The sequence below is a fragment of the Triticum aestivum genome, chromosome 7B, assembly GCF_018294505.1.
Source record: "Triticum aestivum cultivar Chinese Spring chromosome 7B, IWGSC CS RefSeq v2.1, whole genome shotgun sequence".
NCBI lineage: Eukaryota > Viridiplantae > Streptophyta > Magnoliopsida > Poales > Poaceae > Triticum > Triticum aestivum.
Genome location: NC_057813.1, coordinates 388,388,134 through 388,460,222, shown reverse-complemented (window position 1 = coordinate 388,460,222; position 72,089 = coordinate 388,388,134). Strand labels below are relative to the sequence as shown.

Here is a 72,089-nt window from a genome sequence, read left to right as displayed (position 1 = left end):
ACAACACATGACTATGGTTAGAAAACATAACCATCTTTGATTAACGAGCTAGTCAAGTAGAGGCATACTAGGGACACTATGTTTTGTCTACGTATTCACACATGTACTAAGTTTCCGGTTAATACAATCCTAGCATGAATAATAAACATTTATCATGAAATAAGGAAATAAATAATAACTTTATTATTGATGCTAGGCATATTTCCTTCAAGTTCAGTATTGATTAGGGGAGTTATAAAATAAGTAGAAATTTGTTTCATTTTCTCATAGATTCCCTACATACAAGAAGTTTTACAACACCGTGAGGTTTAACTATTGGCCAGAAATTGAACTGTTGAATTAGATATAATTAGGGATGTGATTTACCTGCTTGTTGTGCATGCTGCTCTTGCAAGCTGTGATTGTTTGTTTACGCAAGCTCGATGCCATGCCCGTGCTGCCGCCGCTGCCTCCCACGCAGGCTACACCCAGGGTTGGATCTTCATCTTCTTGTCTGTCCATTCACTTGAAGCCCAGCGACCGGCATCCAATGAGGGTGCGAGGAAGTGTTGTGTCGGTCGGTCCAGCGGCAGCTAGGTTAGGAGTGAACCAGACTTGGGGCTGGAGCAAACGAATTGGGATTTTTCCTGCTATCGATCGATATGGGAGGCACTCGTGTGGGCCACGAGCCTGCTGTAGGGCCTGCCATGCACTTACATTATTGGCCTATCCAAATTGAAACGTTTTTCTTCATTTTTTACATTGCCTGCTCGTACGTTGGGACGAACAAAACTAGCTAGGGCCAACCTGGACGACCCAAACTAGCTGCACACTTTCCAACCACCCGAGGCGGCCGCCCATACCAGCCCCTACGGTGGCGTCACCCCTTTTTGCGTGTATGATTGGGGTAGTGAAAAATATTCTAGTGGCGCTTTTCATTTACCCACAGAATGGTTGAATTGATTGTTTCTATGAACTGAGTTCGCCAATAATGTGAAGGATGCCAGTCTTTTCTTCCTATTCTAGATTTCTTAGATCTCGATATGCCAAATGTAACCGCATGAAATATACAGTAAAAGCCCGTGTGATGTGTTCGGCTACAACTAGTCTGACAACCCGTCCTCATATAACATATCAAGGACGCACCATCTTATCAGATTAACCATTCGACTTACCAATGCAGTGTGGGAGGAAAGAAGTATTGGGACTGCGTATCCAAACAATTGATGCCATGGACTCCTTCGTAGAACCTTGTAAGCAAAAAAGAAGTTGCAATGTGCCTGTACAAACAGCTAGCATAAGTTCAGCTACCTACTTCTCGGAATTTTAGTTAGCCACTTATTGCAAAATTGTTCAATTACATTGCTTGGCTTAATTTAGTTTGCTACTGATTACATAATGCCATAGCTTGTTAATCCTATTATAGACTGCGCCTATCTATGTGTTTGATACTTACTGTTAAGAATTACATGTTTTCCTGAACTTAAAAATAGCTACTTAAGCATGTAGATAGCTGGCCATATGTACTTCTAGGGTGCAGCAGAATTCACGTGTAATTTACGTTCTGATACCATGTTTGTTTAAATGGTTTGCTGTTATCACTTGTAGCGCTAGTAATGTTTGCATGTTCATAGATAGACAATGGTCAGGTTTATATGAGGGACACCATCTTTTTAACTTATATATGTGTTGGAATCATTTTGCTTACATCAAAGAAATTTATAGATGTCTGTGTTGCTGGTAAACGGTACCGACTTGTTACTTTAATACGTTGCCAAGAACTTGTTAGTTTTTTACTAGTTCATGTGTAATTAAATACGTTGCCAAAACTGGTTAGTTTTACTAGTTTGATGTTAGTTTCTTATGGCTCTTGCAACACTTTATTTATGATTGCTAACATTCAAGTTTGCATGATCCAACTGAAACTCTGTTGACACAACAGGTATGTTTTCAGAAACTTCCTTGTTTACCTGGTTTGCTGCTGCAACTTGTTGCTGTAATCATCTTACCAACTTCAAGTTTTCAGGATCCAATTGGAAGTCCAATTGCACAACAGATATATTTTCAAAAATATATTTGTGTAACAGGTTTGCTGATGTAACTTGTTGCTCTAATCAAGTTACTGACTACTCAACTTTTCAGGATCCAAGAGAAACTCCAATGCCATAACATGTTCCTTTTGCAAAACTTGTTTGTTTAACTGCTTTGCTACTGCAACCGGTTGCTCTAATCACATTGCTGGCTACTCAACTTTTTAGGATCCAAGAGAAACTCCAATGCCACAGCAGGTACCTTTTGCAAAACTTGTTTGTTTAACTGCTTTGCTACTGCAACTGGTTAGAATGATGTTAATAACTACTTTTCAGCATCCAATTGAAACTCTTTAATTCCTTGTTTGTTTAACTGGTTTGCTGTTATAACTCCAAGTTGAGATGTTTTGCTAACTTCAACATTTCAGAATCCAATCAGAACTTTAATGGCAAAATAGGTTAGCCCAAGATCAAAGAGCGAGGTCCACATGGATGTTGTATCATCCCACATCAGTGGCACTGGCCCCATTGTGCATCATGGATTGCCAACTGTTGATGCTCTAGAGGCTAAACTATTGGTAGAAAGAGATTCTGCTTATGCACTTAGATATGAAGTTGACATGTTGAGGAAGCAAACAGCACAATCACAAGCAGTACTCAAGACTACCATTAAATATTTGGTGGATTTCAAAACGAAGCAAGATGAGACTGACCGCATTGTTAAGGTCCTAAAGGAAAAGAAGGAAATTAAATTGCCACTTGGTAAATCATAGGTGAAATGTTCTTTCCATCGTTGAATAACCTTTGTGTTGTTTGTTTATGTAATCGATCAAACCATTTGTTTTAGAGATCATGTAATAATTGTTTTTTTGTTGTAATTTTTTAGCACAAGTCTGTATTAATTGATAAGACTCTGAGACATTTTGATTGTTGTGTCAGACCCACAAATATGCCAATCGGGCTGAATGTGCATTCAGCAATAATAGTAGTGTAAATGGTCCTTAAGTGGTACGCATCTGAAAGGGCCAAGATGTTGTACTAGCTTCGCTACAAAAAAGATGCTCTTCTAGCAAAAAAAATGTACATCGGCCTGGCTTATGTATGTTAGTTGATATTATTGATCCATATACTCTATAAGTGTTTATATGTCTGTTAGTTTTGTACATTATTGGTTGATTGACTCGATTGAATCCTGAGACATCGCTTGTGTACATATCTTAATGGAAGTACACATTATGCTACATGTGACACTTGAGTTGGACATAATGTGGTTTCAAATATTCAAATTCACCTTAAACTGGATTCTAGCTTCTGAATTCGAGTATCAGCTTTTGTAAATCATATTAACATATGATAGTGGAATACATCTTTGTCGTGATTTTGAAGATATATAAAAACACATAGAATGATTTATAAAGATTCGTATAGGAATACAAAATGGATTCGAATTTAGTTGCCAGGGTAAACATGGATGCTTATTGTCCCAAAATTCAAAAGAAGCGATAAAATGTCCAATCCCACATCGGCTGCCCAAAGCCAGTGTTTGGGAGATGGAAATTACTGTCTACACCTTACATGGACAATCCGTTGGCCCGATTTCCACTGCTCTCAATAGAGGTAGGTTAGTAACTTCAACTAGACGTGACACGACCGCCTCTGGCCCATTCCGACACGGTGGGCGCCAAACATGGGTGGCAAAACACATTTGATTCAAGCTCGTCCGAAAGACGTTTGTCTCTCCCTCCATTTACCCATTCATACACGGTGGGCAGAAAAACAAACTCGACTCAGCCTAAATTGATGGAGGCAAATATTTTCAATAGGGACAGGTTCGTAACTTCACTCAGACGTGACACAACCGCCCTACCTGTCAGCCCCGTTCATACACCGTGGGCGCCAACCATGGGCACCAAAACACCCTCTCCTCGCCCAAAATCGCTCTGGGCAAATATTGGGGAGATGCGAGATTACCGTCCTATCCCCAATCGATGAGACGTCCAAATTTTAAACGGGGGCTAAGTTCGTAACTTTCCCATATTTCAGACAGGCGTGTCCCAAAAACATGGTTCCCCGTACCTCTCCCTCCATTTTCCCATTCATAGACCGTCCGCACTAGAACACCATCCCCACACCAGCCTCCTCCGTTCGCCATCGTAGCCGTCCTCCAACCCATCCATCGCCACCGTCCTCCACCATGCCGGAGCGCCTATGAAGACCGCGTTGTCCACTGCTAGAGATGGACGTTTCTCATCCACGGCGACAGATCAGGAGCCTTGCATCGCGTCCTCTCGCTTCATCAGCGCCGTTGACCTCTTTGCCGGGGCCGCTCACACGACCTTCTCGTCCACTGCAACAGGACTTATCCCCCAATGCACCCGTCTACCATCACAGATCTACTTCAACGCCACAGACAGCCATCGCACCCCCGATGCCTACACGGCGCCACAAGAGAGGTGGTACTTCATATCTGCTCAACTTTTTTATCTCAACCAGAAAATAGATTGTAACTTGGTTACTATACTTTGTTTTTAGCTCTTAGAATTTAGTTCTTAGTTTGAAGCAAACAATGGATGGTAAATAGCATTTCTGCGGCTTGCGGCTTTAAATCTGCCATGGCACAGTCATAATAGGGTTTAATTGATCATGCTTAGGGTTTAATTGATCATGTTAGTTTTGTGGTGGTTTTCTTAATAGAAATCGGAGCGGAAACCCTCTTTTGCTCAAAAAAAATGCTTAGGGTTTCCCCCTTTTATGATCACTATAGGATCAGCGTACGTGCTTCGTGTCATAATAGCACTACTCCACCCATCAAGCTAAACAAGCTTAGTTATTCAAATACGAATCTGATATTATTAAAACAGAGTCGTTTAATTGGTCAGCTAAATGTTCCTAATTTAGTTTCAAAAATGCATGTACGCGGCTCGGGTGTGTATCTACAGGGTGCCCACGATGGGCCACGACCCACCCTAGGATTCTGGGTCGGCCCAGGGCCCGATTCCCCTCTGTTCTACTACGCTTCCGATCTCTACTCGCCCCCAGCCGCCTGCCTTGCCGGTGACTTGCCGTCCCCAAACGACATGACTCTAGGAGGAGACGCCGGACTAACAGGAGGCCAGGAGTCGTTCGCCCAACAGCGTCACCGGTGCCCGGGCGCGCCGCCGTGCCTACCTTCCAAGTCCGTTCAGGGCTCAGGCGTGCAGTAGCCACTAATCCAACCCGATCTATCCTGAGATATGTCCTCAACACTCAGCAACCACTCCTCATCACCCATTTTCTAATTGATTCATTACTCATTAGGCAGGACTGTCATGAGGGTTTGTTGTGTACTGAGTGCTACCTACACTTAATGGTTCAGATGTATTTCAGTAATCTTTAGTACCTGTAAAGTTCATAGGGTTTCAAAATTCCAGCCCTAGGAATAGACACTAGTCATTTTGGATTGTTGGTCATAGTGACATTGACCCAGATTACTACTGCAGGCCAGGTTTATTGAAAATTTTACTTGTCTTTCTTACTCATTAGATATGATATCCAATTATTCATGTCGATTAGTTGCAAACAATAAGTGCTAGACCAACTTCTTGATTTAGATTTTGGATGGTCTCTTACTGCAGTTACAATTTTGCATACTTGTCTTAGTAAGCTCACAAGTAATGATTGATTCACAACATCTATGCTTGTCTTGTCATATTTGTTGTCAATATTCTTTTAGGGTGGATCACCCTGTTTCAAAATATTGGAACCGTAGACATGAGTGAATAGTATTTCTCTGTGTGATCTCTTCCATCATGTGTGGGCAACAAACACTGCATTGTATAGAAAGAAAGTGTCATTTCCACATTTTACATAGACTACGATCTTCTACATGGAATACAATCTGCCTACTTGCTTTGTGTCGCACTACTAGCACTCCACCCTTGAAGTTAAACATTATGCCACTCATAATTCCTTGGTTTATTTATTCAAATATGAATTTGATATGATTCTAATGTTCCTACTTCAGTTTTGAAATGTGTGTCTGCCTGTTATAGAGACATAAGAGGTTTGTATTTGTGTGTGTGGTCTGGTCAGCACAGTTGGGGGTGAACTTTGCATATGCAAGGGTTTATAGGGAGACACTCTTCGAGTTGAATCCGCAATGCATTCCATAGATGATCTGACTACTTTTTATGTTTTCAAGAATCTCAGATACTGAACATCATCATAATGATTATGAGCTTGCGCGCATGAAAATAATAAAGCAGAACAATGCCATGGCTGTCAAACTTGGCATTAAGGGACTGAAATCAAGTTTGGATGCAATGCAATGCGAACGCTCTCCACCTATAGATTCATGCTCAGAATATGATCCTAACAGTGAATCTGAGCTAGAGGGAGACCTAAGTCAATGTAGCTCCCTAGTGGAGGAGTCAGAGGCAGATGCCCTATCTTATTCACCCATCAAGGTGCTTGCTCTAACTTTTAGGTTATATTGGTCGCACATATCTTGCAACTGATGCTTTGCATTGCTTCTACTTTGTTGCACTGCCATTAGCTTAGTTTACACATTATGTATGTGAATACACCCTGCCTATCCATTTTCAGTACATATTCCATCTGTCATCCTACCATATTTATCCATTCAAATGTTGTTCTTGTGTATCAAACATTTAAAAGGAAGAGGGCGTTTGCTGATCGCGGAGGAGCACAAACAAAGTATTTGGAAAAGGTAGTGACACCTGATAAATCAAAAGCCCATTAGGTGTAGTTGCAATATCACCAGACCCAGAAAACACGACCAAAACTCTAGCAGACTCTAGCCCTACTACACTGGCCATCTCTGATGCCCCAACTCAGCAGACCCTAACTGCTGCAAACATTATGATGATGCCAGTTGACATAGCACCACCTCTATGACGCAAAACCCCCATTCAAGCAAAGAGTACACCAAATCCAGTTGCCAAATCCCTTTTCGAACGAGAGAGAGCCCCAATTGCAGCAAATAGGACTCCTGTTCCACTTCTTCCCAGTTTACAAGATGAAGCTTATATTGTTGTCAGGAACTTTGTGTGCATCTTTCCTTCATGGTAAGATTATACCACAGACGAAGAACAATTTCCAATCTTCCTCCGCAACTTAAGCTTAAGTAATGTACTAATGTTATTCATGGTAATTACTGCATATTTTTCTGCTGACAAAAGACACAAGATTTCATTCTTTTAAATAGGCAAGGACCAAACTGGATTGTCAAGACAAGGCGACGAGCAAGGGTTGGTTGCGCTTTTCAAGCACTCGTTTATGAAGTATCGTTCCTACCTGAGGCAAGCACACTTTGATGGCAAGCCTCTAAACAAAATTTTTGTAAAGTCTCTGGTACTACATTTATCAGACAGTGACTGGAATAATCTTGTTACACATTGGTCTCGTTTGCAGCGTAAGGTATTATCTATGATACCACATCACAATTTGAACTACATCTCTGCATGTGCCTTAACGTCTCACTTGTACGAAAACTGTTTGCAGAAGAGCATTCATTCTCAAGGGACCACAGAATCTCGCAACTATACTGCACACTGCATTGCTCTTGTGAGTGCCTCTTGCCCTGTATGACCATACTTACTTTCATAGCTGGTTGATTGTGTAGCATCACTGCACATGTTAGCCTCGTTATCGTCCATTTGGTGGACATTATAGGATCCGTATGGACTCTTACATAAATTTTGAATAAACCCAATGCTTTTGAAGAGGTTTAGATCTGCAGTCCTCTTGTAAGGATTGAACGTCGTCTATCACTGTACTTACATTAACAGCTACTCCCTCCATCCCATAATATAAGAACGTTTTGTACAGTACACCAGTGTTCAAAACACTTATATTATGGGAAGAGGGATTGGTTCATTGTGTAGCATTCTGCATCTTATCTCCCTCGCCCACCATTTACTAAAAAATATCAGATCTATATTTAATCTTACCAAAAAGTCGAATACACAGACAATGTCTGTGGAGAAGTGTAGCCCATTGGTCTTGTCAGTACATTTTGTCCTGTAATGCTTGTACTTCCAGGGATTGGTAGTTGATTATGTAGTATCAATCTGCATCTTATCTTCATATCCTCTATCCCTTCCAGTATTATCATATCTATAATTACTCTCTACAAAATGTAGAGTACAGGTAATGCTTATGAAGAAGATTATGTGTTGAAATTCTTGAGTTATCCTTCCCTTGACATGGAGAAGGGGATTATAAATCCGGTGTTAACTGTTAATGTAAGTCAGTCCTTCTAAAGCCTTTATCATCAACTGTTGTTTAATTTGCTCATACTCCCTATCATTAACTATTGTTTAGTTCGTTGTTTCTATCGAAATCCATGTTCGCAACAACCGTAAGTTCCAAGTTTTACTTGTAAAACCAAATTCCTTATTCATACCATGCACATTACTAAATACTCCCTATATGTATGCTTGTTTTTGTGGATCTATAATCTAGTGTGTGGTGAAGCAGCCCATATTTGCACCTCGTCATCACTTGTTTTATCTTACTGATGTGGCTGATGATATGAACAACATGCCATGCACATTAACCAAAATATATACAATGATTGTCTTTGCCCTTCATCTATGCTTGTTATGTTGACATGGTAATCCAGTAGTGTGGTGAAGCACCGCATTATGAACAATGCCAAATTATGCTATTGATATTTTGAACTTACTCTTTACTTTCTAATTTGAAATTGGATGGAATTAACAGCACAATAATCATCTTTGTTGATGCACGTGCAAAACTTGTCATCTCTCTACTTGTTTCAGGGTGAGATGCCTGATGGCATGCACAAGTCTGCTAAAGGTTGTGAGACAAACCCAACATATATTGCAGCAAAGAAAGCAAAACATCTTGAAGATAGCGAGATGATAACCCACAGGTATAGGGGATCGCAACAGTTTTCGAGGGTAGAGTATTCAACCCAAATTTATAGATTCAACACAAGGGGAGCCAAAGAATATTTGAAAGTATTAGCAGTTGAGTTGTCAATTCAACCACACCTGGAGATTAATTATCTGTAGCAAAGTGATTAGTAGCACAGTAGTATGATAGTTGTGATGATAGCAGCAGTAGTAATGGTAACAGTAACAGTGATAGCAGCGATATTGTAGCAGTAATGATAGCAGTAGCAATAGTAGTAACTTAGCAAGAACAATATAAGATAAATTTGTAGGCATTGGATTGGTGACTCGTTGGATGATATTCATCATGAGACAGTTATAACCTAGGGCGATACGGCACTAGCTCCAGTTCATAAATATAATGTAGGCATGTATTCCGTAAATAGTCATATGTGCTTATGGAAAGAACTTGCATGACATCTTTTTTCCTACCCTCCCATGGCAGTGGGGTCCTATTGGAAACTAAGGGATATTAAGGCCTCCTTTTAATAGAGAACCAGAACAAAGCATTAGCACATGGTGAACACATGAACTCCTCAAACTACGGTCATCACCGGGAGTGATCTCGATTTCTATCACTCCGGGGTTGCCGGATCACAACACGTAGTAGGTGACTATAACTTGCAAGATTGGATCTAGAACATGGATATAAAGGTGATAACATAAACGGTTCAGATCTGAAATCATGGCACCCGGGCCCAAAGTGACAAGCATTAAGCATGGCAAAGTCATAGCAACATCAATCTCAGAACATAGTGGATACTAGGGATCAGGCCCTAACAAAACTAACTCGATTACATGATGAATCTCATCCAGATCCTCACCGACCAGCGAGCCTATGAAGGAATTACTCACTCCCGGTGGGGAGCATCATGGAATTGGTGATGGAGATGTGTTAGTGATGACGAAGATCGAAGATCCCCCTCTCCGGAGCCCCAAACGGACTCTAGATCTACCCTCCCAAGGAAGAACAGGGCTTGCCGGCGGCTCCGTCTCATGAAACACGATAATTCTTTCTCCCTTATTTTTTCTGGAAATATGGGATTTTATAGCGTTGGTTTGGAGGTCAGCAGGGCCACCAGGTGTGCAGCACCCACCTGGGCGCGCTTGGGGGGCTGGCGTGCCCTAGTGGGTTATGCCCACCCAGGTGCCCCCCTTAGGTCCATCCTGGCTCCAGAAATTCTCTTTTATTGTATAAAAAATCCTCGCAAAGTTCCGTTCCATTCCAAGAACTTTTATTTCTGCACAAAAACAACACCATGATGGTTCTGCTGAAATCAGCGTCAGTCCAGGGTTAGTTTCATTCAAATCATGCAAATTAGAGTCCAAAACAAGTGGAAAAGTAGATACGTTGGAGACGTATCAACTCCACCAAGCTTAAACCTTTGCTTGTCCTCAAGCAATTCAGTTGATAAACTGAAAGTGAAAAAGAAAAACTTTTACGAACTCTTTCGCTCTTGTTTCATAAATAAGCTTAAACAACACTCAGGTTTTCAGCAAAGATTATAACTAACCATGTCGACAATAACTCTTAAAAATTATATCAACTCATATCAATGACATAAACAACTAGAGAGCAATAATAAGATATCTCAAATAGCAACACGTTGTCAAAACAACCATGATATAATATGACAATAGTGGTATCTCGCTAGCCCTTTCTGAGACCGCAAAACATAAATGCAAAGCACCCCCAAAGTTCAAGCAACAACTAAACATTGTAATTCTTGGTAGAAAAGATCCAGTCATGATGCACCCAACATTAGCTATACACAATGCATCAGCATGACAGTAGTGCTCTCAGGTTCTGACGCTTATTTGAGAAGGTGATGACACAACATAAAAGTAAATGGATAGTCCCTTCGCAGAGGGAAGTAGTGATTTGTAGAGGTGCCAGAGCTCATATTTTTAAAACAGAGGTAAATGATATTTTGAGACATGCACCCTTCTTATTCACTTCACGACCATTAGTTATCAATATTTTCCATGCTAAGCACGCTAGTGGTGGTTCCCAAGCGGAAATGTAAAGGTTATGAATCCATTGGGAGTTTTTGTTTGATTATTGGTAAGCTCTTTTCTTTTTGCAGTTTGGGACTGGGCATCCCTATTACCGCCCTTTTTCTCGTGCGATGGCGATTTCATGGAAGATACCGACTACCTCCTGTCATTCCATGAACTATCCAGGACAAAAAGAATATTTATTTGAAGTTTTTAGAGGTGTCACATGCAAATTTATTTAGGGCGGCAGGGTAATACCGCATATAGGTAGGTATGATGGACTCATCTAGAATAACTTGGGTTTCAGGTTTTTGATGTACAAGCAGAGTTCCCACTTAGTACAGGCGAAGGCTAGCAAATAGGTTGAGAAGCGGCTAGCTAGAGAGCAACAACGGTCATGTTTATACATAAGTAACATTAGACACTAGCATGAGTAGGATATGAACACCATGAACATAAATATCATAGAGGCTATGTTGGTTTTGATTCAACTACATGCATGAACATGTGCCAAGTTAAGCCACTCGAACATTCAGAGGAGGATACCATATCATCATACTACATCACAATCATTTTAACGCAATGTTGATATCCAAGATAAGTCATTATTCACTCCTAGCTACTTATGCATGGCATGAGAAACTATAATCTCTAGTTTTCATTGCAAACATGTTTGATCATAATAGGCTGAAGCATGGATACTAGGTTAAACATATTTACAAAAACAAAACAAGTCGAGTTCATACCCATTTCTCTCTGCCACGGCCAGTTCATCTAATATCATCATGATTGCCTTTCACTTGCATGACCGAACGATTTGAAATAATAATAGTGTAAGAGTGCTATGGACTAAGCTGGAATCTGCAAACATTTATTCAAGAGCAGAAGACAAGGTAACATGGTCTCTTTGTTAGATCAACAATAATGCAAATGAGAGCCACTCAGCATTTTCATCGTGGTCTTCTCCTCGGTAAGACTCAATAAAAGAAAAAGAAATTCAGAGAAACACACTGAAATATTTTTGGAGTTTTTGGTTTTTTGAAAGCAAGCAAACGAAAAAGTGAAAAGCAAAAACGAGAAAAACTATTTACACGGGAAAGCTCCCAACAAGTAAAAGAAGAACAAGGAAATCTTTTTGGGTTTTCTTTTCAGTGCTACAACAACTTAAACTAGAAAGAAAAATCAAAAAGAAGCAAGAAACATGCTTTTGGATTTTCTCAAAGTTTTTCAAACACACAAGAAGAAAGCAAGAAAATAAATTAAACATGGATAATACAATGAAAAAGTGTGGACACCGACAACTGGAATGAAATGTGTGAACATGATGTCGGTGGGAATACATACTCCACCAAGCTTAGGCTTTTGGCCTAGCTCGGTAATCACCAGTCGTAGAAGCTGTGAGGTCCGATGTTGAAGTGCTGGGGAGCAGGCACCATAGGGTCCCACTGCTGGGGCTCCGCCTGTGCCGCCGCCAGGTTGTTCTGGTAAGCGACAATGTCCTCAGGTATAACTCTGTATCATTCCTGGCAACATAATCAAACAAAGTAGGTGCAGGCAAGGGGATAACATCACAAGTGTTTTCACTAAAAACTAAATTATAAGGCAAGTCAAGATCAGAGCGATCGACGGCAAGGAAATGATGGTCCAACATAGATGCTCTATCAAGGTAAACCTTGGGCAAGGGATGATCATGTTCGCGTATCTTCTCTCTCGCTAGCAAGCACTTTGCGATAAATAAAGCAAAATAATGCACGACAGGAAACTGCAAGCTAGCGGCAGTGGTTGCTGATACTCCTCTCTCATCCCCCACAGTCAGAGTACGGTAAAACCCATCAAACTCTGAAGGACTAGGCTCAAGCAAAAAAATCCCCAAAACAGTTTTGGAAACGGAGCTTCGAGCAAAGAGATCAAAATCCATGGTCTCAGGAGCAAGAACACGAGAGAGAGTGGTAGTGATTTTTTTCTATGTGAAAGGAGTGGTGTGGGAGGAAGAAGTAAGTGAGGGGACCCACCAGGTGGGTAGCACCCACCAGGGCGCGCCTAGGGGTGCTGGCGCACCCAGGTGGGTTGTGCCCACCTGGTGCACCTCCCTCTGGTATTATTTGCACCAGAAATTCATAAATATTCAAAAAAAAATCGTATCAAGTTTTCAGAGCATTCTGAGAACTTTTATTTTTGGGTCACTTTTTTATTGCACAGAAAAAGCAGAAAACAGACAAGGCATGGCATTTTATTTTATTTAATTGATAAAAACAGAAAACAAGAGGTAGGGACAGAAGGTAGCACTTACTAAATTCATCAACTTCATACCTCTCAAAAATGATCCATTAATAAGGTTGATCAAGTCTTATTAACAACAACTTTCGATTAGCATGAAACCGAAGAACTTTCGTAAATCACTAAGTTACCTCAATGGGGATATGGATATCCCCAACAATAAGCATTTCATATTTCTTTTTAACAGTAGGTAGAGGTAGTTGAAAACTTCCAATAGTGATCGTCGGACATTTTTCGATAACATTAATACCATCCACTTGGAATTGTTTCTTCGGAAAGTGCACCGTATGCTCATTACCATTGATATGAAAAGTGACCTTGCTTTTATTGCAATCAATAGCAGCCTCTACGGTATTCAAGAAGGGTCTACCAAGGATAATTGACATGTTTTCATCCTCAGGCATATCAAGTATAACAAAGTCAGTCAAAATAGTAACATTAGCAACAACAACGGGCACATCCTCACAAATACCGATAGGTATGGCAGTTGATTTATCAACCATTTGCAAAGATATTTCAGTAGGTGTGAGTTTATTCAAGTCAAGTCTTTTATATAAAGAGAAAGGCATAACACTAACACCGGCTCCCAAATCACATAAAGCAGTTTTCACATAGTTTCTTTTGATGGAGCAAGGTATAGTTGGTATTCCCGGATCTCCAAGTTTTTTAAGTACTCCATTTTTGAAAGTGTAATTAGCAAGCATAGTGGAGATTTCAGCTTCCGGTATTTTTATCTTATTAGTGATGATGTCTTTCATGTACTTTGCATAAGGAGGCATTTTCAAGATATCAGTCAAGCAAGTGTGCAAAAAGACTGGCCTAATCATTTCAGCAAAGCGTTCAAATTCTTCATCATCTTTCTTTTTAGTTGACTTAGGTGGAAAGGGCATAGGCTTTTGAACCCATGGTTCTCTTTCCTTACCATGTTTTCTAGCAACAAAGTCTCTTTTATCATATCTTTTATTCTTAGGTTGTGGGTTATCAAGATCAACAACTGGTTTTATCTCAACATCATTATCTGGTTCTTTATCATTAGGTTGAGTGTTTTCATGAACCCCATCATTATGTTTTTCACTATCAGAAGGTGAGTGTTCATTACTAGATTGAGTTTCAGCATCAGAGATAGAAACTTCATTATCATTATCAGGAAGTTTTTCTATTTTAGGTTCACTAGAGGTAGGCAAAGTCTTATCATTTTTCTTCTTCTTTTTCTTTTTAGAAGAACTAGGTGTAGTGGTGTTGTTCCTTTGAGAATCTTGTTCAATTCTCTTTGGATGACCCTCAGGATAAAGTGGTTCCTGAGTCATCTTACCTCCTCTAGTTGCTACTCTAACAGCAAAAGTCACTTATATTATTGTGCATTTCATCAAGTAACTCCCTTTGAGATTTAGCAACTTGTTCTAATTGTGTTTGAACCATAGAGGCATGCTTTCCTACACCTCTTATATCATTTGAGATTCTAAATAACAAGTCACTTAAGTGAGCAATCATATCAGAGTTGTATTTCAATTGTTTCATAACATGTGCATTGAAGTGATCTTGCTTTCTAATGTAATTATCAAACTCATAAAGGCATTGACTAGGATGTTTATTATGAGGATCATCACTATCATTGAATTTCATTAAAGATTTTACCTCTACCACCTTGGGTGGTGGTGGTGCTTCAAGCCCATGTATTTCTTTGGTAGGTGGTAAATTTTTAACATCCTCGACCTTAATACCTTTTTCCTTCATAGATTTCTTTGCCTCTTGCATATCTTCAGGACTGAGATATAAGATACCCCTCTTCTTCGGAGTCTGTTTAATAGGTGCTTTAGGAGGAGTCTAATCATCATAATTTTTCAATATGTTATTCAATAATTCTTCAGCTTGCTCAATAGTTCGTTCCCCGAAAACACAACCAGCACAACTATCTAGGAAGTCCCTAGAAGCATCAGTTAGTCCATTATAGAAGATATCAAGTATTTCATTTTTTATTAAGAGGATGATCAGGCAAAGCATTAAGCAATTGGAGCAGCCTCCCCCAAGCTTGTGGGAGACTCTCTTCTTCAATTTGCACAAAGTTAAATATTTCCTACAGGGCAGCTTGTTTCTTATGAGCAGGGGAATATTTTTCAGAGAAGTAATAGATCATATCCTGGGGACTATGCACACAACCAGGAGCAAGAGTATTGTACCAAGCTTTAGCATCACCCTTTAATGAGAACGGAAATAACTTGAGAATATAGTAATAGCAAATCTTCTCATCATGAGCAAAAAGGGTGGCTATGTCATTCAACTTAGTAAGATGTGCCACAACAGTTTCAGTTTCATAACCATGGAAAGGATCAGATTCAACCAAAGTGATTAGCTCTGGGTCGACAGAGAATTCATAATCCTTATCAGCAATAACAATAGGTGAAGTAGAAAACTCAGGATCACATTTCATTTTAGCATTTAGAGATCTTTATACTTGCATAGTAATTTCTCTAGATCATCTCTATCCTTACAAGCAAGAATATCTCTAGTTGCCTCCTCACTCATAGGGTAACCTTCCGGTACCTTTGGCAATTCATATCTAGGAGGACTAGTTCTAGGAGGTGTTTCAGTAGTTTCTGTTTCAAGTTCATCATCAAATTCAACAACATCATGTTGTCTTACTCTAGCAATTTGTTCATCAAGAAATTCACCTAGTGGCACATTATCATCAAGCAAGGTACTGGCATCATCATGAGTAGCATTCATAGCAGAAGTAGCATCATCAATAACTTGTGACATATCAAAATTAATAGCATGTTGTGGTGTTGCAAGTTTACTTATAACAGAAGGTGAATCTAAAGCAGAACTGGATGGCAGTTCCTTACCTTCCCTCGTCTTCGAGGGAAAAATCTTAGTCTTAGCATCTTTCAGATTCTTCATATTGATAATATGATAATAATCCCAAGTGACTCAACAAATATAGCTATGCTCCCCGGTAACGGCGCCAGAAAAAGTTCTTGATAACCCACAAGTATAAGGGATTGCAACAGTTTTCGAGGGTATAGTATTCAACCCAAATTTATAGATTTGACACAAGGGGAGACAAAGAATATTTGAAGGTATTAGCAGCTGAGTTGTCAATTCAACCACACCTGGAGATTAATTATCTGCAGCAAAGTGATTAGTAGCACACTAGTATAATAGTTCTAATGATAGCAGCAGTAGTAATGGTAATAGTAACAGTGATAGCAATGATATCGTAGCAGTAACGATAGCAGTAGCAATAGTAGTAACTTAGCAAGAACAATATAAGATAAATTCGTAGGCATTGGATTGGTGACTCGTTGGGTGATATTCATCATGAGACAGTTATAACCTAGGGTGATACGGCACTAGCTCCAGTTCATAAATATAATGTAGGCATGTATTCTGTAAATAGTCATACGTGCTTATGGAAAGAACTTGCATGACATCTTTTGTCCTACCCTCCTGTGGCAGCGGGGTCCTATTGGAAACTAAGGGATATTAAGGCCTCATTTTAATAGAGAACCGGAACAAAGCATTAGCACATGCTGAATACATGAACTCCTCGAACTACGGTCATCACCGAGAGTGATCCCGATTTCTATCACTCCGGGGTTGCTGGATCACAACACATAGTAGGTGATTGTAACTTGCAAGATCGGATCTAGAACATGGATATAAAGGTGATAACATAAATGGTTCAAATCTGAAATCATGGCACCCGGGCCCAAAGTGACAAGCATTAAGCATGGAAAAGTCATAGCAACATCAATCTCAGAACATAGTAGATACTAGGGATCAGGCCCTAAAAAAACTAACTCGATTACATGATGAATCTCATCCAACTCCTCACTGACCAGTGAGCCTACGAAGGAATTACTCACTCCTGGTGGGGAGCATCATGGAATTGGCGATGGAGATGTGTTGGTGATGATGAAGATCGAAGATCCCCCTCTCCGGAGCCCCAAATGGACTCCAGATCTGCCCTCCCGAGGAAGAACAGGGCTTGGCGGCGGCTCCATCTCGTGAAGCGCGATAATTCTTTCTCCCTGATTTTTTTGGGAAATATGGAATTTTATAGCGTCGGTTTGGAGGTCAGCGGGGCCACGGGGCTGGCGTGCCCTGGTGGGTTGTGCCCACCCAGGTGCCCCCCTCAGGTCCATCCTGGCTCCAGAAATTCTCTTTTATTGTATAAAAAATCCTCGCAAAGTTTCGTTCCATTCCGAGAACTTTTATTTCTGCACAAAAACAACACCATGGTAGTTCTGCTGAAAACAGCATCATTCTGGGGTTAGTTTCATTCAAATCATGCAAATTAGAGTCCAAAACAAGAGGGAAAGCGTTAGGAAAAGTAGATACGTTGGAGACGTATCACGAGACAACCCCAAAGTCTTGTCTTGTTGCAATGTTCAAGTTACTTGAGACTAGCAGTCAGACAAGCTCACAAAATTCGATGTCTGAATCAGTTCGACTTCTTCAGTCCCAACTTCTAGCAGAAAGGCATTCTGCAACTCAACTTCGACTTGAAGTCCTATCTCTAAGAAAGATTGCGTAGAACACCAATGAGAACCTCATTGCTAAACAACCACACCTGGAAGCTATGACCGACATGCTAGGTCGGTATCACAGCCTTGCTCAGCAGCTTGTGCAGTAGTTCCCGCGCAAGGCTAACCTTTGTTGAAATGTCTTGGAAGTGTTCTTGGTTCAGTATTATTTTTTTACACTGCAATGGCGCCCAGTTTTTGTAATGTGCTTCTTCGTTGTGCTTTATGATCACTCGTGGCGAACTTCGATGTCCAGTGGATGTGATATACCATAAATCCTTTATTGTATAGTGTAGGTTTATTCTAAGTTACTATGCCGTAATTTCTTTATTGTATAGAGTAGGTTTTTTCTTAGTTGCTACTAGTTACTGCCATCATTTGCTATCTGAAAAAAATGGAGAAAATCTGATGTAGTCGACTTGGCCGAGACATTCACCTCTAACTAGCCTGCTTTTTAGCGGGCCATAATTGGGCCGGCCTGCAACTTTCTTGGGCCTGAAAGGCCATTGGGGCCTTCACACTTTGCGCCAGACCCACAACTTACACGGGCCTATATTTGGCCCAAAGTTTAGTTGGGCCTTTAGTGGACCCAACGCTTAGTTGGGCCCATGTAGCTTTGGGCCATTAACAAGCTGAATATTCTGCTGGCCTGTTACGGCCCAGAAGAAACCATGGGCCTTTAGCAGGCCGAAATGCATGTTGGGCCTCAATTTTCACTAGTCATCGATGGGCCTTCAGCAGGCTGAAATGTAGAACGGGCCTTTTTTGGCCCTGTTATATGACGTGCCATTACCAGGCCGAAACATATCTCAGGCCTTAGTTGGCCCACTGATGTCATGGGCCTTTAAGAGGCCAAAAGCTTAGTAGAGGCATCAACGGGCCGAATTATATGACAGGCCTTTAACAGGCCCAGAGTCATGTTGGGCTAAATTGTTGCCACCTTTATCACGGGCCATTAGAGAGCCGGATGTCGCGTCAGACCATATATGGCCCATGGGCAGCACGGGCCATTCCCAGGCCGAAAGACACACCGGGCTGAAATGGGCCCATGTCTACATCGGGCCTCTAACAGGTCGTAATGTCATTGGGCCATAATTGGGCCCAAATATTTGTCGAACAATTAACATGCCAGATCTGGCTTCGAGCCGTAAATGGGCCATGTTTAAACAGGCCGTTATTGGGCTGGCACACTGGTACCTAAGTAAATACTATGGGCCTTTGACTGGGCCGACCTTTTTAACCTATATGGGCCTCAGTTGGGCCCTGCCACGTGTCGACGTATCATAGGCATGTCTCCTTCATTGGATGGACGACATCTCGCCCATCGAGGAGCCGACACGTGTTTCCTCCAGCCAATGATGATTTTACACGTGGAAAATCCCCATTGGTCCAGGATGTTAACGGGTTATCTTATCCAAACCCGAACCCGATAGCTTAACGGTGACCCATTACGGTGGATGCCACGTGTCAGTCATCCTTGACGAAAGGACTTCTATGACGCGCGATTTATCGTCATGGAAGTGGACACTTCCATGATGATAATTTTGGTAATGTCATGGAACACTTCTACGATAGCACAGGTATGACTATCTTGATTCTATCATAAAATCTTCATGGATGTACATGCATGACTGAAAACGTGACCTACTATGACAAACACATATCATCACATAAGTGTATTTTTTGTAGTGCTTTTCTTCGCTGGTGCGGCCTCCGAGATCTCCAGAGTGCCCTTTGCGTTCAGTCGCGCGGCCGTCGCGGCCTTGAAAGCGAGCCTGAGGGCCATGAGCGCGTCCTTGGTGTCCCCCGCCATGGTGAGGACACCGCTGCTCCCCGACATCTTCATGATGTTGTAGCCGGGGTGAGTCACTGCCATGAACTTGGCAAGGGCCGGATATCCGAGAATGGCATTATGCGGGCGTCGTCGAAGTCGATGAGCTCGGTGTGGTAGTTGTTCATGTGCCGAAAGTGACAGGGAGGCGGACCTGCCCCAGAGGATAGGTGGAGCCGTCGGCCTCCCCCAAGAAAGGCTTGGTGGGGAGGAGCCAGTCATAAGGCACGTGAAGAAGACCGAAGGCTTCCACGGAGAAGATGTTGAGACCAGCGCCGCCATCGATGAGGGTCCTGGTGACTGCAATGTTGCAGATGGTGGGGGTGCAGAGCATGGGGAGTGTGCCAGCATCGACCGTGGTCCAGGGATGATCGCTGGAGTCGAAGACGAGGTCGGTGTGGGGCGCCGCCCAGCACGGGGGAGCTCCTTGCTGTGGGCGGACGACCCCCACTCACCGAAAGAGCTGCTTGGCATGGCGTCTCAATGCCGGGGCCTGCGACCCACCGAGAATGGCTGCAAGACGTGGGGCGCTGGTGTTGCGAAGCGCGTGATGAAGAGATCGTGCAGCTCTTCCCAGGAGGTCACCGAAGACTCTGGCAGGTTGAGTAACCAGAAGCAAGGCATGCCTGTGAGAGCCATAGGGAGCCAATTTGCCATGACCTTGTCATCACCGCCCGCCGCCCAGATGGTTCCGCGTACACCCGAAGGAACCCCGTGGGATCTGTCGCACCGTCGTATCGCGGTGGCAACTCTGGCCTGAACTTGGGCGGCCACTACACCCACCGCAAGGCGGGGGAAAAACCTCGTAGGCTTGCAATGCCTTTGAATGCACCTGTCGGACCGGCAGGTGGAGCAACGCCTGCCATGGGAACCACACAGCACAGGGGAAGTGCGGCTGATGGGGAAGCGGATCTTTGACACAAGCCCCTACCTGGCGCACCAAATGTCGGATTCAAGGCTCCGCAAACCCAAGAAAAAGGTTCAAACTCTGGGGTGTGTGCGAAGAACTCAACCTCTCGAGCCAACCAATTCGTCACCCCCACGCCTAGCTTGACGAACAAATAAGAAGATGGACACAACAGTTTACCCAGGTTCGGGCCACCTTGCGGCGGTAAGACCCTACTCCTGCTTTGGGGTGGATTAGCCTCACGAGGGGCTGAGGACGAACTTGTAAACGGAAAGAACAACCTCACGAGGTCTACTCTAGTGTGGATGTGAGCTGAAGGAATTCGACCATTCGACCCTTTGCTATAGTGGTGGATAGCCTATATTTATGGTGGCCTTGGTCCTCTTCCCCCAAAATGTAGGCGGGAAGGGATCCCATAGTGGCCAATTCAAACAGGGACAAGCAGTACATGTTATCCTGACAAAAGGTGCTCTTCTCCTGCAAAGCTCTTGGTCGTGACACTGCGGTGGGCTTGGCGATGGCATCCGTCTTGCTGTCCTGGCAGTCTTGGTCTTGTTGCGCAGGAATGGAAACCTTCGGGCGATACCTCGGGACCCCATGCCTGCGCTTGCCTCCTTAGCACCAAGGAGGAAACCTGCTGCTCTGCGCCTGCTAGCACCCGCCTGGCCTTGGTCCTCATGGCTTGCGTCACCGCAACCTCATGAGGTTGAGCACCTGCATAGAAATCTCCGTTCCCCAGGAGGCAGCCTGGGAAGGCTGCTCTCTCCGGAGGTCTTGACGTCGCCCGCCTCGCGAGGCTTGACCCCTCGCGAGGGTCTTGTTTTGTTGGTGTTGTAGATGGGCCGTACCAGGCCGTTGATGGAGCCACGCCGTGGGCCGCAGACAGGCAAGTCTGGGTACCCTGGTTCCCAGAATGCCGACGACGAGAAGAAGAAGATAATGAAGATGATGTTCCACCCCGACCCAAACAAAAGCTCTCACGAGTTAGAGCAAGAGTCTCAAGAGATCATCTCGTCGAACAAATCTTTGATGATATTCAAACCAGGAGAATTACTCACTCTAAAACTCGTTTAGCTAACTTTTGTAAACATTACTCATTCATTTCTAGTATTGAACCTATGAAGGTTTAGGAAGCTCTTGATGATCCAGATTGGGTGAACGCTATGCATGAAGAGCTACACAATTTCGAGAGGAATCAAGTATGGACATTGGTTGAAAAGCCGGACGACAACCACAATGTCATTGGAACCAAATGGGTGTTTTGAAATAAGCAAGATGAGGATGGACAAGTTGTACGCAAAAGGCCCATCTCATCTCCCAAGGCTACACTCAAATCGAAGGTATGGCTATGGTGAGACATATGCCCCCGTTGCTAGACTTGAGTCCATACACATCTTACTTGCTTATGCCAATCAACATGATATCACCTTATACCAAATGGACATTAAAAGTGCTTTTATAAATGGTGAAATTGAGGGGTAAGTCTATGTTAAACAACCTCCCGGCTTTGTTAATCCCAAGAAACCTGATCATGTTTACAAACTTCACAAAGCTCTTTATGGTCTTAAACAAGCTCCTAGAGCATGGTATAAATGCTTGACCAAGTTTCTTATTGAAAAAGGCTTTTAAATTGGGAAGATTGATTCTACACTTTTTACTAAAAGGGTTAATGGTGAATTATGTGTGTGCCAAATTTATATGGATGATATCATATTTGGTTCGACTAACCCATTTTTTAGTGAAAAGTTTGGAAGGCTAATATCGGAGAAGTTTGAGATGTCTATGGTGAGTGAACTCAAATTCTTTCTTGGTTTGCAAATCAAGCAAACCAAGGAGGGTACCTTTGTTTTCCAAACAAAGTATATCGAGGACTTATTCTTCAACATGCAAGAGCAAAGGTATGTAAACACCCATGCCTACTAGTGGACATCTTGTCTTAACTAATGATGGCAACCCAGTTGACCAAAAGGTTTACCGCTCTATGATTGGTTCATTGGTATATCTATGTGCCTCCCATCCTCTTATATCTATGTGCCTCCCGTCTCGATATTATGCTAAGTGTGTGCATGTGAGCACGATATCAAGCGGCCCCTAAAGAATGTCATCTTAAGGCTATGAAAAGGATAGTGAGATACTTAATTCATACACCAATTTTTGGAATTTTGTATCCAAAGAGGTCTTCCTTTGATCTTGTTAGCTACTCCAATTCAGACTATGCCGGTGACAAGGTTGATAGAAAGTCCATTTCGAGTACTTGTCAATTTCTTGGTAGATCTCCTGTGTCTTGGTCCTCCAAGAAACAAAACTCGGTATCCTTATCCACCACCGAAGCGGAATACATTGCCGCCGGATCATGTTGTGCTCAGTTACTTTGGATGACCCAAACCCTTAAGTATTATGGGATCAAGTCTTGGTCCTTCAAGATCATGCTGCTAAAGGAGACATCAATCTTAAGCATGTTCGTACCGATAAGCAATTGGCGGATATATTCACCAAACCGCTTGATGACAAAGTATTTTACCATTTGCGAGGTGAATTGAACATCATTGATGCCTCAAACTTGGAGTAGAAACTCTATTTGGATACATGCAAGGCATGAGACTTTTATGACTAATCCTTGGTAGTTCTCTTATGATGATGATCATATGTCTTGGATCTATACTTGTACCCTTGCATGTTATCTAACCCTTGTAGGTACTTGGATGAGCCCAAATCAATGAGATTGCAAGTCACTCACATCTTGAGCAATCTCTACATCACCAAGTTTCTACTATATGGTTGTGGAATACAAGGAAGGATGAGCTCACTCAACATATCCTTTGACAATTTCTATATATCAAATTTCATTTGGTATCAAGTTTTCATGATTGTCATTTTGGATACACAAGTGCTCTTCCTTGCAAGACTAACCCATATAGGAAGATGAACTCAAACTACAAGTGGAGCTCCCAATTCTTGATGGACTACATCAACCTTGAGCATCCAACACAGGTTCGACTACATGATCAAGATCAACACAACCCACGGTATGTTATTCCATCTTAGAGACGTTGTGACCCAAGTCATGAGTCAAAGCAACTCAACGAGATGTGAATACATCAAAATGCTTAAACAAAAAATGGTAATCCCATTTTGAGCTTAAACGACGAGTATGACCTACGATCAAGTGTTATCACTTGACTCCCCAGTCAATATACTCTAACATAGGTGACTTTGTTGCCGACCCCTTCTAGATGAAGTTCTCTAGTGTTTCTTTGTTCACTTACTTTGTGTTTTTGCATATGTTTCTTGCTATCTTGTTTCCCCTATAAAAAACTTCACCTAGATCTCTTTTACTTTGTATATTTTCTTTGTATTTTCAGCATCAAATTCATTGCAAATCCTTGTGAGATTTAAATTTGCTTAGCGAGTTGAGTTGACAAATTTTTTCCTCTACATTGAACTCTGACATGTCTATCGGCTAGACCGAACTACATGGATTACTTGTAGATAGTTCATCGGTACAACCGACGTGGACTAACCCGGTCTGACCGATATGCATCATCAATGACACTATCAACTCGGTGTCACCGATGAAAACTAATCGGTGTTACCGATTTCACTACTGAGAAAACTTTTTGCCATTGCATACTTCATTTCTTCTCCAGCTCCACTCAATGATTCTTATCCTCCACACGCATCTTAAACTACATGTTGCTTTGTGGTATGCCTCAAGGACCAAACCTATTTGACTCATGCTTCAGAAGTTCCCTTCTTGGAAATTGATGTCAAAGGGGGAGAGGGAGAGCACATCAAAGCTTATCACATGGGAGAGAGAGCACATCTAAGCTCTTCCAGCTCTTCCAGATGCTTGTTAACAAAAAGAGGAGAGAAGTCACATGTCTTTCAGAGGGAAAAGACATGTCAATGTATGGCTATGCGCACCATTTCCTGCTCTATTTTCTGTATTTTCTTTCTTGCTATGATTTTCTCTTACCCTACTTTCTCCCATTATCTAATATCAGATTCACGGGGAGAAAGAGTCCATATCTAAGGAAGAAAATCCCTGGAATTTATTGCATAGCTTTAATCATTTTTGGGGACATGTCTATATCCAAATGAAGTACTAAGTACTCACCCATTACATGTCATCCCAGTCTTGGTACTCTTGTGGTTTCCTGAAATTGCTTTAATTAGAGTGTTCTTCTGTTATCTAGCCCTGTTTTCTCAAGTTCACCTCTTCCAAAGCCAGCTCAAGACCACAAGGTAAGTATATGCATCACACTCATGTGCATGATGATCCCTTGCTAATGTACATATTGTTTGCAAGAAGGATTCATGAACATGATGGTACATCTTATCTACATCATTCGCTCTGATGCATATAGCCAAGATACATGTAACTCATTGCTTGCTATGACATGCTTATGCATTCACATGTTTATATTCTATCTTTACATGATTGCATACATGTAGGGGGAGCTTATGCATGTTATATGTCTTTCCAAAGCTTTACTTGTTACTCTTCATATCGTTTATCTAAAGCTTTGATGTATGTTGTCATCAATTACCAAAAAAGGGGAGATTGAAAGCACAAGTGCTTCCTGGGTGATTTTGGTAATTAATGTCAACATATCTCTTGTTGTACTAATACTGTTATCTAGTATATTTCAGATGAGTTCAACAATGGCGTGGTAAGGACAAGAGGATGTGGAACCCCTTCAAAATGCTAAGGACAAAGACTGGCAAAAGCTCAAGACTCTTCATTTTCATTTTAATGATCCAAGATCACATTGAGTCCATAGGAAAGCCAACACTATTAAAAGGGGATGAGGTGTTGCTTAATGGTCTACTTGCTCAATGTTCTTAGTGATATTGCTCCAAAACCCTCAACCACTTTCTCATTTCCAAATATGTCCAAAACTCAAAGTCAAACTCAGCCCCACCAATTTGATCTATCTGGCACCACCGAGTTCATTTGACCTAGCCACTGCCAGAAACCCTAGACAATTCTGTCTCACCGATACGGATCTCGGTCTCACCGAGATGGCCTTGCAAACTCTCTGTTGCCTGTTGTAATTATTTCGATCTCACCAAGATGTGCAATCGGTCCCACCGAATTTGCCTGATCAACTCTCTGTTTGCTCTTTGCTGAAATCGCTCCCACCAAGTTCATGCAATCGGTCTCACCAAGATGAGGCTTTGCCCTAGCCCTAGCACACCGGTCCCACCGAGATTCCTAACGTTCACATTTTGAACTGAATCGGTCTCACAGATTTATTCTATTCGGTCTGACCGAGATTGGGTCAAATGTGCGTAACGATTGGATTTTGTGTGGAGGCTATAATACCCCTCCACCCCCTTCTCCATTTGTGAGAGAGCCATCAGAACGTGCCTACACTTCCACTACTCATTTTTTGAGAGAGAACCACCTACTCATGTGTTGAGACCAATACATTCCAATCCAACCACAAGAATCTTGATCTCTAGCCTTCCCCAAGTTGCTTTCCACTCAAATCATCTTTCCACCATAGCCAAACCAGTGAGAGAGAGTTGAGTGTTGGGGAGACTATCATTTGAAGCACAAGAGCAAGGAGTTCATCATCATCACACCATCTATTACCTTTTGGAGAGTGGTGTCTCCTAGATTGGTTAGGTGTTACTTGGGAGCCTCCGACAAGATTGTGGAGTTGAACCAAGGAGTTTGTAAGGCAATGAGATCGCCTACTTCGTGAAGATCTACCCGAGTGAGGCAAGTCCTTCGTGGGCAATGGCCATGGTGGGATAGACAAGGTTGTTTCTTCATGGACCCTTCATGGGTGGAGCCCTCCATGGACTCGCGCAACCGTTACCCTTCGTGGATTGAAGTCTCCATCAATGTGGATGTACGATAGCACCACCTATCGGAACCACGCCCAAAATCTCTGTGTCTACATTGCGTTTGCACACTCCAATCCCATCCCTTTACTTTCTTGCAACTAGCATGCTTTACTCTTTCCGCTGCTCATTCTCTTGCCATGCTTGCTTGAAATGTATTGTGAATGCTTAAATTTGTGCTAAAACTCCACCTTAACTTGAAGAACTTAAAAACTGCCACTTTTGCTTGTTGAGGATCTAATCACCCCCCCTCTAGACACCACTTCTCGATCCTTTCAGTGGTTCTCCTATTGGTTCGATAACCTTGTTCTCATTGAGGGAAATACTTATCCGGTACTAGATTGATTCGCCCCTCCTCTTCGGGAAAAATCCCAACGCAGCTCACAAGTAGCATATGCGTATTTGAGATCTCTACGAAGGAGCCCGAACCTGGGTAAATTCTTGTCTCCTATTACCATCATACCGAGGCTACCTTTCCAGGACCCCTACCCGAGATTTGCTGGATTTGACTCCATCACCATCCTCGATGTGGCCTTGAAGAAGCCGAAGAAGGTGCACACCCTAGAGGAGACATCCCATGAGGTGGCGAAGCGAGCTGACCAGAGGAGGCATGACATGAAAAAGAGACATTGTCGCCACGATTTGTTGAGGCGGAGGCTGCCGCTAAGAACAACGAGGCCCTCATCGCCAAAGCAGCGCAATAGGCCCTTCTCCTACTAGGGTACCACAAGTTGGCCCTTCTAGTCGCCGCTGCTATAGTGGCCAACATGGGCTCGTTAGCGGCCCGTCCGCCAAAGCTTTTGGAGTGGCCGCGCATGTCAACAATGCCGCTGCCAGTGTACGTGTTTGTTCCCTGAACACGACTCGGCCGCGTTCCGCTTCTCCACGCCACCTAGGGATGGCTCGCCAAAAAGTGGGTGACTACGTGCCAACCTCTTCCATGGTGCTCCGCGCTGATCTGAATGCCTAACCTATGGCCGGCCAGTCCACTGGAATGCAAAGGAAGTACTCACGGGTGGTCTCCCTGGCCAACTTTCCTGATACCCACAACTTGTTCGGTGAAGTGCCTACCCCCACGCCGACCGATCTGAGGTTCTACGTGGAAGTCTTGGAGGATATGATCAACGAGTATGGCCAAGGGTATGATGAAGAAGAGATTCAAGACGCCCAAGAAGCTGCCTCCCAAGACACCCACGACCAATACAATGATGGCCAAGACCCCGAAGGCGAAGATTGTGTCGACATCGATGGAGAGCCATTGTTGTTTGATGAAGAGCTTGTAAAGCAAGGCCGATCACAAAGTAGGAGAAGTAGTGTGAGGAAGGGAGCATACAGAGAGGACGAGGACAAGTTGATTTGCGAAGCTTCGATGGCAATTATACAAGATTCCAAAACCGGCACCGAGCAAAAAGGAACAACATTTCCAAGGTGGATGCCCAAAGTTTAAGGAGCAATATGTGGCCCAGAAAAGAGGTGGGGGGGGGGGGCTCGTCGGTCCCCGACCCAAGTGAAAGAAGAGGCCTAGGGGAAGACCAATTCCAAGGTGGATGCAAAGCTTGATGATTCGACAATCACCTTGCAAGAAACTTTGAAGGGGTTCATGACCCAAAAGAAAGAGAGGGAAAAGAGGAAGCGCCAAGAGAAAGAGGAGGCCATGAAGACCTACTCCGACATACAAAAGAAGAAGCTCGAGATCGAAGAGGCCAATGCCAAGACAAGAGCAAGGGTGGTCGAGCTTGCGCTAATCTCCAAGGAAGTGGAGATCATGACGGGCGACACGAGCAAGATGACTCCAAAAAAGAAGGTTGAGTTTGAAGGGAAGCAAAAGTTAATCCAAAACCGAGATGCGTGATCATCTTCTATGTGACGCCCCCGATTCAATTGTACACTAATCATGCACGCAAATGTGTACGATCAAGATCAGGGACTCACGGGAAGATAACACAACACAACTCTACAAATAAAATAAGTCATACAAGCATCATAATACAAGCCAGGGGCCTCGAGGGCTCGAATACAAGTGCTCGATCATAGACGAGTCAGCGGAAGCAACAATATCTGAGTACAGACATAAGTTAAACAAGTTGCCATAAGATGGCTAGCACAAACTGAGATACAGATCGAAAGAGGCGCAGGCCTCCTGCCAGGGATCCTCCTAAACTACTCCAGGTCGTCGTCAGCGGGCTGCACGTAGTAGTAGGCACCTCCGGTGTAGTAGGGGTCGTCGTCGACGGTGGCGTCTGGCTCCAGGGCTCCAGCATCTGGTTGCGACAACCAGAAAGAAAGGAAAAGGGGAAAAAGGGGGGAGAAAGCAACCGTGAGTACTCATCCAAAGTACTCGCAAGCAAGGAACTACACAACATATGCATGGGTATATGTGTAGGGAGGCCATATCAGTGGACTGAACTGCAGAATGCCAGAATAAGAGGGGGATAGCTAGTCCTATCGAAGACTACGCTTCTGGCAGCCTCCGTCTTGCAGCATGTAGAAGAGAGTAGATTGAAGTCCTCCAAGTAGCATCTCCAAGTAGAATCTCCAAATAGCAACTCCAAGTAGCACCTCCAGTAGCATCGCATAGCATAATCCTACCCGGCAATCCTCTCCTCGTCGCCCTGCGGAAAAGCGATCACCGGGTTGTCTGTGGAACTTGGAAGGGTGTGTTTTATTAAGTATCCGGTTCTAGTTGTCATAAGGTCAAGGTACAACTCCAAGTCGTCCTGTTACCGAAGATCACGGCTATTCGAATAGATTAACTTCCCTGCAGGGGTGCACCACATAGCCCAACACGCTCGATCCCATTTGGCCGGACACACTTTCCTGGGTCATGCCCGGCCTCGGAAGATCAACACGTCGCAGCCCCACCTAGGCAAAACAGAGAGGCCAGCACGCCGGTCTAAACCTAAGCGCGCAGGGGTCTGGGCCCATCGCCCTGAGCACACCTGCACGTTGCGTGGGCGGCCGAAAGCAGACCTAGCCTAGTGGCGTTCCAGTCCAATTCGGCGCGCGCCGCTCCGTCGCTGACGTCTGAAGTGCTTCGGCTGATACCACGACGTCGGGATACCCATAACTACTCCCACGTAGATGGTTAGTGCGTATAGGCTCGTAGCCGACTCAGATCAAATACCAAGATCTCGTTAAGCGTGTTAAGTATCCGCGAACGCCGAACAGGGCCAGGCCCACCTGTCTCCTAGGTGGTCTCAACCTGCCCTGTCGCTCCGCCACAAAGTAACAGTCGGGGGCCGTCGGGAACTCAGGCCCACCACTACCTGGATGGAGCCACCTGTCCTTTCAGCCCCCTCGTCAGAATCGCTTGCGGGTACTCAATGAGCTGACCCGTCTTTAGTCACCATCTGTATAGTATGTATGTATGTATAGTATATACCCGTGATCACCTCCCAAGTGATCACGGCCCGATAGTATAGCAAGGCAGACTGACAAGAATGTAGGGCCAATGATGATAAACTAGCATCCTATACTAAGCATTTAGGATTGCAGGTAAGGTATCAACAGATGTAGCGACAATGTCAGGCTATGCATCAGAATAGGATTAACGAAAGCAGTAACATGCTACACTACTCTAATGCAAGCAGTATAGAGGAGAATAGGCGATATCTGGTGATCAAAGGGGGGGCTTGCCTGGTTGCTCAGACAAGGAGGGGTCGTCGGTGACGTAGTCGTACTCGGTGGCATCAGCGTCGGTCTCGTAGTCTACCGGAGAGAAGAGGGGGAAGAAATAATGAATACAGAGCAAACAAAGCATCACAAAATATAACAAGGCAATACGCGGTGTTCGGTGTGCCCTAACGCGGTAGTAGGTGATACCGGTGAAGGGGGGAAAACATCCGGGAAAGTATTCCCGGTGTTTCGTGTTTTCGGGCAGAGGAGCCGGAGGGGGAAAGTTGCGGGTTCGATAGGTTAGAGGGGTGTGGCGGACGAACGGACTGCGTATCCGGAATCGTCTCGTCGTTCTGAGCAACTTTCATGTAGAAAGTATTTTCATCCGAGTTACGGATTATTTTATATGAATTTCCAAAGTTTTATATGATTATATTGATTTATTTAACTCCAAAATTTAATCAGTAAAACTATTGTCACAAAGTGCAGTGCCAGCCATAGTGTATGACAGGTGGGGTCAGAGTCAAAGTCAACAGTCTAGTCAGCTGTTGACTGGGTCAACGTTGACTGGTCAAACAGGGCAATGGGGCCCATCGTCATAGACTAGTTTAACTAAGCAGGTTTAATTAGACTAAATATGTTCATTAGGCTAATTAATCAAAGTTAATTAGGTAGTTAACTAAGCAAATTAATTAATTAATCAAATTACTAATTAATTAAATAATTATTTCTATTTTTCAATTTCGTTCGTTTTTTTTAACAGGGGCATGGGGCCCCCCGGTCAGTGGCACAAGGCCTGGGGCTGTGCAGCCCAGGAGCGAGCGCCGCGGCACCCAGAAGGGCACCGGCGGGCACGGCACCGACGGGGGAAGGGGCGAGGTCAGGCCGGGGTAGCAGGGGCCGTCGCCGGACGGCGGCAGCCGAAGCGGGTGCTTGGGCGACGGGCGCGTGGGTGGAGCGGCAGGACGCGGTGAGCGCACCGGGAAGGGCCGCGGTGCCCGGGCGCGTGCGTTGGGCGTGGCTGGAGGTGCCCGGGCGCGGCGAGCGCACCGGGATGTGGTGGCCACATCGAGGCAGAGGGGGAGAGAGGAGGACGGATGGCGGCTCACAGGGGGAGTAGGGAACGGGGCAACGGTGTTCGGGGAAGAGGTCGGAGACTGCGTGACGGAGAGGAAGCAGGCCGTTGACGTGGTCCGGCCAGGAAGCTCTGGGCGCCGGCGTCGGGCGCCGGGGTGGAGGGGCGAGGGGTGGTCGAGGAGGCCGGTCGGGGATGAGGATGGGGACGCGAGGCGGCAGATCCGGCGTTGAAGCACGACGGCGGGGCGCGAGATCCACGGGCGGCAACGGCGATGTCGGCGGGGACCACGGGCGTCGACGAGGTGGCCGTGGCGGAGGCGTCCCGCGCGGCGTCGAGGCGAGGAGGAGACGAGGACGACGGGGCTGCGTTGGGGTCCTCCTCCTCTCGATCCCGATCCAATCGGGGGAGAGAGGGGAGGGGTGAGATATTTTCGGGGGTGTGGGTGTTTGGGCTAGGGTTTCCTCCCTGGTGGGGGGTTATGGAGGGGAGGTAGCGGGCCGGCCGGCTGGGCCTGGGGGTTGGCCCAGTTGGGCCACGGCCCAGGGGGGTTTCTCTTTTTTTATAGTCTTAGGTTTTAGCTTTTCTGTTTTGTTTTTCCTTTTTTTTATTTTCTTTTATTATTTCTTTTCTGTTTAAATTCATCTAAAAGTATTTAGGCTTTTTATAAAAAGGGGTTTGTTGCACCATAATTACCTTTGTAATATTTGGCGTCCACCGAACATTTTTGTTTTTATTTTGAAAACGTTTATTCTTGACTTGATTTTGAATTTGAAATTCGAACCGGTTTTTGAACTAACCCGAGATTAACTACAGTGACAAAGGTGACGTGGCATCATTAGTGGGGATTACTGTAGCTTAATTACCCGGGCGTCACAATTCTCCTCCACTACAAGAAATCTCGTCCCGAGATTTAAGAGGGAAGTAAGGGGAAAGTTCTGGTTACGATATTCTAACGGATCTTCTCGACGAAGTTAGTTCCTTTCGTTGATGTCTTCAATCCTTTATTCCGATGCATCATGATAAACTCGCCACCATTTCTTCGTGAACTCCATCGTACTTACGAATAGGTAAGGGGTAGCTCTACAATGCAAGGATGTTATAAGTGAAAATCATCTGGGGGTATCCCCAGAATGAACTTATGAGTATCTCGCGAGTTGAACAAACGACACACATCGAGAGCAAAGTAAGACAGGGCGATAAGAAGTTTCAAGCGGATAGGCAATCGTTCATTGCCTGAAGCAGGGTGCGAAAGGGTTCAGAGCAACGGGTATAAGTATTGCGTCCGATACCAGAATAGATCTACAGGCAAGTGGCCCGTGAATTACATACAAAGTCAAGCGTGAGGAATAACTTTGGGAACAGGGGGTGTACAGGAGAGTCAGGTTTCGATCCTGTGAAACTGTGGGTTATGGGCCCACCATGTGGTTAAAAGTAGAAGGTTGGTGACATCTTGCACGATCATGTAAGCAAGGCATGTTAGAGGAGAGTCTGAGGGTCATGTCGGCAACAACATAGGTACCAAGGGCGAGGGACGAAGAGAACCATTTTCCTGCTCGTTGAACGAGGCGGACCAATAGGCAAGGTTCTCGTCCATCGGTGGTTACTGGAATGTCATCAACAATAGTAATAGGGTCTTACTTACAGAGTGGTACAACGAGGTGCTTACCTAAGCAGGGGATTATCACTGCTTAGATTATATAGGTCACAAGAAGGGTCAAACAGACCCATGGAAAGGAAAATGTGATCATTAGGTTAAACAGAACAATGGAAAGGAAAAATGTGTTTAAACACATATTTCGGGGGTATATCCTTCCCAAGGATAAGCAGAGCATGATATCCATGACAGGATATAATGTAGAAAACCCTTTAGGTAAGGGGAGAGAAATTTCATGACATTACCCATACAACGGTGTTCGGATATTTGAGCAAGAAACATTTAGCATTGGGCTTCGGATGTTCTTGTTGAAAATCAGAGTATCGCAGACATGCTTCGAGACAGCATTGACATGGCCTTCAGGTGAAGATCAGACTTTGGAATCACGAAGGATCCATCTGGAATAACTTGTAGAATAAGTCTTACAATTTCCTCATGGATGAATGGATAACCTTGCTGAAAAGGAATCTATATTGATAGGTCCTCCAGCCGGGGGGGGGTGCTAGGCATGACATCATGTTAGCGGGTCATCAAAGGATCAACATCATAACTCTTGGAAAGGTGTCCCAACCATCATATCTGACCGAGATTCAGATCCGATTGGTGTCAGGATACCTGAGATTCAGGATGTCTGAGAAGAAAAGGCGCAACACAAATCGTTGAAATGGCATTGCAAGCTTCTCGGGAAATGAACTATGGGAGCGGGTTTCTGAAGCAATAGTTCACCATTAAACCAAGGAGAGGACAAGGAGGCGTCTGGTGAACTCAACGGCAATTCACCGATATTCCCAAAAGATGGATTTCCACCATTAGGTGAACAAGGAGATAACATTGTCAGATCAAATGATATAAGGAAGTATGCTCGAGGAAAACATACACAATTAAACATTGGTTGAAGGGTGCGCCCGAAGTACGGGTTGGGTTGCACGACCAATGTTAGAATGGTGATTCAATTAGCGAAGGACTTAGAATGAACTATCGCCCATTCACTTCAAAGCAATAGGGTTGTTAGAAGTTTTGAATTCACACGCCATCGCTCCATTGTCGGTATTCCGGTTGAAAACAATACGGGGACCAAGGAATGAACGAAGATGGCAAGAAGTATTATGATATCAAGAATTATTAAGAGGCGGTGAAATTCTCACCACATTCTTGACAAAAAGAGATGGTAATACTTCCGAGGTAAGGAAGATCAACTGCTGGGTAGCAGTGATCTCAAGGTTTACACAAAACACGAACAAGTTGTGTTGAACGGAAGGCAATAAAGTGGTCGATGAGAACAGGAATCATCGAGGGGCAAGGATGGTATTACCCATCATGAATTCAATTGAATTCCTGGAAGAGCTCGGAATGATGATGATGATCACGACACATTTGTCGAGAGATTTCACGAAGATGTAATTGATCGACGATGACATCAAGTCAAACAATGATGAAGTGAAAGGTTATTGGAACCAAGGGTACGACACAAACTCGAAACCAAGCTTGTTGTTCAAGGCGAAATGATATGACGATGAGGATCGACGTAAGGTTAGTTCATCGTCGAAAATTGGTGCTCCGAGAATAAGGACCAGGTAGCACCGTTAGGATCGTCACGACAATGATATAGCCAAACAGGCTAGGAATGGCGTGATCGGGTACAAACTCGTACTTATAGAAGCTTACTGAAGAGTTGTCGAACCGTAGAGCGGACTCAGTTCAGTTATCGGTGCTTTTGAGTGTATAATAACTCAGAGCCCGTGAAAAATTGGAAATAGTGGGAAGTTAACACTTGATGAAGAACTCATAAGAAGTTATGCAGTTCCATGATAATCTCGGGATACCAGGGGGGTAATACTCGACACAAGATCAAAGTAAAGGTTGGACTGGTGTATTGATCCATAGAAGACAATTGTTTAACTTGTCCGAGAAATGGAATCAAAGAAGAACAATCATGGTCGGAACCACGGTTGCGTAGGATCAATTCACAGATACCATATGTTAGTTATCAAGGAAATAGTTATTATTACAAGAAGCTTCCATGATAGGATATACATCGCGTCCATGGGCATGAACACAGAGTTCAAGGTCGACTCCCACTTCCTCAATGCATAACCTTTCATTCACTTCTCGCGTTTGATGAAGTTGCAGTGCTGAAATTTTATCTGGCGAAGCACCAAAAGAGTATGAATCGTGAAAACTTTCGGGTTCACACGGTTTAGAGAAAGCATATGTTCAACCCATAGGGGCTTCTTAGAAACATATACCACAATCTTTAGGAGTAATTAACTCAAACTCGATGACAGAGCATGGTTGAGAAAAGCAGAGGATACAATTTACCAAAGGCATTATGTATCCGAGGAAAGGCTCACAAGGTTATTGAATATGAAGGGCGTTGTCAGATAAATCCAACAAAGGATCTGGTGGTCCATAAGGGATCTGGTGTGAGCATCGGTACTCAACTAGAGGAAGCAGATTATAGAAACAATTGACTAACTCAATTGTCAAATGCAAAGGAATTATGATTTCCAAATCAAGGGATCAGAAGCAATGCTCTGATTAGGGGTGGATAAGTTGAATAGCCTTAGGGTACAATCAAAGACAATTGGATTGGTCGAGAACCAATTCCAGTTAAAGAATGGAAGCTCAGCCGGAAAGGTAATTTATAAGGATCAATGATGATTGCGTGTATTCGCAACATATTGAGTCAACATACTCAAAATGATAATGACAAGGAATGTCAATAAGATTTCTATACTTATGGGATTAATCATAATGAAAGCAAACAAGAAATTCCAGAGCAATAGGTTGCTGAGGATTGTCGGAATATCGGGTGGTATTTCGAAGACTTTTGTGTAACACATGAACAACTGGGGGATGAGTGGATACTCGATAAGTGCGAGAATTAACCGTAGGGGTATTCAAGTGACAAAGAACAGCAAGGCAGTAAGCTCAAGGGATTATCGAAACAATGACGAGTTTTTCAGGGTATCTTGTAATAACAAGACCACTGGGGATGAATGTAAGAATAACAACTGCAAGTAGTTATCCATAAGGGTTTGCAGTGGACGGGGAATTGCAAACGCGATGAACACAAGTTCTCGGGTTAACAGCGGAGAGTATCTTCAGGGTCTTCTGGTGCAGCAGACGATCATCAGTAACAAGGGGCTCTCCGGGTGAAAGTGATAACGAGATCCTAGTGTTAGATTTAGTAAACTTCATTTAACCCGAATAGAGGAGAGATCAGAGTCCCAGAGTAAAGGTCGAGGAGTAAAAGATCCTACTACCACCCAATGGCGACGTGTGCCCGTAAGACACACAGCCATGTTAGTAAAAGTTTTGCAATGTCTAGACTCGACTTCGGCCAAGGAGTTGGAAGGGGGATTCCTACAGGCAGTCGGCTCTGATACCAACTTGTGACGCCCCCGATTTAATCGTACACTAATCATGCACGCAAATGTGTACGATCAAGATCAGGGACTCACGGGAAGATATCACAACACAACTCTACAAATAAAATAAGTCATACAAGCATCATAATACAAGCCAGGGGCCTCGAGGGCTCGAATACAAGTGCTCGATCATAGACGAGTCAGCGGAAGCAACAATATCTGAGTACAGACATAAGTTAAACAAGTTGCCATAAGATGGCTAGCACAAACTGGGATACAGATCGAAAGAGGCGCAGGCCTCCTGCCTGGGATCCTCCTAAACTACTCCAGGTCGTCGTCAGCGGGCTGCACATAGTAGTAGGCACCTCCGGTGTAGTAGGGGTCGTCGTCGACGGTGGCGTCTGGCTCCAGGGCTCCAGCATCTGGTTGCGACAACCAGAAAGAAAGGAAAAGGGGAAAAAGGGGGGAGAAAGCAACCGTGAGTACTCATCCAAAGTACTCGCAAGCAAGGAACTACACAACATATGCATGGGTATATGTGTAAGGAGGCCATATCAGTGGACTGAACTGCAGAATGCCAGAATAAGAGGGGGATAGCTAGTCCTATCGAAGACTACGCTTCTGGCAGCCTCCGTCTTGCAGCATGTAGAAGAGAGTAGATTGAAGTCCTCCAAGTAGCATCTCCAAGTAGAATCTCCAATAGCAACTCCAAGTAGCACCTCCAGTAGCATCGCATAGCATAATCCTACCCGGCGATCCTCTCCTCGTCGCCCTGCGGAAAAGCGATCACCGGGTTGTCTGTGGAACTTGGAAGGGTGTGTTTTATTAAGTATCCGGTTCTAGTTGTCATAAGGTCAAGGTACAACTCCAAGTCGTCCTGTTACCGAAGATCACGGCTATTCGAATAGATTAACTTCCCTGCAGGGGTGCACCACATAGCCCAACACGCTCGATCCCATTTGGCCGGACACACTTTCCTGGGTCATGCCCGGCCTCGAAAGATCAACACGTCGCAGCCCCACCTAGGCAAAACAGAGAGGCCAGCACGCCGGTCTAAACCTAAGCGCGCAGGGGTCTGGGCCCATCGCCCTGAGCACACCTGCACGTTGCGTGGGCGGCCGAAAGCAGACCTAGCCTAGTGGCGTTCCAGTCCAATTCGGCGCGCGCCGCTCCGTCGCTGACGTCTGAAGTGCTTCGGCTGATACCACGACGTCGGGATACCCATAACTACTCCCACGTAGATGGTTAGTGCGTATAGGCTCGTAGCCGACTCAGATCAAATACCAAGATCTCGTTAAGCGTGTTAAGTATCCGCGAACGCCGAACATGGCTAGGCCCACCTGTCTCCTAGGTGGTCTCAACCTGCCCTGTCGCTCCGCCACAAAGTAACAGTCGGGGGCCGTCGGGAACTCAGGCCCACCACTACCTGGATGGAGCCACCTGTCCTTTCAGCCCCCTCGTCAGAATCGCTTGCGGGTACTCAATGAGCTGACCCGTCTTTAGTCACCATCTGTATAGTATGTATGTATGTATAGTATATACCCGTGATCACCTCCCAAGTGATCACGGCCCGATAGTATAGCAAGGCAGACTGACAAGAATGCAGGGCCAATGATGATAAACTAGCATCCTATACTAAGCATTTAGGATTGCAGGTAAGGTATCAACAGATGTAGCGACAATGTCAGGCTATGCATCAGAATAGGATTAACGAAAGCAGTAACATGCTACACTACTCTAATGCAAGCAGTATAGAGGAGAATAGGCGATATCTGGTGATCAAAGGGGGGGCTTGCCTGGTTGCTCAGACAAGGAGGGGTCGTCGGTGACGTAGTCGTACTCGGTGGCATCAGCGTCGGTCTCGTAGTCTACCGGAGAGAAGAGGGGGAAGAAATAATGAATACAGAGCAAACAAAGCATCACAAAATATAACAAGGCAATACGCGGTGTTCGTGTGCCCTAACGCGGTAGTAGGTGATACCGGTGAAGGGGGGAAAACATCCGGGAAAGTATTCCCGGTGTTTCGTGTTTTCGGGCAGAGGAGCCGGAGGGGGAAAGTTGCGGGTTCGATAGGTTAGAGGGGTGTGGCGGACGAACGGACTGCGTATCCGGAATCGTCTCGTCGTTCTGAGCAACTTTCATGTAGAAAGTATTTTCATCCGAGTTACGGATTATTTTATATGAATTTCCAAAGTTTTATATGATTATATTGATTTATTTAACTCCAAAATTTAATCAGTAAAACTATTGTCACAAAGTGCAGTGCCAGCCATAGTGTATGACAGGTGGGGTCAGAGTCAAAGTCAACAGTCTAGTCAGCTGTTGACTGGGTCAACGTTGACTGGTCAAACAGGGCAATGGGGCCCATCGTCATAGACTAGTTTAACTAAGCAGGTTTAATTAGACTAAATATGTTCATTAGGCTAATTAATCAAAGTTAATTAGGTAGTTAACTAAGCAAATTAATTAATTAATCAAATTACTAATTAATTAAATAATTATTTCTATTTTTCAATTTCGTTCGTTTTTTTTAACAGGGGCATGGGGCCCCCCGGTCAGTGGCACAAGGCCTGGGGCTGTGCAGCCCAGGAGCGAGCGCCGCGGCACCCAGAAGGGCACCGGCGGCACGGCCGACGGGGGAAGGGGCGAGGTCAGGCCGGGGTAGCAGGGGCCGTCGCCGGACGGCGGCAGCCGAAGCGGGTGCTTGGGCGACGGGCGCGTGGGTGGAGCGGCAGGACGCGGTGAGCGCACCGGGAAGGGCCGCGGTGCCCGGGCGCGTGCGTTGGGCGTGGCTGGAGGTGCCCGGGCGCGGCGAGCGCACCGGGATGTGGTGGCCACATCGAGGCAGAGGGGGAGAGAGGAGGACGGATGGCGGCTCACAGGGGGAGTAGGGAACGGGGCAACGGTGTTCGGGGAAGAGGTCGGAGACTGCGTGACGGAGAGGAAGCAGGCCGTTGACGTGGTCCGGCCAGGAAGCTCTGGGCGCCGGCGTCGGGCGCCGGGGTGGAGGGGCGAGGGGTGGTCGAGGAGGCCGGTCGGGGATGAGGATGGGGACGCGAGGCGGCAGATCCGGCGTTGAAGCACGACGGCGGGGCGCGAGATCCACGGGCGGCAACGGCGATGTCGGCGGGGACCACGGGCGTCGACGAGGTGGCCGTGGCGGAGGCGTCCCGCGCGGCGTCGAGGCGAGGAGGAGACGAGGACGACGGGGCTGCGTTGGGGTCCTCCTCCTCTCGATCCCGATCCAATCGGGGGAGAGAGGGGAGGGGTGAGATATTTTCGGGGGTGTGGGTGTTTGGGCTAGGGTTTCCTCCCTGGTGGGGGGTTATGGAGGGGAGGTAGCGGGCCGGCCGGCTGGGCCTGGGGGTTGGCCCAGTTGGGCCACGGCCCAGGGGGGTTTCTCTTTTTTTATAGTCTTAGGTTTTAGCTTTTCTGTTTTGTTTTTCCTTTTTTTTATTTTCTTTTATTATTTCTTTTCTGTTTAAATTCATCTAAAAGTATTTAGGCTTTTTATAAAAAGGGGTTTGTTGCACCATAATTACCTTTGTAATATTTGGCGTCCACCGAACATTTTTGTTTTTATTTTGAAAACGTTTATTCTTGACTTGATTTTGAATTTGAAATTCGAACCGGTTTTTGAACTAACCCGAGATTAACTACAGTGACAAAGGTGACGTGGCATCATTAGTGGGGATTACTGTAGCTTAATTACCCGGGCGTCACATTCTATTTGTTTGGTTTTCATGAACTAGGGTCAAGGTGCATGAACTATGGCCGTGGTGATCCTTTTGTTCCAATGCTGTATGCCGGCATAGCATACAATGTAAATATGCTAGACTTATTTTGCTATATACTTGCTATGTTTGATTACCAAAAAATGGAAGTTGAAAAAATGACCGAGGGCATAATGGATTGGCGCACTACCCAAACATACCATTTTTCTGAGACAACCCAAACAGACCAAATGGGTAGGCCGGTTGGGTGCACTGTCCAAATTCATGCGGACATGAGCCAAATTGGCAACCCAAACAGACAAAAAAAGAGATCAGATTCACGTTCGTTTGGGTCAACGCATTGGAGTTGGCCTTAGTACAAACCAGGGTAACCAAGTGGACAACTTGCCTGTTGTGCCTAGTTTACTTCTTTTTGTTTTTCTTCAACTACAACGCTAAAGGACAGATCGGTTTCTCTGTTTGGTTTCTTTTTTTTTTCTTTTCCGTTTTGCTTGCCCGGGTTTTCTTTTGTGTTTTCCTTTTTATTCTCTTTCTCTTTCTTTGTTCATTTTATTTCCCTTTTTAAAATCATGAACATTTTTCTTAAATTCTTGACCTTTTCAATGCTTTTTAAATCCACAAACTCTTTTCAAATTTGAATTTTTTCTCAGAACCCGTGAACTTTTTTCAAATTCATTTATTTTTCAAAATTGATGATTTTTTTTCAAATTTGCGCTTTTTTACAAAATCCGCAAACTTTTTCAAGTTCATGAACTTATTTTCAAAATTGATGCAATTTTTTTGCAAATTCGTGAATTATTTTCTCAAATCCGTCCTTGTTTTTCAAAATCCATTAACTTTTTTGAAATTCGTGTTTTTTCAAAAACAATGACTCTGGACGAGCGACAATGTAGCCATGATACTGGGCTGGCCCAGAACGCGACTAGAAGCCCGCTGCTCTTTTGTCCCATTCAAATCCCCAGCATGAGGAAATTAAACGAAGCCCATTGCTAGGCCTAATCTGAGGCCCGGCGTCCTCCCGATCCCACTGCTTGTCTCCAGCCCTCTCTCGATGGAACTACCTCTAATGGACGGCTTCGATCTTCCCACCACCTCCGGCCCGTCTGCTACAATCGCCGGCGGCGACGACCGGCCTCCGAAGATCACCAGGGACGGCGGCTTGGAGGATGTGGACACGGGTCCTCTTCCTGACAGGTGCGAGGCGCTGGCTGCGGCCATCGCAGGGGTGCTAGGCGGCGCGCTTGAGGAGCATGAGGCGCGCGCCGCGGCCACCGCCCAGAGCCAGGCCGAGCTCGCCACCGCCATTGACCGCCTCAACGGAGGTAGGTGGTTACCTCCTGCATCATCTCTTACGCCTTGGCCTCAAATTTACTTGCTCCTCGCTGCTGCCTCTGCGGCCGTCCCGTGGGGGTGTGCGGGCTCCTCTTCGCCTAGGGTTTTGTTTGCGCTTCGTGGCTAGTTTGCGTTGAGGTGTCTCCGGCATGTGTTTTAATCAAGTGATTCGATACAGATTTGCTCTGCTCTAAGTGAATTGGATTAATTGATACTTAGTGATAAGATATGGCATCTGACTGATCTAAGGGCATTTCTAACTGATCCCCTAAAAAATAGCGGAGTATCCGGTTGAGTAAATCTTAGTGGAGTATTTATACTCCACTAAGTTATGGTCGGTTTTAGCCGATCACCTAAACTTAGCGGAGTAAAACGTAAATTTGCATAAATTCAACCTAATTTCAACCGAAACTTGCATGCATTTAAACATAAGTTCAACATAGATAGTCTTGACAACCGAACATTAAACATAAATTTGGACCTAAACTACACTAAACTTAAAACTACACTAAAAACTACTCAACCTCAACGGCCGTAGTGGGGGTTGAGCCAATCCTTCCTCGACAGGCCACCCTCGGTGAGAGCTGGGTCCTTGCCGGTGCCGTCGTCGTCGCAGTCGGGGAAGATGCTCTGCCACTCCTCAACGTCGAATTCCTCCTCCTCGCCGCCTTACACCTCGTCATCGGAGATGACGATGACCTCCCCGTTTGTCGGCGAATATCGCCTGCTCCGCCTCCACGAGCTTCAAGTGCTGGCGGCGGAGGTCCTCCATGTATGCCTCGTCGGCGGCCTCCGCCTCGAGGCGCTCCCTCGCCTCTCACTCCTCCCGCGCTATCGCCGCGCTCACCACACCCGGCTCCGGCGGGATGAGGTGGACCGACGCCGTCCAGAACGGGAAGTTCAGCCTCGCAACGCGGCCGTGGAACCGGACTTGCCACCGGTCATACTCCATCGCCGCAAGGTCCGCCGTGTGGAACGACCCGTCCCACTTCCTCTTGTGGGTCTCCCGGTCGGTGGTCTCTGCCACCCATATCCCCCACGAGCGCTGCCGGACGCCGAGGTAGGTCCTCGTCGGCGGCCGCGGCGGAGGGAGCTCCGGGAAATCGGCGAATCAGGTGGGGGTGGGCCGATTGGGCGAGCGGTGGCGGCTTGAGGATGCGCCAGCAGACGACGACCCACGGGCGTGGCGGCGCGGATCCGCGTTGTGGATCGGCGGCGGAGATCACCGGCCACCGCGTCCGGCCATTGGGAGGTGAGGGGGCGGTAGGGAAGGGCGGGGGACGCGCCGGCGGCAGGGCGAGGGGGAGAAGAGGAGGCAAAGGAAAGGAAGAGAGGGAGAGATTTTCTACTCGGCCACCAAGCGGTGGAGTAAAAATAGGGAGATTTGCGGTGGCCAAGTAATTTTTTTACTCCACTATGGTCTATTGGGGATCGGTTAGGTCCCGGTTAGAGTAAAACCGGAATTTTACTCCTCTAACTGGTTACTGGGGATCGGTTAGAAATGCCTAAGGACCAACAGATTCTGCTTTAAGCTCCTGAATTTTTGTGGCACAGTGTGATATGGGTACTCGCGCTAGTATTTCTTTTTTATGGTCATTCTGGTACTGACCCAGCCTTGTTGTCTGAGCAGTAGTTAATGTGTATTTTTCTGTCAATTCGAACCGAAGATCATTCTTATTGTAGAGATGCTCATGCTAGTATTTGGTTTCAGTTTTGTTGCAGTGCAATTAGTTTTTCGGAACAGAGGGAGTATTTATGAACTAATAATAATGTAGAGCATGTTTTTAAGTGGCATGGCTGACTTGACAATGATAGCGTATTCAGAGGAAGTATAATACTAGTACTACCTCCGTCCTGGTTTATTAGCCCCCCTTGTATTTTGGGTCAAACTTTGACCTTTGATTTAACTACCAAAAAATAAGTTATTTGCCATGAAAATAGTATCATTGAAAACCTCTTTCGAATATGAATCCAACAATATAAGTTTTGTGGTATACAACTTATATTTTGTTAGTGAAATCTATTATCAAAATTTGGCACAAAATACAAAGGGGACCAATAAACCGAGATGGAGGTAGTACGCTATAAGCCTGCTTATTAGATGACATTTTTGCCTATGTGGAAAAGAGAGGTAAGGAAAAAGAGAAGGAGTGAGCTCTACGTGTGCTCCTAGGTAAAAAGAACTAATGAGAAAAATGAAGAGAGAAAGTGAAAAAAAGTACTAACCTAATTGCCAACTCTATACAGTAACTAAGGCTGGCTTTTGGTGATATGGTAGATTTATATAGCCAGCTGTTGGCTCTATTATTATCCTACATAAGTGAAAGACAAACAAGAGCGGTTTGGAATATCATCGGGGCTCAGTTCTTGGATAAAAAACTGCACTTTGAAACACCCAAACAACAAAATGAAGTATATTAAGCAACTAACTCAGTGGACAAACAAATAGAAATGAAGCCAGCGAGGTGCTAAGTTATGGCATACAAAAGGGTTCACTAGATTGGAATTAAAATTATATTACTGAAAAGTACATCACTGTCGATACAAACACAAATATGATAGTTAAATTGACAAAACACATGGAAATACGCAGAGTAAGATAAATACCTGATTGAGGAAGATTTGGTCCAGCAAACCATACTTGCTAGGCTGGGTTCTCCAGTGCATGTTGCTTTCCATAAAAAGCAGGACCTATATGGGTAGCGAGTCTTTGGCTCCGGGTGATGCGCACCCCTTGTATCTGGACGGTTCTGGTGTTTAAGGTCAGGACATAGAGTAGTGGTATTATGTTGTATTGACTATAATAAATTGTTTGTTTATTACCTGCACACTTATGAAGGGGAGCCTTGGCGCAGTGGTAAAGCTGCTGCCTTGTGACCATGAGGTCACGGGTTCAAGTCCTGGAAACAGCCTCTTACAGAAATGTAGGGAAAGGCTGCGTACAATAGACCCAAAGTGGTCGGACCCTTCCCCAGACCCTGCGCAAGCGGGAGCTACATGCACTGGGGCTGCCCTTTATTACCTGCACACTTATATAAGTTGAATACGGTAGAAGCAAGGCTTCTGTGGCGCCATCATTACATGAGTGTACAGGTTTATTGGTATGAACCGGATCCCTACCAGGGCGTGGTCTCAGGTTGTAGGGGTGGAAGGAGGGATGGCGTGGTCGCTGGCGCTGGGGCGCCGTCGTTGCTTGCGCTCGCGCGTGAGAGAGAGAGAGAGAGCAGGGCGGCGGCTAGGGTTAGGTCTCCTGGCTCCCTAAGGAAGCCGAGCAAATATGATTGCTTCTTGCTTGATTAGATTGATACATCTCCTCTCCTTATATAGAGAGGTTTACTTGACTCCCAAGCAAGCGACCCTTATCTCTAATTAACCCTAAGACTAACGGGCTATACCGCCAGCCCAGGCCCATTAGGCCATTACGTACTCTTAACACTACACCCCACCTGGACATGCAGCTTGTCCTCGAGTTGCAACCTAACCAACTGATAACCAACCATGACTCAATGCAACACAAACCTAACACCTAAAAACAAGCCTTTTACATCTCAGCTTGTTTTATTACTCTCAACCTGAAATGGACTGGGACGCTTTATTTTGGACCCCTGAACATAAAGTGGACACCATCCGCACGTCGGACGTGCACGTGTATAGCCACCTGGATCCCATGGACATCATCTGGACAAAAGGAGTGCATGTGTATGGTCACCTGGAAGTGGTCGCAAGAGCGACTAGCAGAGGTGCCCTCGCGGCGGCAGGCGGCGGAATGCAGTGGTGCTATGCGGTGCGCTCCTGTCGGTGATGTTACAATAGCAACTTGTATTATTTAGGAGGCCAAAGCCAACATATATACATGTACAAGAGGATGCCAAAAGGCTACAAAAGGATGCCAAAAGACTAGAATACAAAAGGCCAAATGCCATTATCAATATAACTCTAACACCCCCCCCCCTCAAACTCATGGTGGATCCACAACACTGAGTTTGGAGAGGTGAAACCCATGTTGCGCTCTAGTCTGGGACTTCGTGAAGAAGTCCGCTAGCTGTAACTCGGAAGACACATACTAAAGAGCAATAACATGATCCTGAACAGCAGCGCGCACAAAAAAGGCATCAACACCAATATGCTTGGTAAGCTCATGCTTCACGGGGTCCCGCGCAATACTGATAGCACCTGTACTCTCGGACAAGAGGGTGGTAGGTGTAGTAACTGAAACACCGAAATCCTCAAGTAACCATCATAACCAAGTCACCTCTGCCGTCAGAAGAGCCATAGCTCGCAACTCGGCCTCTGCACTCGAATGGAAACTGCAGTCTGTTTCTTCGTCTTCCAGGCAATGAGGGAACCACCAAGAAAAACATAGTAAGCAGAAAGTGAACGGTGATCCAAAGGATCACTAGCCCACGTAGCATCCGAATAGGCCTGGAGCTGTAACGAGCTGGAACGAGGGAAGAAGAGACGATGAGAGATCGTGCCACGAAGATATCGTAGAACACGAAGAAGGTGACTATAGTGAACTGAAGTAGGAGCAGAAACAAACTGACTCAGAATATGGACAGGGTAGGAGATATCTGGACGAGTGACGGCAAGATAGGCAAGACTCCCGACAAGATGACGATAACGCGTCGGATCAGACAAGGGCTCCCCATCAAAAGCACGAAGATGGACATTGAGCTCCATAGGAGTCTCAACAGTGCGCTCATCACTAAGAGCTGCACGAGAGAGAAGATCCTGGATATACTTTTCTTGGGAAATAAAGAAGCCATCAAAGGTAGAAGAAACCTCAATCCCAAGAAAGTAGCGAAGAGGACCAAGATCAGACATAAGAAACTGCTCACTAAGACGTGCCTTGACAAAGGCAATGTACTCAGAGTCATCATCGGTGATGATCATGTCATCAACATATAGAAGAATAAGAGTCCTACCAAGAGCAGAAAGGTGGACAAACAATGCTGGATCATGAGCACTGGGCGAAAAAACAGCGGCGGTCACCACAGAGGCAAAACGCTCAAACCAGGCACGGGGGGCTTGTTTAAGGCCATAGAGAGAGCGTTGAAGACGACAAACCATGCCATCAGGAACAAAATACCCAGGTGGTGGCTGCATATAAACCTCCTCACACAACTCACCATTTAGAAAGGCATTCTTCACATCAAGCTGAGACACAAACCAATGACGAACAGAGGCCACGACGAGAAGTGTGCGGATAGTGGTCATATGGGCCACAGGAGCAAAAGTCTCATCATAATCACGACCATGCTCCTGCTGAAAGCCACGAGCCACAAGACGAGCTTTGTAACGCTCAAGAGAACCATCAGAGCGAGTCTTAATCTTATAGACCCACTTACAAGTGATGGGACGAACACGGGGAGGAAGAGAAACCAGATCCCACGTGCCGGGGCACTCAAGAGCAGCAATCTCCTCTGCCATCGCAAACTGCCATTCAGGATGAACAACAACATCTCGATAAGAAGTCGGCTCAAGAACGGTCGAAAGACCATAACGAGAAGGAGAATATCGGCCAGGGGGCGGACAAGGCCGAGAACGAAGACCATAAGTCGGCTGAGAGGAGGAAGACGACGCACCAGAAGTAGAGGGCGTATCAGTAGACTCGTCCACAACACGTGGACGACGAGTATAATGGAATGGAAAGGAGGGAAGAGGTGGAATCACTGGAGGTGAAGATGGGGAATGTACCGGCGATGAAGGTGGAGAAGGGGAAGATATCGATGATGAAGGTGGAGAGTTATGAGACAAGGGAGGAGAAGAAACCGTAGGAGAGGATGGCATCGAATCTACAACAGCGGGACGAGGAGTAGGAATACGACGAGGAGTAGGAATACTGTGCACAAAAGGAGGTGTATCCGGAAATGTAAGAAAAGAGATGTCCTCCGTGGAAAAGGCCGAGGAGGATGGACGCGGGTAGAAGGGACAGGACTCATCAAAGGTCACATCCCGCGAAATACGCATTGCGACGACTGACAGGATCCCAACATCGGTAGCCCTTATGCTTATCACTGTATCCGAGAAAGACAGACTCAACAGACTGAGCGGACAATTTGGTGCGTTCAAGAGGGGCAAGCAAAACATAGCAAACGCAACCAAACAAACGAAGCGACGGATAATTAGGAGAACGACCAGAAAGATGCTCGAGAGGGATACCACCCTGTAGAGCAGCAGATGGCTGAATGTTGATGAGATAGGTGGAAGTGGTAACAGCCTCAACCCAGAAGTGAGGCGGAAGAGAGGCGGCGATCATCGCACGCGCCGTCTCAAGAAGATGACGATGCTTGCGCTCAGCCACACCATTCTGAGCATGAGCACCAGGGCAAGAGAACTGAGTAAGAGTACCCTGCTCAGCAAGGAATCCTTGCAACGCTGGGAGATATACTCACCAGCTGAATCTGCGTGAAAAACACGAATATGAGAGGCAAACTGGGTGTGAACCATGGCAGCAATTTTTTTGTAAATAGATAAGACCTCACTACGAGAAGACATGAAATATATCCAAGTGTACCGAGAAAAATCATCTATAAAGATAATATAGTAGCGATGACCCCCTTTCGAAGCGAAGGGAGCCGGACCCCAAACATCAGAGTGAACGAGATCAAAAGGGCGCTCGGACACTGACTCACTGTGAGGATAGGGTAGCTGAATCTGCTTACCAAGTCTACAACCCAGACAATCCAACGAAGCGTTACCGGAGACAGACCCCAGAACACCACGATGAACCAAAGATGAGAGACGAGAACCACATAAATGGCCAAGACAATGATGCCACTGCTGAAAAGAGCTGGTAGATGCAGCAACAGGGGCTGCGAGACTGGCGGTGGTGGCAGCGGAGGGAAGACGAAGCCAGTCAAGCTCCCAAAGACCATCAGGGCGGTGTGGGCCAGCACCAAGCAGAGCACCAGTATGACGGTCCTGAACAGAACACGAATCAAAGTCGAGAATGACCCTACAACTAGAGTTAACAATCTGACCACTAGATATGAGCTGCATGGTAAGTCGAGGAACATGAGCGACAGAGGGAACATGAAATGAAGAAGTGCTAAGAGTGCCTCGGCTAGCTACAGCAAGGGGAGTGCCATCAGCTGTAAGAACACGAACATGAGACTCGACAGGTCGAACGGAGGTTAAAGTGGAAGAATCATAAGTCATATGAAAAGATGCTCCGGTATCAAGAATCCATGGGGATGTACCTGAATGATTAGAAGGTGGTTTCTCAGTGCCAGAAGAGTCAGTCACAGAACCCGCAGAACCAGACGGTGAAGAATCCCAAGCAGCAATCAGGCATTGCAGTTGCGCAATCTCACGCGCAGATAGGGACATGGCAGAAGAGGTCGAGGTAGAAACACCTGTCGACAATGAGCAATCCCACCACCCGTGGAAGCTGCGTGTAGAGTCGACTGAGAGTAACGAGTTGACATAGAGCCGCATGTGGAAGCCACTCGAGGAGTCGATGCAGAGCGGTCACCGAAGCCTGCTGAACACGTCGTAGGGGACAACGTCACAGACGGACGAGCACCAAGCACTGAGCAACGGCGCATGTGTGAGACATGATCAATATAGGGAACACCGTCGGAAGTCTGCGGGCAACAATGAAGATGTTGCCCCGATGGGAACATCATATCAATTTTTTTTACTCTCTCTTTTTTTGGATCACATAACACAAGTCAGCCAATCCACTGGAATGACGTCCCGTGAGGAGCTACAGCATCGATGCCCAAGGCTGCAGGCCAGCACCCAAGGCAGGCCCAAAACAACGGCCCAAGCTGCGACTTCCAGCAAAGCTGCCACGAACAGATCGCAGCAGCTGTAGACTTCGTGCACGCGCAACGCGACGGGCTGGCGTACAGATGGCGGCCGAGGCGGACAACGGTGAAGGTCGGAGGACGCGGGCGTCAGTAGCGCAAAGCGGACGAAGAGCGCCTCGAGCGTTAGACAGGTCGATCCAGGCGGCCGAAACGGGAGCAACCGCGCGCTTGATCCGAGCAGCCGAAACGGGAGTACAACAGCGGTAGGGAGTAACCCGCGTGGGAGGGCGCCGGGAATCGGAGCCGGGGGCGGCACGGCGGCGGGCACAAAGCAATGATGCAGGAAGCAGACGACAGCCAGGTTCGGCAGGGCCAGCGGCGACCTTGGAGGAAGACGAGCGGCGGCGCCCTTGGGGATACGGGCGGACGGCGACTCGACTTGGAGCAGATCGGAAGAAAAAATGCAGCAGCCCCTTGGAGGATACGGGCAGACAGATCTCCAAGCCGATGAGATCGAAGGAAGACCAAGCAAAGAGAAAAAAAATTCGATCTGATTAGCACGAGTTGCAATGGTGCGTGAGGTGGAGACCCTAACTTGGACCTGATACCATGTTACATTAACAACTTGTATTAATTAGGAGGCCAAAGCCAACATATATACATGTACAAGAGGATGCCAAAAGGCTACAAAAGGATGCCAAAAGACTAGAATACAAAAGGCCAAATGCCATTATCAATATAATTCTAAGAGGTGACACCATGCCTTCTCCCCGCCGGACGGCTGTTGGTCTGCACCGCACAGAGAAGAGTGGAGGGCTTTCGATGGAGAATGACGAGGAGGGGTGCGCCTCCCCAACCGCCGATGTCGCAGACGTTGAGGTCGCTGCCCGCGGGGAAAACAGCATGCCCGCCGCCCGTGGGGGAAACCACATGCCCAAGATCCCCGACGCAGCGGACGAGATCGAGGTCCTTTGCGCAGCGAAGCGCAACTTGGAGGAGCTGCAGCTGCAGACCACACATCTCCCGCACACGCCGACACGCTAGGAGGCCGCGCGCAGCAGCCTGCAGCCTCACCGCCACCGACACGTGACAGGTAGCGATCCAAGTCGGAAGCGGTGACGGCGACAGCGGGAACTTGATCTGCTAGATGGGGATGCCCTGGACGGTGGCGGCGCTAATGGGAACGAGGTCGTCGCAGTCCCGTCGTAGGGCATCCCATACTGGTACGAGATGACAGGCGCCGAGGGCGGCGGCGGCGGGGGTAGCCGCTGTTGGTGTGGCGGCGGCGGAGGTGGCTGCTGGGGATGCGGCTGGGGCGCATAGGGCCCGACGAGGAAGGCCCTGATGCCCGCCACGGCTTGCCGTAATTCCAGGATTGCGGCTATCATCTGCTCCGGGGTGAGGACGAGGGCGGACGGCGCCGGGGCAGAGGGTACAATCGCCCCTGAGGACGCCAGCACACCCACTGCCGGCGCGCCTGCTGTGTGGGGCAGCAGCACCGACGAAGACGCTGGTGGCGGCGGGTAGGTGTGCGGCGGCGACGGGTGGGAAGAACTCGGTGGAGGGCTGGACATGATCGAACTGGGAAAGATGATACCAAATTGGTATGAACCGGATCCCTACCAGAGCGTGGTGGCAGCGGGTAGGTGCGCCGACGAAGACGCTGGTGGCGGCGGGTAGGTGTGCGGCGGCGGCGGGTGGGAAGAACTCGGTGGAGGGCTGGACATGATCGAACCGGGAAAGATGATACCAAATTGGTATGAACCGGATCCCTACCAGAGCGTGGTCTCAGGTTGTAGGGGTGGAAGGAGGGGTGGCGTGGAGGAAGGCGTGGTCGCCGGCACTGGGGCGCCGTCGTTGCTTGCGCGCGCGAGAGAGAGAGAGCAGGGCGGCGACTAGGGTTAGGTCTCCCGGCTCCCTAAGGAAGCCTAGCAAATATGATTGCTTGTTGCTTGATTAGATTTATACATGTCCTCTCCTTATATAGAGAGGTTTACTTGACTCCCAAGCAAGCGACCCTTATCTCTAATTAACCCTAAGACTAACGGGCGCAGGCCCATTAGGCCATTACGTACTCTAACATTTATCGTTGGCTTTCCTTCCCCTCTCGCAAGGCGACTAGGGCGAAGCTTCCTCACCTCAATATCTGCTGGCGAGCCCGTGGAATCTCCTTCCCTCCGATGGCGGGGAGGGGAATCTTGGTGTCTCGAGTCCGGTTAGTAGATAGGTTAGGGTCTTAATCCTCACAGGGGCGGCACTCGGATGGATGGCGGTGCTTCATCTCCGAGCCAGTCTTCCAGGCTCCGTCTTCCAGGCTCCGATCCTCCTCAAGTTCGTCCGTTAGGATGGATTAGACGGAGCTTGGGAGTAGATTCTTGCCGTCTCCTTGGGGTGGCGTGGTTAGGGTTTCTCGCCTTGCATACGAGACGGTGAGATTTCGTGTCAGGTTCTTCGAATTGATTTAAGGGTTCAATGGCGGCGCCTGCGGCTTTGGGGCGCTGGTCCTTAAGGGCACGTGCACGAAGACTTACCTGCTGTCATTGACAAGGTCAGGCTGGTTCCGGTATGGGAGCGGCGACAGCGGCCCGTCGACAGCTCGTTCTAGCGGCGGTAGTGGTCGTTCGGTGGTCCAAAAACCTTGATGTATTTTTACTATGTTTGGGGTGCTTTGTACGAATCTTTATAATAGATCTGAGCCTTTTCGGAAAAAAAAAGAGTACATGTTTTTTGCCCTTTTGTTTGCGACGACAGGTTTTGCTCTTGTGCCCTGCACCCTACCAGCACCATTGAGTTAATTGCAAGGAATTAAATCCGATCTTAGGGTAACTAATGTACATTTAATCATGTTGCCTATGAGAGATTGCTTATCGTGCTTGCAGTATTGAGAGGCACACGTGGGAAGAGGATTTGTAGCACCTGGGTGCTCCACACCCCTATGTGAACATTAAATTCAAAAAAAATACAAGGAAATTTCAAAAAAAAAAACTGAGATTTTGGAATATGAAACCTGGGAACCCAATATACTTTCGTGTGAAATTTCATGAAAAAAATACCAGGAAACGTATCCGTGGCAAAAAAGACAAATAATTATTATGTATAGAAAAAAAACTGTTTGGATGGATTTTATTTCGGACTGTATTTTTGTCGCCACGGATACATTTCCTGGTATTTTTTCTACGAAACTTCATACGGGAGTAGAATGGGCACCTGAGTTTGATAGTTCAAGATTTCATTTTTTGAATTTTTCTTGTATTTTTTGAATTTAATTTCATATAGGGGGGTGGAGCATCCATGTGCTCCTGTGTATTTCCCGGCACATGTGATCCTACCTTGAACCATGTTATGTGAAGTACATCAGCATTTGGCAAGATATCACCCCAGAGATTTATACTTCTGTTATTGGATGCTTATTTTGTGGTTCATATGTTTCTGAATTGAACTTTGTGTTGTTATTTTTCTCTGCATGCATATTGTTTTCAACTCATACTCTCCTTGTGCGTCGTGAATTTTATGAAACTATGCCTATTGGTTTCTGCAGAACTAGACAGGCTATTGGAGAATGCACCCTCCCCGGTAATAGCACAACATGCAGCAAGGATTTCTTCTATCCGCAAGAGAGTGTTAGCGCTAAACATGCTACTGAGGTCCATACAAAGACGTATAGATAATATGGATAGAATGATTTCTACTGGTGTTACAAGTGGTACTATTCACCATACTAACACTATATCTGGTTCTTTATTGCACTACTCGGCTCAGATAAACCTGATGAATTATGATATTCATGTTGTATTATATTTGCAGATCATTCATCTCGTGTGCAGTTGCAAAACCAGAATTAAACTTGGATTGAGGTGCATTACTTTGGTCTATTATCACTTTGGTCTATTATCATTTCTTTTTCCAGAATATATTATCATCCCAGCTGATATACGTATGGGTGCTCATGATAGACCTGAGTAAGCTACACTGCAGAAATATGCCGATGGATTTCGATAGTCTGAATCTACTTCTGTCGATAAAAGCTTTCTTATACTTTTGACAGTAGATCCATGATCATTCAGTCCGGTAGAGTTGTAGCATCTAGCTACTCGGTTTAGTATTATAAATGCAACAGTTTCATATCTGAAACATTACAAGCTTGTTCTAGCTTTAGATTATATAGGGTATATAATGTTACATAAGAAAAATCCTTTTAACTCACAGTTCTATGTTTACTTACTGATAAGTGCTTCCTAACACCAGTGCTATGAACTGCAGGATCTAGAAGGACATTTCCTGTGTTGCCCGTCAATTGCTCACCATTTCTGTCAGCTGAACTGTAATTCAATAGCGATGCAGGCGGCATTTTCACAAGAGGCTGTGTATAATAGTGAAGAGTGGTGATTGCAACTGCCCTCCAAATTCGCATCACTAGGAACACTTCATTCTTTTTCGTTGAAGTGGGATTAGTTCTTCGGTCTGAACAATCTCTTGTCCTTGGTGGCGTGGAAAGTGAAATGCACTTCAGATGTACCAATTGTACTCATGTACCATTTCTCTTGGGGAATCCGTCTCAACATGTACAACACTAGATTGCAAGGGGTAAACAATATTTTTATCTCATGTTGTGCAAATTTGGAATAACTGTGTTGAGAATATTGAAGATAGCAACCGCTTGAATTCATGAATTATGTTGGCTGGTAGGAAGAAACCGTGAATATTCTGAAGAAGCTTTTGGACCGGGACCATTCCCAAATTGTATGTGCCTCTTGGTCTAAACAATGAAGCCAATCAGCATACTGCCATATTCTTGAACATGTTGGTTTCTTCCATGATCCAGTTCTGAAGAAAAATCATGCAACTATGATGAGAGTAAATGAACAGACACCTGAAGAACAATGGTCGAAGCAATTAGCTTGCTCTCTTGAAAAAGTTTACAGGCAAAATAATGGTACAGTGAGACTTACTACCAAACTTCCCCAAGATAACAATGGAAAAGAAAAGAACTAAAAAATGAACAGATGTGTGGTGAACCTATGTCGGAGGTTGTGAACCAAAGCTGTACATGGCCCCTATCTAGTTTTCTGTCTAATTTTACACCCAATATTACAACAACATCACCAAAGAAATTCTTGGTATCAAGATTTCTCGCTGCCAATGAAACACCTCGGACCTTCCCTTCATGATTGCCTACCGGAAAGCATCCCCCAGGTGAATACAGGAAGAACCTGCATTCATGGATGGATTTCAAGGAGATGAGCATACATAAGAAGGTTCCATTCATGCTAAATAACTGCTGCACCATTTTACCTGTGATGTTCACCTCACAGGCGCATGTAACCTTCCCTGTGGCCTTTGAAGAGTTTCAGGTGCCTCTTGTTCTGGGAGCCACTCCTGGTCAGCTCACGCCGGGTTCGCCATGCCGACACATGAGAATACAGTGAAGGGAACAGAAAGCAAAGCAGAAGGAGCAGCAAGATCACGGCACATATCAGCATCACGTTGGCGAAACCGTCCAGATTTGCGGGGTTCTTGTTCTGCTCGGTCCATGGCACACCACCGACATTCATTCCAAAAACTGCGTAAAATAGCAGGGAAGGGTATATCCAGGTGATCACCCATGAACGGGAAACAACCTTATGATGGGGAAGCCCACTATGATGACCAACATGGAGAACTTACCTCCGGTTACAATGGAGAGAGGGAGGAAAACTATGGAGAGGAATGAAAGATAGTATAGGCTCTTGTTGATCTGTTCTGACTGCCAGCTGTCGAGGCTGGCCTGCAGCGTAGTCACTCTGTTTGTTATAAATCCAAGGTTTTCCTTGAGCCTCCTAAGGCGGCCGATCAAATCTTCGAGGGCGGCAATATCCTCAGTTGCGAACCAACTCTTGCTCGCGCATCTTTCCTTCACACGGGGGAAGACTTGTTCGCCGTGAGAAACCACCTGGAGGAACAGCATATTAGCATCAGGTCTCCAACTTTTATTTGGTATCATGGTATGGTAGGTCAGGAAACAGCAGATGATATTGATCTTGGGGTCACATGGACACTCAGTTAAATACATCACTGAAGTACATCCCACTCAAATCCCCAGTATATCTCTTCAGAAATTTGGGAGAGGGTTCAACAAATACCTGAAGTAGGCGCTGTAAATCAAGGTGCATTTTGGGGAATCTCCTACCATCCAACAGAAGTTTCCTCATGAAGTGACCACCTGCAATCAACATACATAAGCATACCATGAAAAATCTCAAGAGACGATTTGCCAGGTGCTAGGTGAATACATTTGCCATCTGATACCTTGTAGATATATGCATAATCAAACTAGACTATTACTACATAAACTAAAGTAATTCGATTATATGATATCACCTTACAAACAAATTTGAGTACAAGTTTATCAGTAGTAATGAAGACTTGCTTTATATTGCATTCCATTGACATTAACCTGTCTAGAACCCAAGATATTGATGAACAAAATCCCCCCAATAACTCGCAGATGGGGCAGAAAAGATCATGTTGGGCCGCCACTGCATTCATCGCATTTCAGAAAATAAGGTTGCTTGACAATTCACATTCTACCATCCATAAGCAAAACCTGTTAAGTTCTTAGCTTCCTCTTTTATCTTTATTCCAGCATTAGGGCATCTTCAATCTATCAGGGAATGACCTCTAGATGGAAAAACACCATTTGAGAATCAGCTTAAGCACAAATGTGGAACCAAAACTGTGTTGCAAATCGAACAATCCACAGTTAACCCAAGAACATCAGCAAGCTCGTGTTGACCTTCCAGAAGTTCTCCCAGTTCGCCATTCCAATGCACATCAACAATGGCAACAAATTTGGTACCCAACCCCCATTTCCTTACCACCAAATTAAGCTTCCTGTTCAATTAATATTCTATGATGATGATTAATGCAACTCATGTTGTTCATACAACAAGAATTTGTCATCACCAACCACAAAGGCATAGACATGAAGTTAGTATCAACTCCTAAAAGATTGCCTTTTTTTTTGCAGTCTCTTAAAAAGATGACTAGTAGAAAAAGCACCGTACCACATAAATTATTGTATGCTTTGAGATTACCAGCCAAGAAAGCAACCTCCGTCACCCACCTTTGTCGATGTGCAGCTCGATGTTGTCGATCTCCATCTCGAGGCGCGTGACAATGTCGTGGACGTGGTCGACGTGCGTGCCGAGGACGTGCACGAGGAGGTTGGACACCGTCCGTGGCACTGGGTTGTCGGTGTGGGCTCCGTCCGCGTGGTTCATGGCGAGCAGCGACTCGAGCAGGCGCTCGTCGATGACGACGCCGCCCTCGACGGCGCGGCCGCCGCCGTGCCCCTCTTCGGCGAGCGAGGCGGCCACCCCGAGGGGCACCTCCGAGAGGAGCGACGCCTGCGTGGTCCCGAACGCGAGCCGCGGGACGGCGCCGACGGACACGGTGACTACGGAGCTCTCGGTGACGCGCGCGGCGAGGCGGATTGCGAAGGCGCTGCCGAGCGGGCCGGGCGCGCTGACGCGGAGCACGAGCGCGCCGCCGCCGCCGTCGGCGACGCCGCCGCAGTGCGGGCCGTTCCCGACGAGCGCGAGGATCTCCTGGAGTGTGAGCGGCGGGCACAGGAGCTCGATCAGCGCCTGCGCGTGGTGGAGCGGCTTCGCGGCCGCGCCACCGGTGAGCAACCGCGGGAGCTCGACGTGATGCCACGTGAACGCCCCCGGTGCGGAGGAAGGCGACGTCTCCGGCGACGTAGGCAGGTCCCATGGCGCGTCCATATACCGCCCATCGCCGTCGAACTCCAGCGCGTGCCGCGGCACTGCGCCGGACGCGAGCGGCTTGCCGACCACCGGGGACGGCGACGGTGGAGGCGGCCCACCCCGCGGCTGCAGCATGTTACACCCCACCGCCTCCACGAGCGGCGAGGCCTCTCCGTTTCCGGCCGCGGCCGCTATTGGCATTGGCATTCGCGTGAGCGCCGGGGAACAACAGCAGCGGGAACGGACCGGGCGGGAGGCGCGGCTGACCCGGCGGGGACTATATCATAGTTTCTCAGCTGTATCGAGGTCCTAGTCGTAAATTACGAACCAGGGGACGTGGAACGCAGGGTCCTTCCTGTAAAAGACCATGGCCGTCCGGCGGGGGTTGTTAAGCTTAATCGGGGAGGTTGTTACCCGCCCGCAGTATGATATTAACAGCAATAATGAAGCTGGTAATCTTGGCATGAGGTTGACTATTTTTGGAATCTCTCTCTCTCTCTCTGTTCCGTGCGCCGGTGATGCATCATGGAACATGGATCACGATCTGCAGGTGTTATAATGGAATTTTAAAATTTGATGATCATTAGTCGCACGTCTAGGAGGGACCGGGCTTGCCGAGGTCAGACTATCTGTATCCAGACGAGCATCCCCACTCCTATTTGACCGCTGAATACATAAACCAAAAGACTGGAGTATCTGTATCCAGACGAGCATCCCCACTCTTCATTTTTCTACAGATTTGAAATCTATACCAAAGTTTGTTACTTTGTTTGATTATATATAATACATATACTACAAGGAAACATAGAATTCGTCCTAACATGACCGAGTCAATTTTCGCAAAAAAAAAAACATGACCAAGTCAAGATAAAATTTCTCTTGAAATGCATGGTACTACAAAAGAATTATTAGAAAAATTCATACCAGATTAAATACCATACATTTCAAGAGATGCGACAATCGCACCATATTTTGACTTTCAGTGAAATCTTAGACTTCCAAATTTTCTTGTTATTTTCCATCGGAACCTCTGAATGTATGAGCGCATGGTACGTTCTGTGAAGGACCCAAATATAGTGAGGTTCCACTGAAACACATCCCGTCCTTATGTCAGGTTAATAGAATCCAAACGAGATAGAAGATTTTGCCATGACATAAGATGGGGACCAATCAAATCTTGCCTGAAAGAAATATCTGGCGGGAATGAACTGAGCACCCGCGCTAGAGTATCATTCATATCGAAAATGTGGTACAAGGCAAGATATTGTTCTCGGAGGCTGGCATTGCCTAGCCAAATGTCCTCCGAGAAACGAACTTCTGACCTGTCTTTGATCGCGAAGGATCCAAAGTGGAAAAGATGTTTCTTTGTGGCCATTAGACCAGCCCAAAAGTGCGAGTCACCATGTTTCCAATAGGCCTGAGACACAACCTTTCAGCCTAGGTACTTGTTGCGCAGGAGGGTCCTCAGTAAGTAGTTTGAACAACCATTTACTAAGTAAGACACCATTCTTCACCTGTAGGTCATGAATGCCAAGGCCACCTTGGTCTTTTGGCCTACAAACCACACTCCATTTGAGCAGCTTGCACTTTTTTTCACTGTCTCTTTGCCAAAAGAACCTGGATCTAAAATAATCCAACCTTTGCAAGATCCCTTTAGGGAGTTAGTAAAAGAAAAGCATATAGATAACCATATTTGTGAGTACAAAACTGATCAAGACCAACCGTCCTCCAATAGAGCAACTTGCCTTTCCAACTGGTCAATTGTTTCTCTAAGCGTTCCTCAACATGTTTCCACTCCACATTAGAGAGATGCCGATAATCTATCGAAATTCTCAAATATTTAATCGGGAATTTGCCTTGTGCACAACCAAACATGCCAGCATAATTAGCCGCCTCCTCGCCGGCTTCTCCCAAGTAGAGCAACTCACTTTTATGGAAATTAATTTTGAGGTCTGACATTTGCTCAAACGCTGGAAGAAAAAATTCAGGTTTCGAGCCATATGCAGATCATGTTCCATAAAAGAATTGTATCATCAGCATATTGGAGAATATAGAGTCCACCATCCACAAGGTGTGGTACTACACCTGCAATCTGACCGTCTTGCTTGGCACGATCAGTCAAGATAATCAGCATGCCAGCAACAATGTTAAATAACATTGGAGACATGGGGTCACCGTGACGTAGTCCTTTTTTTTGTTTGAAAGTAATGACCTATGTCATCATTGACTTTGACAACCACACTACCTCTAGTGACAAAATTTTGGATCCACTGGCGCCATTTATCGGAGAATCCTTTCATTCTCAGGGCCTGTTTAAGGAAAGACCACTTAACCTTGTCACAGGCCTTTGCAAAGTCAATCTTGAAAACTACCCCACTCATGTTTTTTGGTGCATCTCATGGACGGTCTCTGGTCTCATGTAGGATTACTACTCCGTCGAGTATATTTCAGCCTTGCATGAAAGCTGTTTGAGATGGCCAAAGAACATGGTCAGCAACCGTGTTGAGCCTATTAGTAGCCACTTTGGTGAAAATTTGAAGCTGGCATTAAGGAGGCATATGGGCCTATATTGCTGGATCCACTCAACCTCCTTAATTTTCGGCAACAAAACGATCTCACCAAAGTTAAGCCTGAATAGGTCAAGTTGGCCGTCATGAAGGGAATTGAAAAATTCCAAAAGGTCAATCTTGATGACCTTCCAAAAATTCTGATTGAATTCTATGGGGAAGCCATCCGGATATGGAGATTTGTTATGTTCCATTTGGAACATCACAGCTCTCACCTCCTCTTCTGATATGGAATTCCATGTTTTCGTTGGCTTCACCCATGGAGTCGATCTCATGGACAACTCTGCGTCTGGTGGAGACACCCTTCTCTACTCCGAGGCGAGTCATCGGTCAGGGATACCTAGTCGATGTGCCCGTTGTACGACGGTAGACTTGGGGGCTGCTTTGATGATGAGCCAGCACTAGACGATCACGAGTCGCCCCGCTAGACCACCATCTACATGGCGGGCACTGCACCGGCCCTCAATTCTACTGCGGCTGACACCATGGGAAAAACCGACGCTTCAGCAGCCAATCCAAGTGCGTCTAGCCCTGTTAAAATGCAGGCTCAAGTCCTTTCAGAGCTAGTCGCCTCGTTGACGATGCTCCTTGAGTCGCTGTTACTGGTGGAGAATCAGGTGGAACGCAATGCGGAGGTAGCTAAAATCCGCGAGCAGATGGCTAAGGCTTAGGAGGATGTCAACGCCGAGAACGCTCACATGGTGCAGCTGCGAGCCCAAATTCAATGCGAAGAAGAGGGCTTGAGGATGGAGGCTTGGCACATGGGTCTCTGACAGAACGCTTCAGATATGGTTCATAGGAGGAGGCACGAGAGCCGCTTGCCCATTGGTTACGAGCCTAGACATCTATTCAACACACCTACACCGGGGGCTGGGACGAGTAACCTGGGGGCTCCGGTCATACCCAATTTGAACAGGGTCGTGCCTCAGGATGGAGATGGATGACCACCTCTGGCCCAGCCCCGTCAGCCGGTTTAGCAGCACTGGCTTGAGCCGGCAGCCCAACACCTGTTGCATGTTTACACAACGCAGGATCGTTTTGTGACACCAGCGGGTCAATTCTCCAATCCTGTCAATAACCTGTTGGCAGCAGCTACCAACCTCGCCGCACTTCCGATCACAGGGAATACCCAAGTTGAGAGGGAAGCCTTGCACACCATCGAGATGTTGAAGACTGCGGTTGCCCAGCAAGCAAACTACTCCTATAGCCAACAGCGACTCCACTCCACCCCGCATCCAAGTCGCAAGACGAGCCTCCATGCTGAGTCGCCTGCGGTTTCCAGCAGTGCCTAGAGGAGACGCGAGCAGCTGCGTGATTCGCCTCGGCATGGAGCCCTAGACGCTCAGGAGATCATCGACACGGCCCATGCGCAACGGGAGGCAGAAACGGCCAACGCGACGGATCACCCATCACCCACTTCAACTCCTTTGGCCTCATAGGGAGTAGGATCAAGTACCAGAACCATTGGGATTCCATGCCTGCTGTCGGCTCTTCGGAACGAGCGCATGCCTAAGGATTTGAAAGGCCCTCGTAAGGTCCCAAATTACACGACTGACCTCGAGCCGGCGGCTTGGATTGAAAGTTACAAATTTTCCATGGACATGCTTGATGTTAGCCATGCAGTCTGTGCTAAGTATTTGACTATGATGCTTGAAGGTCTGGCTCATACTTGGTTGAAAAACTTGCCCCCTAATTCCATTAACACTTGGTCGAAGCTGAAGGAGCATTTCATCAAACACTTCTAAGGAACCTACAAGCGCCCAATGACAATTGTTGATTTACAGCATTGTGTCCAGCGCGAGGGCGAGTTAGCTCATCATTGGGCCCGCCAGGTCGCGGATATAATCCACTCCTCTGATGGCATATTAGTCGCCCAGGCTGTCTTAATTTTGGAGAAAAACTATCATTTTGATCCTTTGGTTTAGAAGCTTGGACGCCTCAAGCGGACGGTTCAGGACATGGGAGGTTTCATGGATGTCCTTACCAGATATGTTGAGTCAAACACCATGAAAGATCCCACATCAGATGACGAGAAGGCCATCAAAGGCAAGAAAAATGATGCTGGCAAGGGACAACAACAGAACAACTCCTGGAACACTGGCAACCAGGGTAATCATGGCAATGATGGCAAGCACAACTGCACAAGCACCCGGAAGGCGGCACAAATTTTGTTGCCAACACCAAATGCCGGGTTCAAGGGCCAAAGACGAAATAATTGCGGGAGACCATTTAATGCAAATAAGGTTCACAATTTCGAGGAAGCCCTCGAAGGTCCATGTCATAAGCACACTACTCAAGATAAGTCAGCGAGCCACTCTTGGGAGAACTGTTATATTATGTAGCAGTATCGCAATCAAGTTTTCCAGAATCACCAGGGTGGCGGCGGTGGAAACCCGGGGCAACCTGGGCTGGCGGCTCAGGATCCATTTTTCCAGGAGCCAGCTTGTTCGGTGGTTTTAATGGTCATGGCGGGTCTTGGTCTGGATATCAGGGGTCTGGCAATCATGGAGGAGGAAATCAACATTCTAGTCAAGGTACTCAGCAGCAGGGCAATCAGATAGGTTTTCAAAGCAATCCTAAGCAGTTAAATAGTGGGCAGTGTCACATCTTTTTGACTAGCACCTGCAAGGGGGGTAGCAAACTCAAGAAGAATGCCGTCAACTTGACTGAGCCGGCTGTGCCTGAATATTTAAATTGGTCAAAACAACCAATCATTTGGAGTAGGGAGGATCATCCCCCCAGGGTCAAGAATCCGGGTTGTCCTGCTCTGGTGGTGGCACCCCAAGTTGATGGTTATAAGCTTACTAAGGTGCTCATGGATGGAGGAAGCAGCATCAACATTTTATATTATGATACCTTCAGGCGCATGAATTTGTCAGAGAAACAACTCGTGCCATCTTCGACCGTTTTTCACGGGATCGTTCCTAGAAAGTCTGCTTATCCTATTGGGCGGATTAAGCTAGAAGTTGTGTTTGGTGATGAGTATAACTACAAATCAGAGTTTTTGACGTTCGAGGTGGTCAAGATTAAGAGCGCATATCATGCCCTCTTTGGACGGCCGGCTTATGCTCGTTTCATGGCCTGGCCTTGCTATGTGTATCTCAAGCTCAAAATGCCTGGGCCGAAGGGCACTATCACAGTTGATGGTAACAGGAAAATCGCACACGAGTGTGAGGAGGGGGATGCAGCTTATGCTGAGTCGGCCTGCACGGTAGAAGAGTTGAAGTTTTACACATCTAATGTTGACCCGACAGACATGACCCCCCCTGAAGAAACCCACCACAGAGTTTGATCCCCTGCTCAAGTTTAAGTCGGCTGAGGATACAAAACAGGTTGACTTCATCCCTAGCGGCTCGTCCCAACAATTCACTATTAGGACTGGCATGGATCCTAAATAGGAAAGCGCGCTCATTGAGTTCATCTGTGAGAATAGGGACATCTTTGCATGGAAACCTTCTGACATGCCTGTTGTATCGAGAGAATTTGCTGAGCACCACCTCAATGTTGATCCTAAAATGAAACTAGTGTGACAATACCTCCGTCATTTTAACGAGGAAAGACACAAGGTTATTGGGGGAAGAAGTGGCCCGACTCCTAGCTACCGGGTTCATCGTGGAAGTATTTCATCCTGAGTGGCTGGCTAATCTAGTGCTTGTTCTAAGAAAAACGACACTTGGCATATGTGTGTTGATTACACAGATCTTAACAAGGCTTGTCCGAAAGACCCGTTTGCCCTCCCTCGCATTGATCAGATCATTGATGCCACAGCTGGTTGTGAGAGCTTATGTTTCTTGGATGCTTACTCCGACTATCATAAGATAAACATGGCTGTTGATGACCAAGAGAAAACAGCCTTCATCACACCCTCTGGGGCTTTCTGCTATGTCTCTATGCCTTTTGGGCTTAAGAGCGTGTGAGCTACTTATATGCACTGCGTCCAGAATTGTTTTCACAATCAGATCGGGCGCATTGTTCATGCTTATGTTGACGATATCATGGTCAAGTCCTGAAAGAAGGAAACGTTGCTTGATGATCTCAAGGAAACATTTGACAATCTTCGGGTTTATAAGATGATGCTTAACCCAGCCAAGTGTGTTTTTGGCATTCGTGCAGGCAAATTGCTAGGTTTTTTGGTGTCTGAGCGAGGCATTGAAGCTAATCCGGAGAAAATCAAGGCGGTGATCTCCCTTGCTAAGCCGGCCAACATAAATGATGTCCAGCGTATGGCGGGTTGCATTGCTGCTTTGAACTGATTCATAAGCCGCCTGGGTGAGAAGGCAATTCCCTTGTATCACATGCTGAAAAAGACTGACCACTTCATCTAGAGCGACACTGCAGATAAAGCTTTTGAAGCCCTCAAGAAACAGTTGGCTGAGCCGCCCATCCTTGCTACTCCTATTGACAAAGAGCCCATCTCCTATACATTGTGGCTAATAATAAAGCAGTCAGTGTCACAGTCGTCGTCCAGCGCAAAGAGGCTGGCAAAGAATATCCAGTCCAGAGGCCAATCTATTATATCAGTGAAGTTTTGACAGAGTCCAAGCAGAGATATCCACATTGGTAGAAACTGGTGTTTGGTGTCTTCATGGCTAGTCGCAAGTTGAAGCATTATTTCCAGGAACACCCCATAACTGTGGTAAGCTCCACCCCCTTGGGAGATATCATCTAGAACAGGGAAGCCACAGGTCGGGTTGCTAAGTGGGCAATTGAGCTTGGGCCACATCATCTAAAATACGTGCCCCAAACAGCCATCAAGTCTCAAGCATTAGTGGATTTCATCAATGATTTGACTGACCTTAAGATTCCAGAAGAGAAGCCAGACAACACGTATTGGACAATTGACTTTGATGGGTCCAGGAATTTGGAAGGCTTGGTGGCTAGGGTTATCTTATCTTCCCCTTGAGGTGACAAATTTTGTTATGTTCTAAGGATTATGTTCCCTTGTACTAACAATGCAGCTGAATATGAGGCCCTCCTTCATGGCCTCCGTATGGCTAAGAGATGAATCTTAGTCAGGTCAGGTTCCTCAGCGAATCTGATCTAGTTGCTCAACAAGTTTATGGAAAGTGGGATTCTAAGGACCCCCTCATGGCAGTTTATCGACAGGCAGTGACTAATATTGCACGACATTTTAAAGGATATCAAGTGGACCATATAGATCGACGGCTGAATGAGGCGACTGATGCTCTTTCATGACTCGGCTCTCAGCGTAAGCCGGCCCCTCCCAATGTGTTCCTTGATGTTCTCCATAATCCTTCTTTAAATCACCTTCAGAGGAAGATCTTGCTATACCCGACCCGGAGGCATAGTTAGTGGTGGCTCTTCGTGCTATACTAGATTGGATGACTCCTTATTTGGCTTATTTGAATCGCGGTGAGGTCCTCACGGATGAACTCATTGCTCATCAGATCGTTCGACGCTCCAAGTCCATGACTATTGTCAATGGAGAATTGCACAGAAGAAGCATCACAGGTGTTTTTTAATGTTGTGTTTCCCTTGATGAAGGATGAGAGAACCTCAATGAGATTCACTCTGATTGTCACAGGAAACCACGACCACCTATGGGACCAGGAGGCCCCTTGCTGGTTCGGAAGGGGGGAGTCGTGTTGCACAAAGAGCAGACGAGCGTGAGGCAGCACAGCAGAGATCACACGGGCAATTTTACCCTGGTTCGGGCCGCCGCGAAGCGTAAAACCCTACTCCTGCTTTTGGTGGATTGATGGTGAAAATGTGGTGGTGAAGCATAGTACACTTGCCCGGCAAGGGTTGCCTCAGGGCGGCAGCGACTACGCGCGTATGGGGGTGTGAGTTATCCAACCTTCTAACCTCGTTTACGGTTGCCAAGGTGAAAGCACAAGTGCTCCCTAGGTGGTTTTGGTAATTAATGTCAACATATCTCTTGTTGGACTAACACTTTTATCTAGTATGTTTCAGATAAGTTCAACAATGGAGTGGCATGGACTAAAGGATGTGGGAACTCCTTCAAGATGCTAAGGACAAAGGATTGGCTCAAGCTTCAAGCTCAAGACTCTTCATTTTATATTTTAGTGATCCAAGATCACATTGAGTCTATAGGAAAAGCCAATACTATCAAGGAGGGATGAGGTGTTGCTTAATGAGCCTCTTGCTTCATGTGCTTAGTGATATGCTCCAAAACCCTCAGCTACTTTCCCACTTCCACAAATGACCTAAACCTAAAGCCAAAATCGGTCACACCGATTCTTCCTATCCGGAGCCACCGATTCCAAAGGTCATAGCCACTGCCACAAACCCTAAGCAAATCGGTCTTACCGATAGGGATCTCGGTCTCACCGAGATGGGATTGTAATCTCTCTGTGTATGTCCATTATCAAAATCGGTCTTACCGAGTTTGAGAAATCAGTACTACCAAGATTACAATGCAAACTCTTTGTTGACTCATTACCAAAATCGGACCCACCGAGTTTGTGTAATCGGTCAAACCGAGTTTGCCTGACCAACTCTCTGGAAAGCTTATTACCAAAATCGGTCTCACCGAGTTTGTGTAATCGGTCTTACCAAGATTACGTTATGCCCTAACCCTAACCATATCGGTCTCACCGAGTTGCATTTTGGTCCCACCAAAAATCCTAACGGTCACATTATTTGCTAAATCAGTCTGACCGAGTTTAACGATTCGGTCCCACCGAGTTTGGTAGATTGTGTGTAACGGTTAGATTTTGTGTGGAGGCTATATATACCCCTCCACCTCCTCTTCATTCGTGGAGAGAGCCATCAGACTGAACCTACACTTCCAGCATACAATTTCTGAGAGAGAACTACCTACTCATGTGTTGAGGCCAAGATATTCCATTCCTACCATATGAATCTTGATCTCTAGCCTTCCCCAAGTTGCTTTCCACTCAAACCTTCTTTCCACCAGATCCAAAACCTATGAGAGAGAGTTGAGTGTTGGGGAGACTATCATTTGAAGCACAAGAGCAAGGAGTTCATCATCAACGCACCATTTGTTACTTCTTGGAGAGTGGTGTCTCCTAGATTGGCTAGGTGTCACTTGGGAGCCTCCAACAAGATTGTGGAGTAGAACCAAGGAGTTTGTAAGGGCAAGGAGATCGCCTAATTCGTGAAGATCTACCGCTAGTGAGGCAAGTCCTTCGTGGGCGACAACCATGGTGGGATAGACAAGGTTGCTTCTTCGTGGACCCTTCGTGGGTGGAGCCCTCCGGACTCGCGCAACCATTACCCTTCATGGGTTGAAGTCTCCATCAACGTGGATGTACGATAGCACCACCTATCGGAACCACGCCAAAAACATCCGTGTCTCCAATTGCGTTTGAATCCTCAAAACCCTTCCCTTTACTTTCTTGCAAGTTGCATGCTTTACTTTCCGCTGCTCATACACTCTTTGCATGCTTGCTTGATATGTATTGTGAATGTTAAACTTGTGCCTAAACTCCACTTAAACTTAAGGAATCTTAAAAACTGCAACTTTGGTACTTAGTGTCTAATCACCCCCCTCTAGACACCTCTTCTCAAGGTCCTACACAAGGGCCTCCTTTTATAGATCAAGGGGTCACCACAATGGAAAAGTAGTCATTATGCAGTGATATGATAGCAAACAGTGCTATCATACCTAACTCTATGGACTGACAGTGCGCATTTAATGCACTGCTCAATGTCACATTGTTGGTTGCCCGGCAAGGCTTGCCGGGCTATCTTGCCAGCTCCACGCCTGCTTGTTTGACACGTTGCAGGACGGGTGTCATCTTTCAGTTTTTCTTGTAGGGAGAGGCTGCCATGTGGCGAATGGCTGCCACTTAATCACTATGCGGCTTGACACCACACTGATCGATGATGTGGGTCATGGTGGAGTGGTTGGTGAGGTCATTTAGCCTCCGCAAGTCCTGGCAGGCCTTGCCGGGACGTCTTGGTCTTCTTCTTCTGGGGGTGGCCTCGTCCCTTGCCGGGCTCGGCTGCCTGGCAAAGGAGGCCTTCCTCCTAACGATATCTTGCTTCTCTGGCTTGGTCTTGGTCCCTCTGATCTGCTTGTTGGTCCTTCGAATCTCTTGGTTTCTTGTACATCTTGGCTCGATCTTGGCTTGTCCGTGCATGAGTCAAGGGAAAACATATACCCCCGTATATTTCCCCGACATAAGCCCCCGGGCCTGAGCCACACGTCTCGCATGGCACGTTGCTTTAGATCCCAAACTATGCACGGACACGTGGCAGGAGAGGGCTGCGCGTGCTGGTTTGCCATGATGACTAGTCAATCCAACGTCCACTTTGCATAATTACTACATGTCATGGGGTCATGGGACTGTTATTGTTAAGGTGAAACGGTAACTTTCTGAAGCATCGCGTCCCTGTTCCGCTTTTCCCCCTTAAGAGCAGGGAAAAACGGAGCAACATGATTCACCTGTCTCTTGCCCCGCATTCCCATCTTCTTCCTTTGCAAGCCAAGCAACAGTTCCTCCTCTCTCCCTTCTGCCGCCACCCTTCCCATCGAATCCCTCTCCCTTCCGCATCACCGCCATCGGAATGGGGAAGAAAACTGCAGAGAAGAAAAAGCATATGGCCACGGCGAAGGAGGCTACCGTTGAGGGAAGCAGGAGAGGGGCGGAGCTGAACAAGAAGCGGAATGAAGATGTCATCTTTATCCCGTCAAACTTGAGCGGCTCAGTCCTTCAAGCAAGGTACGGGTATTTATGGGGGAGGCCCGTTGAAAAAGGGCATGGAGCGCGCGTAGTTTATGTGGCGGGGAAGGAGGATCCGCTAGATTCTTATTGATTCTTCTGCGCTTACTTCATCTGCGACCTTTGTCCCCCCTTCTCTGAGTTCTTTGAGGCAATCATGCATATCTATGTGTTCCACCTCCTTGATTTCACGCCAAATGCAATGGCGACTATGGCCATTTTCACACATTTGTGCGACAATTTCGTCAGAGTTAGGCCCAATGTGGATCTGTTCCAGCATTACTTCATCCCATGTGTGGAGAGCAAAGTTAACCGCTCCAAAATCATTAGCTAGATGCCACGCGTGGGGAGGAAGGTCTGGGATTACCTCCCTGGGTACCAGCACTAGAGGTGGGACGAATGGAGAGGAGATTGGTGCTGGATCCAGGATAAGGAAGCCCCCGAGTTTTGCGAAGCCCGGAAGGAATGTGTCGAGCGCGGCAAGGATTGGAGCGCCAAAGGCCTTACTAAGGATAGGCCACGCCCGACAATTAATAGGATCACCCGTCTGAGGACTGTCGGGTTAACCATCAAGCATGTGGGCACAAACTTTCTTCTCCGCCGCATCTCGCCGATGCAGGAAAGGAACAAACCCGGGTGGCTTTATGGTGATGCCGCGGATAGGATGAGGCTGCTACCAAGGTTGGCTAACAACTTATCAGTTTATGGACATGGCTGGTTGTGCGACCAACTGTTTGGTCGCTTCGAGTTATTCGAGCTCCCGGCAACCGTCATCCCTCTGAACATCAATTCTGCCCGAGACCAGATATTGAAATGAATGCCGGACTGCAATGCCGAAGGGGTAGCGAGCACTTGGTAGCTACCCACCCTGGATGAAGAGCTCGAGTGGTCGAACACCCCGGTGGAGAGGGCCACCGGGACCGAAACCAGAATGTATAAACGCACCTCCTCTGTGGAGGTGGCGTATATTTTGAAGAGGGTCGAGGAGGACAAGGCCGCCCGCCTCGTGGAGGTGGGGAAGGCAGGACAGGCCAGAAAGAGCAAGGGGAAAGCTGAAGACGGGAATTCTTCCCAAGGCGGCAGCGAGGCGCAAGCCATGGAAGGAGCTGCCGGGGAAGAGCTTGTCAGGGACAACTTTGCCGGGCTAGATGCCCTAGCCGCGGCAGCAACAGAGCTTCAGGAGGAGGAGGAGGTCAGCGAGGTGGCGGAGCTTGAGGAGTGGCTCGCGGCTGGGCCGCAAGCCCCCGAGCCGGACCCTGAGCAGCGCACCCGCAGGCGTGCCACTGCCCGAGGGGCGGCCGCCTCCAACCCGGCCACGAAGAGAGTGAAGAAGACCACCACCAAAGCCATGAAGGATGAGGTGGCGTGCCACCAATCTCCTCGTCTTTCCAGACCAAGGCCTCGTCCTCCAAGTGGCTAGCGGACATGGAGGCGGACTCCAGCCCCTACTCCGGTTTGAGCTCCTCGCAGAGCTCGTCTTCCCCGAAGCACCCGTCGCCCCGATAAGCACCAAAGCTGTTGGGAAGTTCTGCTCCTCCGTCTCTAAAGAGAAGACAAGACTCACCTCTCATGGAGTTCAATTTGAACTCCATTCTCATTGCAGAAGAGTAAGGAGGATTTTTTCCATTCATGGATAGCTTGTGCATACCCAATTATTTTTGCTGACTGACCTCTTGCTCTTGTTGTCGCCGGTAGGGAGGTGGAGGAGGACACGGAAACCCTCGCCCACCACTCCTGGAAGAGGCTCCGGCGTCTTGGATCGTTGAAGGGCACAGAGAGCTCGGCCTTGGCGGGGGGTGATGTAGAACACCCTGTGCCGAGCCCCCAGCCCAGCCCTCGGCCCCCGAGGTGGAGACTTGGTTCCACCCACTGGGGGCAATAGGGATGGCCTTCTTGTTCCCTCAGGTGGTGGTGGAGGTGAGACAATGCAGGGCGAGCCCCTCCTTGAGGGGCATGCTTCACTCTTCGCTCGAGATGGAGAGACCCCCACGGAACCTTTTGTGGGTCATGCTACACAGAAGGCTGCCGGGACTACCATGGCAGAGGGCGAAGTTCGGGGCCTGGCAACAACTATTGCCGGGGAAACAGAGGTTCCTGCCCGACAGACTTCCCCAAGTACTTCATTTGTTCCTTCTTTTATTACTTGCTCTGGTTGCTTCTCCCGTCTTCTCTATTTGCTTAAGACTTTCATTTCTTCGTGATTCACTGGCTCTCCCATATGCATCCCCTCAAGCCGAGGAACCAGACCTGCTGGAGGTGGTGGCTGATATAGGAAGGGCCGCCACAGTTGAAGCCGTAGAGCTTGCTGCTGCTGAGGGACAGCATCTTGCTACCGGGGATGCGCAGGGTTCCATGGCGATGACGGAGCATTCTCCGGAGGACGTCCCGGTAGGGGAAGTGGCCGTTAAGGTGAAGATCCCTCTCCAGACCATGGGCCCACTCCCCGCCACTGGGACCGTCGCTGAGATCCCGCCATCCTTCTCAAGCACGTTGTGGTGCTGTCGCCACCCGAAGCTGGAGCCCCAGGCATGTCCCTGATGACGGACGCTGAGCTTGATGGAGAGCTTCAACGTCTCCTAGCTCTGCTTTATCAGGGAGCTGGAGAGGCCGACGACTCAGCCGCCGTCACCATGGACTTGTCCTTCATGGAATCCATGGCGGGGGGCATGAAAGAGATGCAGGCCCGACACAACCAGAAGTGGCAGGCACTCAAGGAGTGACGCGAGTCCGCGAATGAGGTGGAACAAAAGCTGAAGGATAAGTGTCGGGAGTTGCACGAGTGGAACGATAAGCAGTTCAAGATGCTCCTGAGGCAGCAAGAGATGCTCTAGATGACAAGAGAAGACATCATGCCTTGCGAGGCGCGTCTAGCGGACCACAAGGCATCTCTAGACTCCAGAGAGCGGGATATCTCCCTTCGGGAGGAGAAGCTTGAGGCCACTCTCCGCGCCAAGGATGAAGATCTGGAGGCTCTTGTGCAGCAGCGCACCAAGGAACTAGTGGACAAGCACAATGCTGCACTGGGTGCCCTTGCTGCTGATCATGCTGTTCAGCTGAAGAAGCTCATTAATGATCTGGCTGCCGCATCTACCGTCAAAGCTGACCTCGACCGTTAGGTGGCTAAGTTCAATGAGGATCTCGCCAAAGGTGCCAAGGAGGTGGAAGCACTCGAAGAGGAAGCATGACAGGCTGAGATTCTCTTGGCTAATGTGTAGTCGCAGCTCTCTTCCAAGACTCAGAGTCTCGAAACTACCAACAGCAGCATCTAGACATGAAGGCGAGAATCGGCACATTGGAGCGCTCGACGGAGTCCCTTGAGTCCCGCCAGCAATTGCTGTCCAAGGATTTGGACACCGCCAAGCATCTCTGGCAGGATGCCGAGGACAAACTAAAGAATCAGGTCGAGCTGAGCAACCTCTAGATCAAGAGCCTGATCGACATGGCTGAGCGTCTCGGTGCTCAGGCTGCGGTGATGGGCATGGACGGCTCAGTCTTCTCGGTTAGTAAGTAAGAGCTCCGAAGCGTTAAGCTAGGAATCTTCTTTAACGAGCTGATCGAGAAGCTGAAAGTGCATGAGGAGGGGAGGGTCGAGCGCTTTGCGACCGAGTCCCGGAAGCTTGCCCGTGACGCCCTCTTCATGGTCTTGAGCAATATCGCCTACCACCATCCAGACCTCGATCTTGATGATGGATTCAAGAAGCCGCCAGCAGGTGTCGACGTTGCAGCCGCCAAGGAGAAAGCTGCGCCACGGGCCAACAGGGTTCTCCATTTTTGAACCGCTCCATCTAGTCACCAAGCCAAGTATCGGGCCGCTGTTGCTTCTGTGTTGCCCTGTAATGAAACATGGTGTACATTTTGCGTTTAGTCATTCTATCTCTGGTGTTTGCGCGAAACCGATATTCCTAGCTGAATTTTAAATGTGTGTTTATCCCTTTGAGCCCTGTACATTTGCGTTCGTATGATCAATCCCTATGTATGCTTTGGATGCCTGCCGGTATCATATTGCCGCGATTATCGTAAGGGTCCGGCCCTTATCAGTCATCTTGGCATGGATGTGTCCCAGCAGGTCTTTCCCAGGTAGTTCTCGGTGCAGCCTCTCGTCCTGCGAGCATGACTTTGGGGAGGATGATGGTGCGACCAAAGTAACTAACCAAGGTTCCATCACACGAGGGGTTTCACAATACGAACGCTCACTAGAGTTAAGGGATAAACGTCCGCAAAATTCTCAAATGTATCAATC

The 72,089-nt window shown here is 46.7% G+C and overlaps 2 protein-coding genes across 2 annotated transcripts; one reads left to right on the top strand and one right to left on the bottom strand.

The window, feature by feature from the left end:
• The first annotated feature begins 40,777 nt into the window (after positions 1-40,777).
• LOC123157454 (uncharacterized) lies at positions 40,778-53,577 on the top strand. The gene is made up of 4 exons (XM_044575739.1): positions 40,778-41,098; positions 52,404-52,568; positions 52,670-52,719; positions 53,126-53,577. Exons 1-3 carry the CDS (start codon positions 40,828-40,830, stop codon positions 52,705-52,707), a joined length of 474 nt encoding a protein of 157 aa, XP_044431674.1. The 5' UTR covers positions 40,778-40,827; the 3' UTR covers positions 52,708-52,719; positions 53,126-53,577.
• Positions 53,578-53,746: 169 nt separating this feature from the next.
• On the bottom strand, positions 53,747-57,056 carry LOC123157453 (uncharacterized). Its single transcript, XM_044575738.1, has 5 exons — positions 55,968-57,056; positions 54,985-55,064; positions 54,530-54,794; positions 54,158-54,425; positions 53,747-54,075 (listed from the first exon to the last, which is right to left on the bottom strand). The coding sequence occupies exons 1-4, from the start codon at positions 56,815-56,817 to the stop codon at positions 54,172-54,174; spliced, it is 1,449 nt and encodes a 482-aa protein (XP_044431673.1). The 5' UTR covers positions 56,818-57,056; the 3' UTR covers positions 53,747-54,075; positions 54,158-54,171.
• Positions 57,057-72,089: the final 15,033 nt, after the last annotated feature.

Coding starts and splice junctions, on each gene's coding strand:
- LOC123157454 (XM_044575739.1), top strand. CDS start 40,828: ATGGAACTACCTCTAATGGACGGCTTCGATCTTCCCACCACCTCCGGC. Junction 41,099..52,403: donor CATTGACCGCCTCAACGGAG/GTAGGTGGTTAC, acceptor TGGTTTCTGCAG/AACTAGACAGGCTATTGGAG. Junction 52,569..52,669: donor TTCTACTGGTGTTACAAGTG/GTACTATTCACC, acceptor TTATATTTGCAG/ATCATTCATCTCGTGTGCAG.
- LOC123157453 (XM_044575738.1), bottom strand. CDS start 56,817: ATGCCAATGCCAATAGCGGCCGCGGCCGGAAACGGAGAGGCCTCGCCG. Junction 55,065..55,967: donor CGAGCTGCACATCGACAAAG/GTGGGTGACGGA, acceptor TGTTGATTGCAG/GTGGTCACTTCATGAGGAAA. Junction 54,795..54,984: donor ATTTACAGCGCCTACTTCAG/GTATTTGTTGAA, acceptor CTGTTCCTCCAG/GTGGTTTCTCACGGCGAACA.